The 72,089-nt window shown below is 38.4% G+C and overlaps 1 protein-coding gene across 1 annotated transcript; it reads left to right on the top strand.

Annotated features, from left to right (window-relative positions):
• Positions 1-32,370: 32,370 nt before the first annotated feature.
• MXRA5 (matrix remodeling associated 5) lies at positions 32,371-48,899 on the top strand. Its single transcript, XM_058045608.1, has 6 exons — positions 32,371-32,579; positions 34,849-34,978; positions 35,316-35,706; positions 38,203-43,170; positions 43,799-44,699; positions 46,232-48,899. Exons 1-6 carry the CDS (start codon positions 32,386-32,388, stop codon positions 48,141-48,143), a joined length of 8,496 nt encoding a protein of 2,831 aa, XP_057901591.1. The 5' UTR covers positions 32,371-32,385; the 3' UTR covers positions 48,144-48,899.
• The last annotated feature ends 23,190 nt before the right edge of the window (positions 48,900-72,089 follow it).

Genomic DNA, 72,089 nt, shown 5'->3' on the forward strand with positions numbered 1-72,089 from the left:
AGAAATGTTGTTGAGATTCTTATTGAACTATTCATAGTGTTTTCCACTCTGTATCTCAGCATGTGAGGCATTGTTCACATTGCCTGAAATGCTGTCCACAGATGCAGCTTCAATAATGCACCCAGCTCTTCCTTAGCCCAAGAGTTTTGTCATTCACAGGAAATGCATCCTAACATTTCAACCCTGAAAGCAATGGGGAACCAAAAACATATCCAAAATACAGCTCTTTGAAGTAGAACAAAACAAACAGTAATATCAAGCTACATCTGAGAGCAGGAACAAAGGCATTAATTTAAAACAAAAGTGATCTTTTTGTCCTTCCTGTTGTCTTTACAGTGCAGGTAAAATATGAGATATGGCTCTCTGAATTCTACTGATATAGCATCTCTGATTGCCTTAAAGAGCTACCAACAGCTTGCTCAGCTCCTTTGGGGATTTTCTTTCATGATTCATATAAATGAATGTGTGGCAACTGCATGAAAGTGTGTGAACTCTTGAGATGCTGTAAAACCATTGATGCACTTGGGTAGCTTGGAAGCCCACCACAGTGACTGATGTATTTTCAAACGACAAGTTTTAATTTAATTAATTAGGATTTTCTCCTGCAACTACTTATCAAAATATTTTTATATGTAGCAAATTAATGACATTAATTAGATAAGAGTATTTAATCAATTTTATCAACAAATCTGAGAAGATAATCTGGCCTAGTGTTATAACTGAGCCACAGAGATTTTGTCTGAAAACAAAGCAAGGCACTTTTATTTACTGGGAATGCACTAAGTGGCAAATTGTATTGGCAATAAAATAGAGATTTTTACAACTAAGTAAACCTCCTGTATATAAATTGTGTTCAGAAAAGTTATTTTTAAACCCAAAGATTATAGAAAATAATTTTTGGACTTTCTGGCTCATTTCTGTTAAAAAATCCATGGAGTTCAATTCATTGTGGCTGCCAATGTTTTTCTTACCTAGAAAATTTCAAATTTATTTCTATGCACATTTTTTAGTTTTTATTTTTACAATGACATGACATTATTATACACTAGATGAAAGGGGATAGCTGTAACTGTATTTTCTTAGTAGAGTATTTTCTCATTATTTTCTTTATAGAGCTGTGCACACATAAATACAAAGTACCACTTTTCCATTTGCAGAGGATCTTCTTATCCTAGTCTAACTGTACCAACAAATCTTATCCAAAACTAGACTCTTTAAATTCTAGCAGCAAAGAACAACTTATCCAATGAAAATACTTGCTTTATTAGTTTCTCTTCCTAAAAAGTGTGATACAAATCACCAGTGACTTCCAAGGATATCATTAGGAATGATATATAGATTCTTTTATGGAATTCTTTAAAATCACATCTAAGTAGCCAGACAGATGAAAATGATCAAGAAATTCAAGTAATAAATTTGAGGATTTTTTTCTGGTTATTTTAGCCATTGTTTGCATATGTTAAAGTGATCTAGAATATAAAAACTTCAATTCTGCTTTTTTTTGTTTACTTGCCTCAAATGTCAGCAATGCTTCGAATTAATAGAGAATATTTATTTATGGTTTATATTAATATGAAGGTGGGGTTTTTTTGACACTCAGTATTAAGTGGCATATGCCAGGTTTCTCCATCCTATGGAAAGAAAGTATTCCTAATAACATCTGAATAAAAATTCAGACTATTTAGCAAACATAAAGAATTTTTACAAGAGTGTTCAGTAGGCCTAAGATGATTTTTGAAAGCAGAATTCAACTCCTAAATGGCTTCTGAGTTCTCACTTTCTTCATCACATTAGAAGTAAACAGAACACTTTGACTGCTGATTATGAGTATCATGTTATTATTTTGATTGGTAAAGGGCTCAGTTCATAGCTGTCATAATGATATAAACTTCAGCTCAACTGTGTGCTAAGTGTAAAAAAACTGTAGAAGTGCTGTAAGGGTACAAAAAGCATGACAACAGGTGATAGTGAACTACAAATGTAAGCATGTTAATAAAAGTCTTCATGTCTATAAAATATATTTAAAAGAATAAATCTATTAAGGGCAATATATTGCCAATGTGTGAGTTGTGTGATGCATCTCTGTGGTGATTTGGGTATTTACTCATCTTTTTTATTTCCTTTTTCTGTTATTCTTAGTTTTTTTCTTATACCTATCCAGTTCAAATATGATAGAAATATGCTACACAGTATGAGGCTATGCTCTCTTTTCTTTCAATATTATTGATATTCGGACTTAATGATGCTGAGTAAAGTTTAGCTCCTCTCTAGAATAATAGAATTATGCAGCTTAGGAGGACCCCAGGAAGATCTTCCAATACTGTAAATAATTTTTGCAAGTTTACACTGGGATGTTTTCTTTTGATGCACCTAAATGACTGTGTTTCATCAAATTCAGATGAGATTGAATGAGCCAGGAAGTATTTTGCTTTTTCAAAACCTCAGGCTTTATGTTTTGGTTTTGCAAGTACAAAACCACCCCATGTTTTGGTATTGAATCATCAATCCAAAGGAAACAATGAAAGAGAAGAGTGGCAATTATTGCAGCAGAATTATAAGATTTATTTGCCTTGCTACTGGCTGGGGATTTGTTTGAATATAAAAGTTAAACTATCATTTTTTTCCTATGTTCCTAAAAAAAAGTTGGAGAGTATTTTTGATTTCTCCAGTCTTTTAATTAAAATATATTTTGTGGTTATTGTTATGGACAATACCTGACGTAGAAGTTTCAGAAGTAGTGGGTTTGACATTTGAACCAAACTTTGCCCAGGCTCAAACTCCAAATACTTTACAGTGTACAGAAAAATCATAGAACCATGAATCAAAGAATACCAGGGTGGAAGGGACTTCAAGGATCATCTGGTGCAAACTTTGTTGGCACAAGTACAATTCTGACAAGAATGTTCAGCACCCTGTCCATCTAAATCCTAAAATTTTGCAGTGTTGGGGAGTCCACTACTTCCTTGGGGAGAGTATTCCAATGGCCGATTGTTCTCTTTGTGAAAAATTTTCCTTTTCTGTCTAATCAGAATCTCTCCAGGAGTAACTTTCATCATTGGCCTTGATCTTTTCAGAAAAGAAAGCCTCTACCTTCTTCACAGCTATGTGTTAAATACTGATGGTGATAAAGGTCTCCCCTGAGCCTTCTTTTCTCAGGGCTGAACAAACCCAGTTATCTCAGCCTTTCCTCACATAGGAGGCTTTTCAATCCTTTGATCATCTTTGTGGCCCTTCTCTGGACCCTCTCCAACCTGTCCACATCTCTTTTGTAGAGCAGCAGCCAAAACTGAACTCAGTGTTCCAAGTGTGGCCTAACAAGTGCTGAGCAGGGTGGGATAATGGCTCCTTTATCTGTGCTGGTGAAGGCCTTGTTGAGCCAACCCAGTACCCTGCTGTCTTGCTTTGCCACAGCAGCATGTTGGTCACTCACATGGAACTTGTTTTCCACGAAGAGCCCTTCCCACAGATATTCTTCCCTGCTGGGTAGACCCCATCCTGTGCTGTTCCCATGGATTATGTTTTCCCAGGTGCATGACATTGACCTTGTCCTTGTTGAACTTCACAGGGTTCTTGTTAGCCCATTCCTCCAGCCTGTCCAGGTCTTTCTGCGGGAAGGCTCTCCCTTCCAAAGTGTCAACTTCTCCTCTCAGTTCGGTGTCATTGGCAAACTTTGTCAGGGTACATTTGATCCCATCTTCCAGATCATTTATGAAGACATTGGACCCAATACTGACCACTGGGAGACCCCACCTGTGACCTGTTGACAGTTTGAAATGAAACAATTTACTGCCACCCTCCATGTGCTGTCCATCAGCCAATTGCACAGACTACTTGTCTAGATGGTAAGGCAAAGAAAAATGTCTTTTTTGTGCTGCCTAACCCAATGAAATTATCTCTTGGTAATTTATTCTGATAGAGTTTCAATAAATTCTTGTCTGGTTGGAGTTAATGACAAACACAGCTGTGCATTCTGGACCTCAAATATGAACTTGAGAACGAGTAATGTATTTTTTTAAGGAACAATCTAACGGCAAATATCGAAGGGGCAAAAGGACTTCCACATTGTAATTTGTAATATTTCTGGAAAAATAGTTTCTTACGTGTAAAGTGTATGAAAAGGCAGGAAAAGGTTCTAGGCATTTTTGAAAATGTGACCTGCTATATTTGAGAACAGACGCTTAAAAGAATCTGTTTTCTGTTTTGCTAGTCTTGGTAATAATTTTCAAAAAGGAAAAGCTAATTGCACCTACAAACTTGAAGTTAATCAGCTGTCACCCTGCTGGGCATCATAAATGAAAACAGTTTCATAATGAGAAAACAGATCAAAACATGTTTCACTTCTGGTGACTGCAAATACAAAGAAATCAGTCATTAGAGGTAACAGTCTTCTGGGTAAGAAATACCTTTATGAGGGTAAATAAGCTTGAAAGTTCCCTATTTCAAAGCTGAAACGGGCAAAAGAAGAGAGAAAAAAGTGGAAAGTTGAAATCTCTTCTTCCTCTGGGTGTGCCGGGATGTACGGAGCTGGCTGCTGACCAGGGCTGATCTGGTAGCTGGCACAGCACAGAAGACAACCTCCTTTCTTCTGCTAACCTTTACAGCAGCCAAACCAACCTACTCACAAGGCAGAGGCAGCCTGGAGAATTTGTTCTGGCTTGGAGGCAAGAAAACACATCTCACACACTCCATTCCCATTCTTCTGTCTCCCATTCCCATGTGTCTTCCCTGTGTCCCTTTATTGGCCTCAACATACTCCCCATGGAGGAGGAAGGTAAGGACAGCTCTGCCATTTGAGCACCTCTCCTTGTGGAAGAGCTTTGTGTACCCACACAAAGTTGCTGGTACACCTCTTTCCAATGTAACAGTAACACATATAGATCTCTGGTGAATTTTGAAGAAGCCACATTCATAAATAATTTGGTTTCTTCCTGACAAAGTTGACTGAATTGTAGGATTTCCTGCTTCTTCACCCAACAAATACATACTTAATGTTATGTTTCTTTCCTAATTTATATTTCTACAAGTACTTGCACTAATTTACATCTGCCTGTGGGTTGAGCCTGGGTGCTTCAGCTGCTGGATGAAGATTGACTAAAGATCCAAAGCGAACACCTTCTTTTTTTGCGGCCCTGCTCCCTGCTCTGAAGTTAATTCAGAGCCGACTGAAAGCAAACCACTGTCCTGCCAGTGCTATTTCAGTTTTAAGGGTGTCCAGGATTTAAACCCAGACCTGGATCCAAACTTCCTAAATGGCTTCCATATTTTTAATTGGCCAAATCATAACCTTGGATTCAGAAACCCTCAACAATTTCACATTATTCCAAAGGGGTTTTACTGAAACATTACAAAACTAGCTTTTGGTGTATTTTGGCAAAGAGAATAAAGTGAAAATTCAGCCAGTGAATAATTTGTTGTGGGATAGAGAAAGCAGGATGCTGGCAGACAACTTCCTCACAAATCTTGACATGTAAAATATGATTTCTATTGCAACAGGTGTGTAGGGTGGAAAATTAGGTCAGACAAGATTTTCTCCTCTGTGTGCAATCACTGCTGACAGGCATATGTCTCCCAGAAGACCTAGGGAGCCAGATATTGCTCCACTATTGTTCTGAGTCTTAGTACTGCTACAGAATTAGCTATTGCTTCAACCACTTTTAGGTCATGGTTCACTTTTAGGCATGGTTCCAGTTTTTTATGGACATAACTGCGCTTAAAACACCCATAAAAGCAGGGAATTACAAAATAGTGGTTTCTGTGGAAAGCACTGCATGGAGCATATCTTATCTTGTTTTTCCCTTCTGTCTCAAGGTTTTATGTCTTTTCTTCATGTTGATTGCTATGTTTATAAAGAACATCCATACAACTTTCCAATACTTTTACTTTTGGTGTAAGTTCATATGTTCAAGGACAAAGACAATAGCTGTCAGCTGAATATTTTCTTCCAGGTAATGAATTCTTATTTGGTTTCCCATTTTTTATTTTGCATATTATTTCAAAGTCTTATGATGCAGTAACAACTATATTTAGCTCAGTTTACTAGCCCTGTGACTTCCCAATCTAACAGCTGACTTGCCAGCAGACCAATTAGGAAAATCTAGAGATGAGAAACTAAAAGGGAGAAAAAAGATCTGCATGTAGTTATCTGCTACATGGTACGGTTCTTACTGAACATATTTATTGTTTCTGTAACTCTACCTCAATCTCCATTATTAGTATGTAAGCTAAATGCATTAAGTACAAGAAGAAAAGCACAGAAACAAGACAGAAAACAGAATATAAGCAATACCACATAGGATTATTTTGCCTTATGGAAGCTGATCACTCTGTGCTATAAGGATCAGTTACAGACCCCAGATTAGGCTTATAACTTGAAATGTCTAAATTTAGGTGAAATTTAAATTCTACTTCAAAATGTGACTGAGGTTCTCATATACCTCTTCTTCAAAGCACAAGCTAAATGATCCATGGGGATACGCCTAGAGCTACTCAACAGGAAAAAATAGTTCAGGTAAGGATCAGATGCACCTCGAGCTGTGACTTCAGAGAGTGAATTTGACTTTTGAGGTGAGGTGTCCCACAGCATGAGGGATAAGGGAGGGGGCTGGGAAGGAAGCTTGTTGGTACACAGGCTCAGTGCACCTTCAGGAAACTGGGAATGGTGCTCAACAACAAAGAGTAGCTGACCTGCCAAACACAGAGCTTCAGGCCAAGGATATTGACAAACCTGAGGCCTAGGCCAATTGAAAACCCATGAAGTTCAACACAGAGAAACAGCAAGTTCTGTACCTGGGGCAGAAGGAGGACACATGTCAGTTGAGGCCCTGGTAGAAAATACGTAGGGGTTTTAATGAATTCAAGGTTGAAAATAGGACAACAGTGAACTCTCACCAGAAATAAGGGAAACTGAAACATCAGGAAGTCAAGGACAGAATGTCATGGGAACTTATGACTGTCGTTTATACAGTGCTAGTGGGGCTATGCTTGGCAAAATCTGCCAAATTTTGGGCTCTCCCCAGTTCAGGACAGATGTAACGAAACAGAGCAGGGTCCAGCAAAGATCTATCAAGATCATTCGTGCATGTATGAAGAAAATTTCATCCTCAGAGATCTTGGAGACTCCACCAGACCATAGCATGGCTGACTTGATCTGCTGCTGGCATTTGTCCTGTTCCACATGAGAGATAGCACTTGATCTCCTACAGGGCTCCCTCCCAACCAATGTGTCTCTAATGTCATGATACTGTGATTTTATTTGCCTGTGGTGCAGGGGATCTGAAACTTAGGTCCTTGCTGGTCTCAGGGTATTTGAGAACCTAACTCCTGAACTGTTTTTAAGTAAGTGCTGTTAGCTGCTCTCCAAGCATCCCAATGATCTTGGTCAACATTCAAGTAAAACAAAAGGAAGAGAGGGAAAAAGAGAGAGAGTGACAAAGCAAAAAGACACCAAACTCAAAGTCCTGTCCTGTGTTTTCACTTCCTAGAATCATGGGATGAAAAGCAAACAGAATCTGGAAGAGGAATTTAAAGCAGCTGATACCCTGTCCCACTAGAGCTTGGACTGTTCTTCAAAGTGAGCAGTAGGAGTCACTGCCTGACACTTTCATGACTAAACTCCAATATAAGCATAATTTAAGGAGTATGAAAATACCTCAAAGTTTCTGGTTGGTGGGCAATTGAGGGTGAAAAACCTTAAAGACTGCTGATAGATAAATCAGCAGTGGAAAGAATGGAATACCCTATTGAAAGAGGAAGATGTAATTTTTAACTTTGTATTTGTAAGTATGGTGAAGATTAAAAAGGGGGAGGGGTTTCAAAAGTTGAGGAAGAGAAAGAGTAATGAGCAGAGAAAGCTGGAGGGAGAGAGGCAAAAAATTGTTGCTAAAACTAAAGAAAACGTTTAAGATTAAAATAGACTAAGTCTTCGGTGTTATTATCAGGAAATGTAGAACAGAGTGACAGCAAGAAAATAGAAAAGTGGGGAGATCTCCCTAGCTCTGGACAGTTTCTTTAAAGGATAAATCAGTGTTCTTTGTAAAAACAGAGGAGAAGTCAAAATACTTTCTATAATGAAGTCTAAAGGCAGTGAGGCATGAAGAACCTCAGATATCATCTTGCAAGAAATGCTTGACTGAAGAATGGCAGAGTAAATTGGAGTCCTGTAATTCTCCATGGTAATGAGATTTTTTACAAAGGTGTACAGAAACACAAAAACAGAAGTAAAGAGAAAATTTTTCAAAATGAGCCAGCAATGGAGATTAGTGAAACAGAGAGTGGGAAAGAAGAGATGGGCAGGCAGACCTGAAGGGGTGCCAAGAGTGCTGTTAAAAAAAAAGGGCCCAAAACCATCTGACAACAAGATCAATAGGAGAAGAACAAGGAATAGAAGACAAACAGAGGCATTTAAATCCTGGGGAGTACTCAGACACTTCCTGAATATTATTCCAGACCAATGACCTGAAGGTGAGTTCATTTCCCTGCTCTGACAGTCTTTAACTGTTTTGCTAAATCTGCCCGGACAGAGATCCACCTTATTCTAATTGAGGTACTGGGATGAAAATGAAGTAGTATAGAGACAGAAGATAGTACTCTAAAACTGCCTGTTTCTCTGATCTAAATTGATGAAAGAGGTCTAGGATTTGAAATAGTGACTTACAACGTGTCTAAAGATAAGACATTGCTGCTACTACAGCATTCAATAAATGTTTCCAAGATATATATTAATTATCTAACTCTGGAACTGCAAGTCTTGTTCTGACCCCAGAACTCTGCGTTACCATCAAACCCAAGTATAAAGTTAAATCACAGAAATTTGCCTGTGCTGCCTCCACCTATGCCAACTCTTTACAGCAATTCAACGGTGCCTCTACTTTACAAGTATCATGGTATATGTGCTAACCAATAGCTTTAGAGGAAATATAGTCAGTATCCTGTCACTAATCCCTAATAACTAATCCCTAATAAGACATACTGTAAAAGCATGAAATTAAAATTAATGAAAAAGAAATAAGTTACAGAGGTGTTAAAAGGTTTTTTTTTAAATTATATTAGTTGTAACTTAATCACTGGCTGTAAAATCAAAACTCTGAAGCTGGACAAAACCCCCAACTTTCTCTGCAAGTGCAGAGCCAGCATTCCAGGCCCAAGCATTGCTCATATTTATCTCACCACATTCCACCAAAAAGTGGAATCCAGTCACTTTACCGAAAATCCTAATTTCAAGTGAAATACACGTCTGTTTTTAAATATTAAGTTTTAACTGTTCACAACCACAAATTCCCAGATGGTAAGCAGTTGCAAATAGAAAAGGGAAAGCTTGCAAAGCATGGAAAAAATGCTCTCTGGCAAAGCCAAAAAATTATAGGAACTGGCTTGTCTTTGCTATACTTTTTCCAAGATGTAAAAAGAAGCTGACAGACAGATGGCTGCTTGCCATTTGTCATAACCCATTTCAAATATGTCTCCTCGTTACCTTTTCTTGTACACTTTTCCTATCTTATCTTCAATAAAAATCTACTTCTTCTCAGGAATTGTTATAGCAGAAAAATTTTTCAGGTCTTAGAATGTCATTGGAATATTATAAGATTGGATCTAGTGTAGGAGTGTCCCACAGCTTTGTAGCACATACTGACAAAAACAGGACAGTTTTTCCCTTTGATTCATTTGGTCTTACTGCTCTGAACCGTGAGTGTTAAAGACACTATGGATTAGATTATTGGAAAGCAGCTCTCTGGCATTAGTCTTCAAATCATATTAATTTTTGTCATTCAAAGTTTTCACATAGCAATCTTAGAATGTCTTGATGAATATTAACTAATTTATGAATTAGTTAACCTATTCAGGTGCCTAAAGAGGGAATTCTAGAAGCATCCAAGATACTATAAAGTATTCTTCACCCAGGCTCCAGATGCATTTACCAAAAGATACAGGTCTCTTACGTCTCTTATTTCATACATGCTGGGCTCTTCATGGTGTCTGGGGTTCCCTAAGGAACCTCAGGGGATTCAAGACAATTATGGCTTCGTACACAAACTGTGCCCTGATCACAGCTCCACTGAGCTTTTATAAGTTGATCAAGAATGAGTGATTTTGCCTTCCAGTTGCAAAGCTGTCATGACTATAAACAGTGGTAATAAAATAATGTTTTCCACTGATGTGGTTTTAATTCAAATTGATATTAAAATTATTAGCTGGCTGTTTGAGATTTTTTTATAATTCTAGTATGCCTCCTTTCCCCCTCTTTATTCTTCTATGAAATGATAGCTTTCTTAACTCCTACAGAATACAATTCTCTTGTTTTAAAGAGAACCAAAATGGTTAAACCTATGCACAAATTGTGTCCGGGCCAACCACCTAGAATCCAACAATGCAGAGATGCAAAGACGAAAAGCAAAGTTACTATATGCAAAATATTTCACAAAATTATGTACAGGAACTTTTTAATAAGTACGTTATTCTGCGGAAACACTTTAAGTTCATTCCAGCCCTCACAGCAAATGGATTGAATTCTGCATATTCCCTTGTACAAACAGGATAAAGCTCCCTTTTCTCACCCTGTAGGGCAAAGGATATTGGATCTTAAGGCCATAATATATCTGTGCATAGGAAACTTATTACAAGTCCTGGGTCTGCTCCAGACATACAGATATTTTAAGGAAACCATTCATTTGGAGAGAAGAGAAGGAATGATATCCGTCTCAGATTGAAGTTTGAGGTTCTGATTTTTTATGTTTTGTTGTTTTTCTAATGAATAGCAGCTTTTCAGATGTGCTCAGAAGGTAGAACGCTGAATAAGCTCCAGTGCATGGGATTATTGGGCAAGGATCCGGGGAGAAGGTCAAAGGGGAGATATAAATAAATATTTATATAACAGCTCCCATTGTTGTCAGTGAGGGATGATGGCTCAGCAAATCTAAAAATCAGCAGAGCTTTATTTAGGTGTCTGGATATGAATATGAGAGACTGTACACAGTCTAGATATAAACTATGGTATGTAGCTGGAAAAAGTAATATGACTGTGTTAATCTGACTTCTTACCTAGGCACTTCTTACCTAGACAATACTTCTGATTGTATGACACTGCTTTTTGAGATACATCCTTGATATTAGAATGGAAAAAACAGTACATGGAATGTACTGCACAAATATACTGTACACATGTAAAGGTATATGTGTTTACAAGGTTTACTTTTTTATGGAAAATCTATTTCAAAAATATTGATTCAGTGCAATTAAGACCTTTTTTCTGATATTAATGTTGGTCTTCTAAAGCACAGGTTATAGCAACATAACTTTCAATCAGAATATATTTTGCTGAAGCTGAGAGGAGTTGTCAATGGCTGGGAAAATAATGCAGATGAGCTAAAGATATTTTACTAAGTCTTACTGCTTTAATATTAGTGTACTGTCTACAGGCTTAATCCAAATTTCTCATGCAGCCATATTTGCTGCTACTTACTCACTTCTGTGTACATACACTAGTACCCTCTACTGGTCTTAAATTTACTGTGGTGTTCAGCTAGTCTGAAGAGGTAGAGGCAAACCCTTAATAGACATCTGAATGATGAATACTTTCCTTTCTTCTGTTTTGATCAGGAGGTCATGATCTCTGTTCCAGTTAAAGGCACGACATTACTCGGTAATGTGGGGTGGTTTCTATCTGTCCTACAGTTCATTAAAATTGTGCATAAAAGCATGGATAGTGGAATCAACAATAAACCAGCACTGCTGGAAAAGACATAAAATACTGCACAGCTAATCATAGAGAAAATATGGCCCCTATAACAGCTCTTTGTTCTCTACATTCTTGCTGTCATCTGTTGTGCTGTTTTCAAGAATGTCAGATGTGAATTGATTGGCAACATCTTTGCTTGAGGGGAGCAAAGCTATTTAATGTATATGGTTTTTAAAATTCTATAGCAGCCTATGAAATGCTCTGCAAATATGTAAATTCAAATTTAATTCTCATTGAAGAAAAAAGATCAGTAACAAAAATGTTCCAAGAAGAAAATATGACTAAAAGGAGCACCATGGAGAAGAAAACACTGAATTTCTCAAAAGGCAGATAAGTAATTGTCCACATAAGGACTCTTATATGCCACTTGTACAGTTTGGCAAAGTTATAGCAAATAATGCAATCATTGGATTCCACCAAAAAAGCCCCACATTTTTCAATACATAAATGACAATTTTTATTCCCAAAAGGTTTCTAAGTAAGTGGGCATGAACTTAGTCATAATGGTTTCCTAACATTCACCAATAAACAAAGCCATTTCAAATTACAGTTTCCAGAAAATGGAAAAAGGAGAGATAATTCTTATTCTGAGACTTTGAAACATCCATGCCAATATTTCCATTTTAGCCACTGACTAGGATGCTGGACTTCAGTAATATTTAATATAGCATGATATTGTGCACAGATCCTACAGCTCCTAATGGCTGAGATCCTCTAAAAATAATAAGTTCTGCTTTTGCAGTGGCACAGACTGATGAACTTTTGAAGGAAGAGGTTGGCATGGTTTTTCAGTGCCAGTGCTAGAGGATTTTTGGAGCCCATAACTACAGCTTTATCACCAGATACTGTCAGGTTCAGCTGAACTTAGAAAGCATGAGCACTAAAAAAACTGCTGTAGGTGGAGGGAGAGCTACACTGGGTGTTTCGTTTGGATTTTTTTTTTTTTTATCTTATTTGTTTGGTGTTTATAGACTGTTACTTTGCATGAAAGAAATACATCCAGAAACTTTTCTGGTTTGGGTTATTTTTACTGAGCAAATGTTCTATATAATACTAAAGCCCTTAAAGAGATTTTTTTCTATTATGCTTAAGCTTGGTTACCCGTGGACTTTCTCTCCCTTTGTTTTCATGCTTGGCCTTGTTACAAAGGATCACAAATTTTATGCACACCAAGGAACCCTTTGAACAGCAAAGTTAAGAGACTGGACGACTTATTCTGAATGCTTGCTTTTTCAATTGTAATATGAGAAGAATGATCTTTCCAGGGGAAAAAAATTAAAAAAGAAAATACTTTCTTTTTCTCTAAAAATGCTAAATGGATTTTAGCAACTTTTCTTATCCAACTAAATGGAAATTACCTTAACTGATTTCCCCAACCTGGTTCTCTGACAAAGATCTAAAAAATCTCTAAGATATAAATAATTCCCGTCTGCGCGTGCATTCCCTTTATTTCCCCTGTCCCCTTATCCAGTCACCTATAAAATTCTTAAGCTATTAAAGAATATGTTAGAGGAAGGTGAATGATCCAAGCTATAGTACTTTCTTATATTGCCATGAAAATAAGACAGTAAGAAGATCAGAGTTCCCTGTGTCGTCCTTGAAGGAAAAGGGAAGGAACACTAAAGAGGTAGTGGCTGGTAGTCCAGTCAGGAACATACATCTCTAAAGCACTGACTTGGCACACTACCTCTTGCTTAGCTAGAGAGCAGTAAAATGCGCTTAGGGGTTATGGTACTAAGTTGAAAATGTTGTGATTGCTTGAATCATATAAGGAAGTGAACAATTGTGTTTTAAGCAGCAGGAGATGTAGGGAGGTAAGATGAAGGGCTGGTAAGAGGAGGCTGGTTTGCTTAGTTCTGCTTCTCAGTGAAACATTAGAGGATATTTTTAGTTGTTTGTAGTTTTATTTTTTAATTAGCCTGATGGTATCACATTTCTTTTCAAGCATGAACTGAAGATTATAAATATTTCATTTTCTGCTTTATTTCCAGATTTGCCTGTTTGGATTGTGCCTTAGTGGGTAAGGTATGCTATGCGGACAAACCAATTCATGTAAGAGGAAGAAACACTCTTTCCCCACTTCTTTCTGAACAGAGATAATCAGATACAGAAACCATAGAATCATTGAATGCATTTGGTTGGAAGGGGCCTTAGAGATCACCAACTCCCCTGCTAAAGGCAAGGACACATTCCACTACACCAGTTTGCTCAAAGCCCCATCCAACCCGGCCTTGAGCATTTCCAGGGAAGCCCCAGCTGTTCTGGGCAACCTGTTCCAGGGTCTCACAATCCTCACAGACATGAATTTCTCCCTAATATCTAACCCAATCCTACTCTTTTGTTTTAAAGCCATTACCCCTTGTTCTCTCACTATGTGACCTTGTGAAAAGCTTTCTGAAGGGCCTCCCTTAGGCACTGGAATGTTGCTGTAAGGTCACCCTGGAGCCTTCTCTGTTCCAGGCTGAACAACCTAACTCTCTCAACCTGTCTTGATAGAAGAGGTGCTCCAGGTGCTCCAGGCCTCTGATCATCTTCAACCTTTCTTACACAGAATAGAAGGGACATTCCTCAAGAAGTAAAGAATAGGGAAAATAAAGCTAGAGAAGTAATTGGGAGAGAATTTCATTCAACCCACAGTATAAATCTAAGCCACAGTATAAATCTAAGCACTTTAACTATTATTTTAAAAGATAGGTTTGTTGAATTAGTCTCAAATCTTTTAATGACAAATATCCAATTCCACAGTCTTTACTACTGTATATCTTACTTAACTCAGGAGAGAATGGAATAGTCCATTCTTCAATGCCTTCATATGGTTTAGAAATAAAAATGTCTGCATTTTGGTTTCATGTGGGATATTTAATACCTTCTATGTTTCTACTAAGACAAAATAAAAACAGAACCCAGACAAACAGTGAGATAAATGGACAGATAAATAGCAAATGTTTTAATTCAGATAAAAGTACAAAATAATAGATAAAAGAAAAGAGGACAAGGACATAAATTAAACTACCATCTACTAGAAGTAATTTCTGGGAATACAGCTGTCAAGTCCTTTAAATTCTAAGCAGTACTGCCATTGTGGGCATGTTTTGTGTCTAAACTGTGTGTCTACAACTGCCTGTGTGTTTCATAAACGCTTAAGAAAATTATAATCTTAATTAGATCGAGAGTGCAAAATGAAAATCAAGTTCCAACTATGAATTCTGGGAAACAACTTGAGATAGAGATCATGCAGGGATGATTCATTTGACATGTTATCTAATTTAAGTAAATATTGCTGGGTTGCGAAAGTAATTTTAAAGAAAATGCAGAGCTGGTAGTTGCAGTTGCCCTAGGGAAAATTATGAGTGATATTGTCTTCACACTCCTACTCAGTCCATCCTTTGTGAAAATGTTTTTATTGCCTATTTTTCAGTCTTGGTTCACATGATATATTTTTTATTGTGTTTGGTTGAAAATCATGTATTTTACAAAATATGTGGAATATGTATGCTTTAATTCACAAACATATATATATATATGTGTGTGTAGATATTTTTTCACAGAGAGATAAAAAAGAAAGAGTGGATGTGTGTTACGAAAGCAAAGACAATCAGCTTCCGTGGCTTATGAAATGGAAACAGCAGAAACATATTCTATCCTCAGGTCTGAAAAAAGTCTTCCTCCAGTTATTAATGTTTCAGATGACTGTTTTCTGTGAATGAATGTCTAAACAAGGCAGAACTATAGGAAATTTAAACAGCTTTAATAAACTGCCATGTGTAAAAACAGTTGAGATTATACATGGGTGGAAGATTCACCTTGACTACTATATTAATGCCCATCTTAAAGTATCCATTTGGCAATTATTTTGTTTCTTATCAAATGTTTGTATTTTATTTACTGCCCATCCCTTTTCCCGGTCTCCCACAAGAGTCATTTCATGTTTCAGGTGCTGAAACAGTTTCAGAAATTGTAGAAACCGAGTATGTATAAAAAAATGTGACAGAACTGCGACCTCTCTGATATTTAGCCTTTTTCAATCCTTTATTTCCCTTTTCAATCACTCTCTGGAAATGATACTTTACTAATTTTAGATTGAGTCATCCATTTCAGCAGCTGTATAAGAAACAAAGAATCTTTCAATCCAGCACTTGTAATAGAATCACAGAACTAATGAATTTGTAAGTGAACAGCATATAATGCAAATAAAACTAAAAAGTATTTTTATTAGGCTTATTTTTTTCTATCCTGGTTCTGGCTAGTCCAAAAAAAGCTTAGATGGAAAACATTGTGTCATTGTTTCTATTATAGAAACTATAGTTTCCAGAAGTTTATAACAGAATTGTAATAAATTTATCATTCTGTTTACAAATTACACTGCAGTTATTTGGGTTTTTTTAATATAGTAGTCTTCAGGGGAAGAGATAGGATTACACCAAGATACCATAACTAAAGAATGGAAAAATTCCAATTTGGTATTTATATATATTTGAATAATTTAAAATGGCACAAAATCTTCTACAGGACATGAACATTAGCTTCATTTAATTAAATGATAATATTTGTACAATCAGCATGCCAAGGCATCTCAAACTGCTCTATTGTGTGGGGCCCATGGACCCTTTTGTTCTGACTGGGTCAGAAAGCTATAGACTATATTTTCTTTGAAATGTGTCCTTTTGTTTGGTGAAAGCTGGCCCAAAGTAATTAGTGTCACAGCTTCAAAAGAAGCATAAGTAAAAATTGAAAAAGCAAAGGGGAAAGCAGCACTTATAAATCTGCCTCTCATGCCCATAAACCAGTGCAAAGTTGAGCGTCCTGGTCTGGTGAAAGTCTGTCCCTGTTGGAGGAGATCCTCACAGCATAAAGGTGATTTCTGTCACGAAGCCACAAGCCTGCCTCCCGGGGGACGTGTGCCCAGACCACCCAGCCTTTAACGTGGTTGCATAAATGTGGAAAACAACAGTGGTAGCACGGTGCTGGGCATGAGCTAACGTGCACAGGCTTTTAATTCCAGGTTGCTTTATCTGGCTGTCCCAGAGCATGGGCCAAACAGATGCATAACTGCCTCCAGCTGCTCATGAACATATCCTGCATGCGAATTTCAGTGAAGGAGGGGCAAAAGGAGGAGAACACACCCTTCACAGCAAAATTTGGCTGTAACCAATTTGTTTTGATTACCAGATCCCCTATTCAAAATATCTAGCCAGGTCGTCATTTGGGCAATAAAAACTTGCACATCAGGCTAAAACCAGATGCCTCAAGGGAGGCCCTGTTGCCACAGACCCAAGTCCCAGAGATGTGATGCCACCAGAATGTGCTTCTCATTAAAAACCACATGGCATTGTGTGCTGCCTGTTTCTAACATTCTTAGGCAAATAGATTAATATTTTTAAATATTCCCATCTTCCCAGTCTTCTAAAAAACTATATGCTGGAATGGACAAGGTTTAATGTTTGATACAGGTACACCCATTCAGGACTTTCATCTCAGTCTAATTCTCCTAGAAGGAGAACATTTGGCAGAAAAGTCATGACTGTGTACTCAAAAAAGATGAGGAAAACATATTTCATTTTATTTTCACATTTTGCTTTTGACAGCAACTATTTTTGCAGACAATCCCTGTTCTGTGGTACACCCCATCAAATAGAAAAGACATGTAGCTGGCAGCATTGGTCAAACTGAAAAGCAGAGTAAGCTTCAAAGTCTGCACATGAAGCAGGGAGGTTGCTGTGGGATAGGATAGGACAGAACAGAATAAGGTAGTGAAGGCAAGGCAAGTCATACCCTGAATGTTAGTTATATTAGATGTCTATTTCCCACATTATTGTAGTATACATTTCACCTCCCACTTGCAGTAAAAACTAAATTGCTTAGTTGATTTATTTAATATGAAATGCATTTCTATTGAAAAAAAGAATTGGCAGGTTCATAGCTATGAATCTGACTTACCTAAGTGGCTGATAATTATGCCAATAACTTGAGTGGATACAAAACCAAATCCTTATTAACATGTGCTTTCTTATTGATTCACTGCATTTAAATTGTGTCTGTAAGTGCCACGTATAAAATTGTTCTGCGGGCATTTTGTGATGCTACATCACACTATTGCTTACAAATTGGTGAAAAGTTATACTGAAGAGCAATATCAGGAAATTAGTAATTTGTACCTTATAAAATCCAGACTGTTAGGCAGCTGCTTTCTCATTGTGAGACTAGTTTTTCCTCACAAGGAAACTTAAAAAAATCCAGAAAGTGGCCTAACCACAGTGCAGTTCTCAAGAAAGTCAGAACACAGGGAGGTCATAGACCTTGGAAGAAAGCAATGTGTAATTCCACAACCCCCTGCATCCCATCTAGATAATTTAACTCTCTGTCTGACAATCAAGGAATGACATGATAAATCACTAAGATGGCTGTTGCTTTATAAAGTAGTTTATTTCTGGTGTATTACTTCTAGATACTTGGATGAAAAATATTTCTTACTAAAATTGGATTTTAAGCTGTTCCCCCAGCTACACCATTACATTCCTTTATTCCTTTCCTATATATCCTGAGGTATTGGGTTTTCCTTTGTTTTCTATGAAGTTCTGTGTAATTTTTAAGGCCAGCTATGATCTAAAAAATGGCAGGGAGGTGGTTCATTTTATAAAATCAAAATGGAGTATCTAATGCATATAATGTATGTTGCTGACACAATTAGTATCCAACTGCAATGGAATCCCAGAATTTTGTCTATTAGGTAAGACACAAAGAATTTTTAAGATTAAGTGTAGCTATGCCAAAACCTGGGATCCATCCACTTCAAAACACATGCCCAGGTGATGCTTCACTGGAGTGAGGGCTCAGAGCACAGGAAAAGTTGTCCCTTGGAAATCTATTAGTATAATGCACTGTTGCACGGCCCACTGTTCCCAGATCCAGCATGCTTGCCACACAGAAGCAAGACTTTGATCCACCGCTTTATGGTGCCAAGTATGCAGAGGAAACAGAAGCGTTTGTCCTCTACCCTCTTGTCAGCAGTGCACTGGAGAGCAATCAAAGCTGGGTGCTGCACATAAATATCACATTTAGGGTGAGTCTAGATTGGAAAAAAATGTACAGGTTTTGCATCACAATCCAAGTGCTGTCAGAATTGGGTATTATGGAAGAGAGAATGCAAAATACCACTGTGATATAATTCAACCGAAAGCTATGAGAAAGTAACTATTTGATGTATGTCAGAAGCTGATTCAGTTATTCCCCATGTTTCAGCAATGTTCAATAAACACCCAGTGATATTCCTAAAGTTCACAATTCATGATATTTGGCTTATATTTGATTTCCATGAAATTTATGGATTATTCACCTTTCCTGTGTTGCCATCCCCTTGAAAAAGAGCATTAAATGTTAAAAAATCACAGCTGCACCCCTTTCATTTGACTTTTTAGTGTGTATGTGTTTGAATGCAGCTTCCTTCCTTCCTCTACACTTCCCCATTGCTCAGTTTCCTCTTAGATAATATATACTTCCTAAAACAATGAATCTGCACCTAACTAGACAGAAAAAGAGAAAAGAGGCAGACTGGATTGGATCCATCTGATCACTCGTAATATACATATCTGTATTAAATGCTGAATTTAATCACCAAGTACATTATGCATATGAGAACACTGCAGCATTAAGCAATAGAAGAGATCCACGGGAAGATCATTGAACAGATATTCCACAAACATGGGTTTTTTGGCAAGCTTAATCATGCCTATTATACCTGAACCATAGTCCCTTTTTTAATTAAAAACATGACAAAAACAGAAGTTGGGAGCTATTCAGTCATAACAACAACAAACTTATTAAAGTGAGGTTATCCACTTTGTATTGAAGCCATAATTGAATTTTTGTTGACTTTAAAGGCGACAAGATTTTGCAAACATTCAGAAATCTGTAAGAGTTTAAAAAAAAAAAAAGTGAAGACACTCAAACTTGTTACACTTTGAGTATTAAATAAGAGCAAACTGTGATGCTAATCAGGTTTGACTTCTAAAATGTAGTGTTTATGGAAAGAAGTTTGAACATTAAGAAATCCAAAATGGGGACTGTTCAAACTAAAATACTTTATGATGCTTTAATTACTTTGAGTTTGGCTATAATTTTGGCTTTTTTCTCAGGACTGCCAGCTGCAGTAGTGATGAGTACAGATAGCTCCCTCAGGATGAGGATGTGGAAGTAGGGAATGACTGATCTTTTCTATATCACAGAAACATTTGAATTGTTCCAAACATTACAGTTTGGCTTTTCAGTTCTGAGCCATATATAATATGGTTCATATATAACTACATTATTCATAATAACTACATCATAATCGTTCATAATAACTACATTCTTAGTTTTCAATCCTGTGCTTCATTAAACTACAGAGGTATCTAAATTATTTATATGAAAGCTATTTGTGAACAGCAAATATATTACTGGTTGGCCAAAATTGTTCCCCAGCTTTCAGAAGCTCCATGAAAAAATTGTCAAGATTTCAGAACAGGAAATGTTAATTGGCTCAGTTGTTTAATCACCAAGCAAATGATACATATGTATAATGTGCATAATGACTCCACATGGGTCATTCTCTTGAGAGTAAGGCTTGATGATACTTGTGGGTCCCTCCTTGCTCAGAATGTCCTGTGATTCTGTGAAAAAAGGAACAACAACAAAAACCAAGGAAAAATAATTTATTTATTAATTAATTTACAAAACAACTTCAGACAGCCTTTGTTTTCCAACTTAGAGCAGACTGTTTATTACCTACATCATAGAAATTGCATTTCTGTTAGAACCAAAGACAACCAAACATTGAAAATATCTGCTGTGAAAGAAAATCTACAGCTTCAGACATTAATGGTGTGAAGCACCCAATCCAAAATGGGATGTATCTGGTTTTCAAAATAGGCTGAAGTCCAAAGATTTCCTCAGCTCAAAGTAGAAATCAACCATAAAAAAATGGGTTTAACTTTTATCTGGATGTCTAAATATGACTTAAAAGCCCTGGCCAATTTTTTTTCCACTATGAAGACACTATAAGACATCTAACTTCTCTTCATAAATTTTAATATGCCAGAGACTATTTAATCCCTGGGAGGCAGCATGGAACTCCTTTCAGTCACACAAAGTAGAGAGCACTAATGCTAGGCACCCCTGCTCCAAGCAAGAAACTTTGATATCAGGTCAAAAGCCATCAATTAAAAAAGCCATCTTCTTTAAAAAATAAAATCATTAGAAAGAAGCAGTTCTTATGAAAATCTTAAAATACAACAAAGCCTGTTTGGCAGCAAGGGCTCCTCATAAGTGACTTCTATACTTGATGTTCACAAGATGTGGAGTTGTTTTACTTCACAGCTAAAACTCATTAGGCCCACAGGTCAAGACCATTTCTCTCTTCAAAATTCTTTTACTAGTTGTCTAGCTTTTATACTCTATATTTTGGGCTGAGCTATGTATTCACTCCCTCCATGCCTAACTCAGGAAGTCATTCACATTCTTTCAAGGAACTCAGGGAGCTCGATGCACTCAGCTGTTGATAGCTGGTTATCCAAACCAAAGGTCACCCTTCTGTTCTCTTTTTGCTGAGATAGTCAGTTTCTTTGCAACATCTGAGGTTAGTCTTACCTTGCATTATTTGCTGAACTTCACAGTCATGTTGTCCTTGACCATCTTCTCTAAGCCTTCTCTCATTTTAAGGGTTTATTGGTCAGCCACACTCAGTAAGGCGACTTAAAAGCATTTTAATATTATTGTTTCAGTAGCTAAAGGTTATAAAATACAGTGATACCAGAAAGCTCCTTCTTTGCTCCAGGTGCAACTTTGTGTGTGCCAAAAGGAAGCAATTCACCAGGCCAAGTGGGCTTCACCACCTTACTTAACTAGCACTGTAAAGAGGCAAGAATCTGATTAAGAGACCTCACTGCCTGTGGGGCTAATGTTGTACCCTTGGCAAAGAGCCAGTTCCATGCCCCTGGGTTGTTTAGGCCCTACAATCCATAAAATAACTTGACAAGCTTTTGACAAAATTTTCACATTCCCCAAGTGTGTAGAAGTTATTCTTCATGCGGTCTTCAAACAAGCTGACACAAGAGAAGCCTGCTGGGGTTGGCTCAGTTTATCTGTAATGAGCCAAAAAAAGACAGAAGCCAATATTCCACTCCATAACTGGAATCAGCAGCTTATCTCATTAACTATTCACAGTGGAGCTGCTATGCTTGAGGAAGCTGGATAATTCTCCCTTTCTTTAGGTGAAAACATATTCACTCGAGCATTGTGAGGCTGCAATTTACCCTTAGTGCAAACCTGCCATGAATTAACTACTTTACTATTTAGAAAAAAACTCACAGCCACTTCGAGTTTTTACAGCATTTTTAGTTAAAAATTATTCTAACATTCCAAAACACAATGTGATGATTTCCATTTGCTAGTCAAAGTATTTTAAATCTTTACAATGTCTGAAAGCATGGATAAAACTCTCAAGGCACATCTGTAAGTTCAAAAAGCCACACTGAAATCAAACTAGCAATAAGTGTTTCTTGACTGATATCTTAGATGCCAAATTGTATTCTGGAAGCATTTTTATAACCAGATTCTGAACTTCGAAATAGGGTTTTAGGTTTATAACTGAAACAATTACAAAAGCAAGGCCAAGTCCCTGCATCTGGATTCAATGGTCGCACCATTGGTCTTGGAAGTTACAAACCTAAGTCTGTACAAATATATGTTAAGAACTTCTGTCATACAAATACAGTGGAGGTATATTGTTTTTTTCTTTAAGAAAAGAAGAGCAAATGGTAGTAATAAACAAGAAATATTTTAAATGTGTCTACCTTTCCAATAGAAAAAAATATATTTATATTTCATTTTTCAGAACATATTTCTGAAAAGATTAACCTAGTACTTTCAGCTCAGCTTTACATCTGTGTTAACCTCTCTCCCTAGATATGGCCTCCAAGTGTCATTTGTAGCAGAAAGCCTAGATTTTGCTATGTCTGCTTATCAGAGCAGCATATGAAAACCACTGATGTCTAATGTTCTGGCCACTGGATTTCATTTAGACATTCAGATCACACAGATCTGTCTAATGCTGCACTACTAAAAACATTATAAAACTGAATAAGATACAGTAAAACATAATCTAATTCTGCACTGATCTGTCCTGACATGCTGAGCATTAGGAAAACATATTTTGTCTTTAATCACAAGCTGTTATGCCACTTACCAGCTCAGATCTGAAACAATTATATTCTGCAAATCCATACATGAGTAAATAAAAAAGCTGTTAATCGCTAAAATCCTCTAACCTCTAAAAGGATATATTATTTTTGTTGTGTCCAGTTCTGTTCTTATTGAGGGCATTGAGGTATCTATAGCCTATAGGAATATTTAAAAGATGGAGCAGAACACATCTCATGATTTCTCCAGGGTTTGTGGCATGTTTTGTTAACACTCCTAGAGTTTTGTTAATCACCTGGCACCAGCTATACAAAGCCTCTTTCAGTACTGCTAGTTTTACTGCTGAAACATATTCAGTGTCAAGACCTGGGCATCCACTTCAGGATTAAAGTTTCCCTTCCACTATGTAAAATCCGGCAACTCTGAAGTGTTTCTCTGTTAGTTTTTGATGCACAAATGCACAGTATGAGAATACCAAGAATGGTAGGGGATGCACTTGTTTCAGTCAAGAGAGCGTTTCTGAAAGCAGGGACAGATAAAAAATGGAGCTAGAATAGCTGTTCAGTGAAAGAGGGAAAACATCTCTGATTAGTGTTTCTGAGGACCTTGTTCAGTTTCTGGAAATAGTTGTGCATCAGGAGAGCCTGTGTTATTAGGAGACTAAACTCATTGGCCTAAGAGTCATATGTGCTTCCTAGTCAGGTAACAAGAAGCGACACCCCATTGCAGTGTTTCAAGTGTGCACCACGAAAAGGGTAGCAAGTCTTAGAGCTTAAAGAGAAGAGCCAAGTATTTGGGTCTAAGTTTTATTGGCAGATGGGACTTGAACAGCTGAGCAGCAGTTTGGCACCATTCTTAGGACAGAATTTGTTCTTCAACTTGAAATGTAGTTCTTCAATATAAAATGAACAACACAGGCTGAGAAGGTTAAAACTGAGGAAGTGGAGAATCTTTTTGTAATTTTCAATGCCAAATAATACAGTGTAAACCACAGTAGTACACTGAAGAAGACTCAAGTGGAGAATATTTACTACCCACTGCTACAGATTATTCTTTTTTTTTTTTTTTTTTTTTTTTTGGTAATACTTTAATAAGAGTTGAATTCTTAGCTGAGGAAAGAAAGCAAATGAAATAAAGTTCTCATCACCTCTTTTATTTCAGCTGGTTTTTTTGAAAAGAGGGAAATATTTTTCTTTCCTCAGCTAATTCTTTAGCTGACAACATAAAGAAGAAAATTTGGCTCTGTTATGCTTTATTTGAAAGATGTGGAAGTGGCATAGAAAATGCCCAACAACAGTTTCCATGTTATTACTCCCAGGTTATTAACAGTCTGCTAGAAGTATCCTATGCAGTTAAAAGAAAAACTTCCTCTTCACAACATTTCACTGGGAAAACAGAACTAAAATGAGAGAAATAAAGAGATACTGGCACACAGTCAGAGGAAACTAAACCTTCTTCTAGTGGTATCTCTCATTACAGATTGAAGTAGATTCTTTCATTCATCCTTTTAATCACAATACCTCTTTATTCCTTCACTTGTTAATACTTTAAGAGGCTACACCATTTCCTGCCCTTCTGCTTTGTAATTTAGAACAAAGGTAAAGCAGCATTGCATCTCTCGAGGTAACAAAAGGAACTTGCCCCATGGGTTTTCATCCAAGTCACCCCTCAGATAAGCCAGGTCCAAATGGGCTACACTGGTTTGGGGGAAACTGAGGAGCCCTGTGTAGCTGTGGCAATGTATACAGTACTGTCTGTCCTGTGCTCAAAGGTCTCCGGATGCAAGTCAATCCAGAGATACGTGATGGGCAGAAGTGTCAGCCCAGCGCTGTGCTCAAGCAAACAAACTCTGCGGAAAGGCAGACATGGGATCAAGCTAACACAGCTATGCAATCCCCGTCTGGAGCTGCCCTGCAGACACAGCCACTGGGCTCCAGCCACCCACCAGACATGCCCAAAGGCACTGGAAGCAAGGACAGCCGTGTGACATTTTTGTTTGCACTGGCACAAGAAACAGTTCTGTTTTGCTGATGGCAGCTGAGGGCCCACCAAGGCTGTGGCACCCTCTGTTACAAACTCCCTGCCTCCTCTGCTGCCTGTGCTTCCTGCATACCTCAGTGAGCCTTGGCCTAGCATTGCTTTCCCTCCCACGCTGCTGACCCTCATTTTTTCTTCATTTCTTGTTAATCAGCATTTACTCCAATTAGTTTGTGATATAACTTGTCACGCATTATAGTTCAAACACATGAAAGATCAAAAGTAAATAAAGGAAATACTGACACTGGCAGTAGACCCAGCATGCTCTCCCAATACAAATACTCAGCGCCTGAAGACAAGCAGTGAACAAGTCATGACAGCACATGGGTATTATTTCTGTAAGCTAACAGTTTGTTTTTCTGCATCATAAAATTGAATGCAGTCCATCAACTTTTCTAGAATTCTTCATTTTTCTGCTGGAAGTTAAACAAGGCCCTAATTCATCTGCAAAAATTTATCCTCCATTTGCTGCCAAGTGGTAAAAGCAATAGTTAATTTATTACCAGCTCTAACAGAAGGCATTTAAAAAGTTCTGCTTTTTCACGTGTGTCGCTCATGGGATTTTCAGTCTTCTGGGCTCCTTCTTTCTCCTCTTTTGGAGACAGCTGTCAGGAAAGTCCACTTGTCCATCAAGTTTATTCATCAGTAAGACTGTGATGGTCTATTCCTCGCTTTGTTAAACCATAGCAAATAAGAAAAATCAGTTTCAACTTCAAAAAAAATTGTCTTGTTTAATAAACAGAATCTCAGTGCTCTCTTCTTCCTGCATGACGCTGCTTGACAAGAGAAACTGAGAGAGAATCCCAACTGAGAAGGATGGCACTGGACAGAGATAATAGGGGAGGAAAGAAGACTGGAAGTTTCATTGCACCTACAGCTGTTCTTTCAACAAGAACTATGGGTATACTATGGCAGTACACTTTTTTTACCAGGAAGCAGAAGCTGGGGCAAAAAGGATAATCATAGGATAATAGAACAGGTTGAGTTGGAAGGGACCTTAAAGATTATCCTTCTACACTTTACTCAGAGTGCCATAAAACCTGGCCTTAAAATCATAGAATAGAATCATTGAATCAGCAAGTTTGACAAAGACCTCCAAGATCATCAAGTCCAACCTTTGACTGAACACCACCATGCCAACTAAACCGTAGCACTAAGTGCCATGTCTAGTCATTTCCTGAAGACTTCCCAGACTCTATCACCTCCCCAGGCAGCCTGTTCCAATGTTCCTCATGTTCAGCCAGGTGTTGACCAACACCCCCAGGCCCTTTTTCACTGGGTAGCTTTCCAGCCACTCTGCCCCCAGCCTGTAGTGCCGCGTGAAGTTGTTGTGCCTTGAACACTTCCAGGGACGGAGTGTCAACGACTTCTTTGGGCAATCTGTTCCAGTGCATCATCACCCTCACAGTGAAGAATTTCTTCCTAATATCCAGTCTGAATCTACTCTCTCTCAGCTTAAAACTATTAAGAGCAGCTAAACCATATTTTAAAAAAAACCAAACCCCCCCCCCCCAAAAAAAAAACAAAAACAAAGAGGAAAACTTGAAGGCAAGGAGGAGATAAGTTGTCTGAAAAAGGGTATAGAGAAGAGCCCTTGCAAAGGGCAGGAACATACTGGCACTGCAGCTGCAAAGAGAGGAACAGATAACTGGCTCCTAGAAAACCCAAAACTTCATTTCTGAGAGAGCAGTCATGCTACAATAGTTTGCCAAAACCATGCTTCATTGTTGGCTCTCACTGAAAGTTGAAGGTAACTTCTCAGCCTGTGAGCTAAGTGACCACAAGGACAGTGGTAGTGATGGAATTTTCCCTCAAACACTGCCAGTCTGAACAAAGTGAAGGTATTTCACAATTAGGGAACTTCAGTGAAAATAAGAAAGACAGTTCTCTCTAATTGTACCATTTCCTCAAACTTTCATGCTTGACTTACCCTTAGCTGCCTCCCAGTCTTGCCAAAAAGCCTGTCATTTGCTGCTGCCTACAACAAACAGGTTCTTGTTCATGTGAACAGCCTTTTACCTTCAGACTAATTTTCAGAAAAGACTGTATCAGAAACTCACTTGGTGCTCCCTACAGTTCAAGTATTTCTACTTGGTTTTCCTAGTTCCTTTGAAATATTTTCCTACCACTTCGTAAACTCTGTGTAAACAGCAGGTACCACAGCTGAAATGGCAAATATCAGTGACATGGATGATTTCCTTCACCATTCACGTGCTCTGCCTGTCCCTAAACAGTGTAAAAACTTGGAACAGTTTGTAAAGATGTTTTCCAACCATTTACTGTACCAGATGCCAGAAAACCTAGCATCAGAGAAATTATACTGCTGCAGCAGCTATCTAGATATCAGTAAATGCCTCCCCTTGAAATATAGCTGAAACCTCAAAGTAAAAAACTAAAAAAATACTGTGACCACAGGGCTGTCCATGCACATGTAGCATCTATGAGTTCCATATCACCAACAATATTTACTACTAACTCCCTGTAATTTTTTACTTACTAACTGTAAGTACTACACATCAGTTTAAAAAAATCCTGTCCTTAATACTTTTCATTCTCACAATTTATATTTAAGAAATGGTAAACTTTGCAATAAATTAAAATATATATTAGAACTGGATGTGCTTTGTTACTAAAGTAGTGTGGTTTTTACCCTGTGAACTGTTGATGCATTTACTGTTAATACAGAGTTGATAAAATAATATGGGTTGGTATTGGCTTTGCTTGGCTGAAAAAAATTATGCTGAAGATAGTGAACATCATGTTAGTGTTGTTATTCTAAATATCTGCAATATTTATTCTGGCATTTATTTAAATGTAGCTTATATGTTGCTGTGTTTTAAATTTGTGACCAAAGCAGTGTGGAAAACACAAGGATGCTTTATCTTACTGCTGATCAAGGCTGGTGTGGTGGTGGGGTGTTTTCGGCTTCTCACACTGTCCTGCCAAGAGAGCAGGCTGGCAATGCACAAGGAGCTGGCAGGAGACACAGCTGGGACTGCTCCTTGTGTGAGTCCCCAGCTGATCCAAGGGATATCCACCATATGGTGTCATGCTCAGCACGTAGAGCTGGGGCAGCTTTACAAAGCGGGGATGTTTGGAGTTACAGCATTTGCCCTCACAAGTCACTTTTGTTCATGATGACACCCAGCTTTCCTGGAGGCGGCAGAACCTGTCTCCCCATGGGCAGTAGTGAATGAATTCCTTGTTCTGCATTTGTTGTGCTTCACCTATCCAACTGTCTTCATCTCAACCCATGATTTTTCAAACTTTTCCCCTTCCAATTCCCTCCCCCACATCAGGCTGGGTAAGTGAGGGAGACTTACTGAAGTAAGTTAGCTGTGTGGAGCTAAGCTGCCAACATGACATAAAAGACAACATACCACAACACAAAAAAAGATTCTACAGGTAAAAGCATGGATAATGAGCTTTTATTTTGAAAGTGAAACTTTATTAATGCATTTAGAAGATATGTCTTGTCCAGATTCTGACAACAGTTTATTGCAAACAGCTAAAGAGGTTTGCCCACCAACCCTTTTGATAATCACACCACCCACATGTTTCAAAGTTAAAAATGGTTAATTGATTAGGATTCTGATTATTTCTTTTAATTTGGTGATGATCCACTGGCCACAATTTTACAGCCTTGAACATAATGCCATTCCCAATATTTACTTACCTTGGAGATGGAATCTGAAAGCTCCATATCAAAACTCGGAGGCATTCTTATGACTCAGGAGGCATCCATGCTCATTTCTGCAACTTGAAAGTCTCAGTTTCTTGGCTTTTTAGAACAGATGAAGGAAACAGCCACTTTGGCTATCTAGGGAACAGAAAACTGTGCATATCCAAAAACCACACAGCAGAACCAATTAGATATTAGTGCATGGTCTTCTGAATCATGCATTTTTCACTGGACTAGACATAGGCTTACTTTTGTGTACTGAAACAACTGCTAATACTAGAGAGAAGTTGAGAAGAGGAATGTCAATGATTTAATGACTTTAAACTAAAGTTTGCTTCTCTGGTGGATTTTAAAAGGCAATTAATGACCAGGTCTACGTTCAGTCTGGTTAATTACTGGTTCCTGTCTTTTCCTCTATTGTTGCTATTTCCTCTCTATTCCAGTTCCGAGGTTTTCTGTTCACATGCATTTATTGGTCTGTCCTTGAGTACGATTGCAGAGACCAAATTCCCACACAAAGACAGGATACAGGTCTCTGCAGCAGAATTGTGCCAGTACGAAGTATAAGGATTAATGTCAGGTTGGTTCTTTGTGTTGTGATGGAATCTATAACAAAGAATCTTTAAGGCTGGGAAAGATTCAAGATCATCGAGACTGATCATTAACCCTGCACTGCCAAGCCCACCACTAAACTGTGTCCTTAAGCACCATATCACTATGGGAAGAGAAAGAAACCCAAACTGCTGGTCCAGTTAGGGATTATGCGCTGAACTCCTGTGTGTATACGTGTGTGCGAACGCACAAGATGCGTAGCTGCACGTCTGAGAGTTTCAACGGTGCTGGATGCACCCAGCTCCCCGAGACAAACTTTCCGTAAACTCCCGAAACCGCAACTGCCGCGACCCCTGTCCGCCGGCTGCGGAGCCTATTTCAGCCACCCCCGCCCCGGGCCCGCCCGCAGCCGCCCCCAGCCCGGCGGTGCCGCCCACCCCGCAAGAGGAGCCGCTGCGCCGCGCCCTCCCCCAGCACAGCGCCCGGCGCGGGCAGGCGGGCGGAGCGCGGCGCCCCGGCACCCGCATCCCCGGTCCCCATGCGGCGGCGGGCGGCGGGACGCTGCCGCCGCGGGGAGAGCTGCGCGCCCAGGCAGCCCGTCCGTGGCCGCGGGGCCGCCCGCATCGCCCGCCCGCCCGCTGGCCCACGGAGCTCCCGCAGCGACGCGCTGCGCTCCCGCCGGGGCTGAGCGCTTGCGGAGTGCCGAGTGTCGGCGGCTCGTGCGGCACCCGGAGAAGGGGAGCGCTCGGAAACAATAGCAGTCAATACAAACCAGCACCCGGCGGTGCCTGCCCGGCTGCCGCGCATCGCTTATGCTCGTTCGGGGGGACCCAGCCGCGGCGGCGGATCCCGCAGGATGACGGGTGATGCGGAGTCCTAAGTCGGCGTCGAGGCGGACCACCGCAGGCAGCGATGAGGCTCGGCGAGCCGGTGCCGGAGTGGAGGCCGGGGTCCAGGTGACCGCCGGCCCCGCGCCGCCGGCCGCCCGCAGCCGCCCGGAGCCTCGGGAGCGGCGGGCAGCGCCTGCCGAGAGCGCCTCGCCCAGCCGCAGGTAAGGAGCGGCGCACGCCACCGCTGCCAGAGCGCGGTCGGGTGCGGGCGGGTTGGGTTTGGGGTTCCCCGGCAGGGCTGCGCGGGAGCGGGGAAGCGGCTGAGCTGCCCGGCCAGCGGCCGTCGGGCGTCCCGCAGCCGGTGCCGCCGTGTGTCGGCGCTCACCCTCAGCCCGGGCGCTCCCGTCGCCCGCTCCGGCGGGGACATTCTTCCTTAATGGGAAGCATCTGTCCTCCGGTACGGCAGAAGGAAACACGGAGGCGAGGGGCTCCCCACGGCTCCCCGCAGCCATCTCCGCCCAGCCGCTGCTGGCGCACGGCCCGGGCCGCGCAGCACCGGCCCCGCCCGCCCCGCCGGGAGCCGTGAGGGCAGCGCCGCCGCTCGGGGCTCCGCCTGCGCCCCGCCTCCCGGGGCGGGGCCGCAGCCCATTGGCCGGCACGCTGTGGAGGCAGCCAATGGCGGAGGGAGGGGCTGAGCGCGCCCCCGTGCGGCGGGGCGGAGCGGTGCGAGTGCCGCGGCAGATCCCGGGGGAGCCGGGCCGGCCGTGCCTCTCTCTGTCCGGCACGGGCAGGGCACGGTGAGTCCCGGCCGCCGGCCCTTCCCAGCCCCTCACGAGGCGCTGCATCCCCCTCTTCACCTCAGTGAGCATCTCCTGAAAGGGACAAAAGGAATCTGAATGAGTAGGAGTGTTTTGTAGAAGGATTTTCATTAAGGAGAATATAAGGGAAACAGCACCTGAAAATTCTTAAACAAATTACAAGCTATTTGTCTTGTAAAGAATGCTAAACATCCCATTAACTTGACCACAGATATTTGGGAAAACTCTTCATCCAACGAGCCTCTTCTTTGAACTGTAATAGTTTGCACATGGTAATCTTAAGGAAAAAATGTGCAATCTTGTTGCTTGCAGATCTGAGAAAATCTGAATTTTATACTACAAGCAAATAACTAATGGAACTAATGATACCTGGTACAAGTGAATTCTGTTATTTTCACAGTGTTGTACAAAAGCAGGAATATTAAATGTCTGTTACTAATAGCAGCCTGCGTTCCTGAATGACTTTAATTTTAAAAGCTTTCAAATTCTTCTGTTGATAGGAATAGGAATAGAAGTGTTTTAAACTCACTTGTCCAGAGTTGGGGTGCTTAATTGGTAATAAGACATGACATAAATGATTTGATTTTCAGAAATTACTAGTGCTCCAACTCAGTAACACCTGTGTTTTCTTTTCTGTGCTTCTTTAAATGACTCTCCATGGTTGTAGCCATTCAGACTTCGACACACAGTTCCAAAAATGTGAACTTGAGTATTGGTAGACATACTATAAACTTTTCCTCTGAGGTCTGTGCTTATGCTTTTAAACAAATTGTGTAGTTTTATCATTTCTGATTGGTCATAATACCTGTTTGGTTTAGATTGCAGCGTTAGAGTATATCCAACATCACAGAGCAACCCATGGCAAAGGATGACAGAGTCTAGATCTATGGCCAACCAATTCTTTCTTTCACTTTCTATCACAATCATTCCCCATATCCATTACGAATGAGAGTCTTTGAGCCACATTTTACCCTACCAAAAGTTAATAATGTAATAATGTGTCTAAATATTAGGCAGCTAGGTGATGTGAGTTTGCTAATTTGGGACCTAATGAACCTCAGTTGTACTATTTCTAGTCACCTGGTGAGGTACATAAGTGATATTATTCATCTTCAAGTGATTATGGCTTGGGTTTTTTTTTTTTTTGTTCATTGACTGTAGAGGGAGCCCTGGCGATTTGCTTGAGCTAGATATGTCCCTAAAAGTTTTTTAGTTTTTCTGTGAGATGAGTACTATTCTTGGTGTTCAGAATAAGCCTTATAAAACCTATTACCATAGGGAGATAGCATAACTTTTTTAGAATAGGTATTTAGTAGAAGTGAGTAATGGGTGGAAAATTGACACTGAAATAGAAGACGACATGGAATAAAGAAAATGGCTTTCCAACTGAACTTGGCCTTGGTTGTCTAAAGACTTTCTGGACAATGCAGGTAATCACAAGGTATAGAAAGGGTTTAAAATATGTAAAGAGTGCATAAAAGTTTTAAAAAATAGTAATTTCTTCTCTCTTTTCTTCCTGCCCCCCACCGACGCAGGAGTTGCCCGGCGAGGGGAGGCGCCAAGATGGGGCAGCGGGCGTTGGCCGGGGCGCTGTCCGCGGTGCTGCTGCTGCTGCTGGGGCTGGCGCTGCCGCGGGGCGCCCTGGGCTGCCCCCAGCCCTGCGCCTGCTACCTCCCCACCGAGGTGCACTGCACCTTCCGCTCCCTGGCAGCCGTGCCAGCACGGATCCCCAGACACGTGGAAAGGATCAACTTCGGGTTCGTACGGCAGCTCGGGGCAAACGGTTTTGTGCTCTCAGCGCGGGGGCCTGGGATGCTTTGTGCAGCTGGGGCAAACCAGGATCTCTGGGTGTACTTCTCAGATGGATGCTTACCCATCGGTGCTGAATTTCAAACGCTACAGCTGCTGGCATGGAGGAATTAGCTTAGCCTTTTTGTTTCAAACAAAAGTTACTATTATTTTCAAATAAATCTTTATATCGCGTTGTGAGGGTTTTTTTTGGCACATAGAACATTTAGACTTTTAGACTGTATAAAAAAGATATTTAATTAAATGTATTATGAGATTTCTACAGATTATGGAATTTTATACCTGATTTAAAAAAACCAAAAACACAGTAGGAGTAAAATTCTATGATGTAACCCAAGAGCATTTTGGAGAACAATGAGATACAGCATATCTTAAATGAATACAGTGGAAAGAGATTTGATGCATTGCCTTTGGAGTTGTGGTTTTGTTGCAGTTTTTTTTTAAGCCACTAAGCGCAGTATAAGCCTATTTTGGGAAGAGATTGCTCAGACTCCAACTCACTGTTCTCTGCCAGGATATTGCCAACTCACATCTGTCAGATTTTGAGACAAGAAGGCAGGGACTGTTGGTAGGCTTCATATCACAAAAGTACAATGTTGGGTCATTGTGTGACATGGAACAGGGCAAGAGTTGTAGTCCTCTTTTCTTGGTGTCAGGGCTGCCCCACTACCCATGATGAGTTCACCCTGACAACCTCATGGCCTGCAGCCTAAGCTGCAACTGAGCATGCAATGACTGGCAAGAGTGATCTATTGGTTAGAGTTTTTTTTTTCTTGCTTCTCTATAGTTAAAATTTTTATCCACCAACATTTTATCCACCTAAAGCCTAATTTTATTCTCAAAATGCTCTTGTGCTCATTAAAGAAATATGTACTCAGATCCCTCAATTGCTTTTGAAAACGGGATGTTGGCTTCTAAGTTACTAAGGCATTTGGGCTGTTTTTTTAGTAAAGTACATTATTTGATATACTATTAGCATAAAAAACATTTCCTCCCTTTTATTTCATCACTACAAATGACGTTTTCTGAGTTATGTCCTTTCCCAGGAAGAAACTGGGAACTGCCTGTTGTTACACTTTCACTTTGAAAGAGTACCTTTATCATATTACTGTTTTAAGTGCTATGCATTTAGAGAGTGAAGATTTTTTTTCTAACCGTTAATTATTCAGGAAATTTTTTTATTTAGACAAGTTAATATTTTTTTTTCGAAGGACTGATTTTGAAATAAGGAATTTTAATAAGATGTTTGCTATAAGCTTAGTGGATCTGCAGAAGGACTAAAAATATTAATACAGTATTATAAAATTTAGCAAATTAAGGATCTTTAGATAGATAACATAGTGAAGATCCAAAAGTATTTTCTCCATATTCAAAGTATGTTAATTTCATGCTGTGTCTTCTCTTGCTTTCTAGAAAATGCAAGAAATTGGAAAAAAATCTCTAAAATTCTATGCTTAGTTTTAAGACTTCGTGCGTAGATTAGATACTACATTTAATTTTCTGTATACATATGAAAAACACAAATGTAGAGCTAGGCCATCAAATGTAACTCTTCCAAACTGGTAAATAAAGCCTGATTTGCTTGTCCAAAGCAAAACTGATTAATTTTCAAAGAGTAGATTTTTCTGTATTCCTTATCTAAGAGGAGTTTCAAGGCTCAAATGATGGAATTGGAAGGTCAATTCCTAGATCTTCTGTATTTAGTTAATGTAGCCAATTATATGTTGTAGCAGTAAGTGAAGCAGGATGTGACTTACTGCTTCTTGTGCTGTTTGGGAGATAACCCATTTTTAATGTTTACTCTCCAAATCTCTATGTATTTATTTTTAAATGCTGCTTTGGCAGCACTGCAGCTTGTCTAGTTTGCCAGGCTCCATAGCATCATGGTTTGGCCACAGGCCATTAACTTATTTCCATTCTATAAACTGAGCTGCATGGAAAAATATACTGACAACTATTAGAACTTAAACGCCTATTTATTACTTTTACTCCTAATTTATGGTTAAAGTGTCACAAAGTCAGTTGAAAGAAATCGTAGTGTAAACATGAGCTAAGTGTGCTTGGGCCTTGTAAGAGTCTTTCAGTAACTTCTGGCCTTTTGACAATATGTTAAAGTCCCTCCAGTTTTTCCTGAAAGTTAGATTATACTAATTTTACATTTTCAGTCTGTGACAGTCGTATAAATTGTAACTGCATGTGTGACTTTTTTTTCCCCAGGTTCAACAGTATACAGTCTATATATGAAAACTCCTTTGCAGGACTTACAAAATTGGAATTGCTCATGATACATGGAAATGATATTCAGAATATTCCTAATGGTGCTTTGAAAGATCTTGTGTCTCTACAGGTAATGCTTATGTTTTCCTAAATTTCAAAACTAACTTCAATGAAAAATTGAAAATATAACTAAATGTTCTTTATAGTGCCTTTTAAGGATTAACATATCATTTTCTTCCAAAATACATTGGATATCTATTAACTATGCCTATGTCTAACTTGATAATGCCAACTAACACTCAGTTTTATTCTACCTCTGACCAACATATCATTTTTCAGTGGTGCAAAAGATTTGAATGTGGGAGGAAAAAAATTACTTGATTGCTATTCTATTTGGATTTAGACAATAAAAAGAATCTCTGGTTCTTTTTTTTTTAATTGATGTTTGTTTTGTTTTTTTTGTTTAGGTTTTCAAAATTAGTTACAATAAATTGAAAGCCATAACTGGCCAAACTCTTCAAGGACTTTCAGGCTTAATGAGACTGCACATGGACCACAACAGAATTGAGTTTATTCATCCAAATGCTTTTAATGGTTTAACCTCTCTAAGACTTGTCCACCTGGAAGGAAATTTGCTCCAGCAGCTTCACCCCAACACCTTTTCAACATTTATGGTCCTTGATTACTTCAAATTGTCAACAGTAAGACATCTCTACCTATCTGAAAATGCCCTTAGGACCTTGCCTGCAGGGATGTTTCAGGGCATGCCACTGCTGGAAAATCTTTACCTTCATGGAAATCCATGGGACTGCGACTGCAGTTTGAAGTGGCTCCTTGAATGGAATGAAGTTTCTGGAGGTAGGAGCATAGGCTACCAGTGTTTATTGAACTCCTAATGTTGATTTTTTTTGTCTTCCTGTTCTGTGTGTTGATGGTTTTGTTATTTCCTAAGTGTTATTACCTACATGATGTCTAAGTGCAGTATTAATTAATGTTACCGTTCAATAAATATGTGTGTTTAAAAAACACTGTAAAAAACAAGCGGTTTTCTTTCATTAGATAAAAATATGTATTTAACAGCAAAGAAATTAGCCATTACATTTGGGATGTTGGAAGTGGTAGTGAAGTTTATAACTGGAAAGGAAGTTTATAACTTTTTACTGCATTTTCTTGCACAGCAGTGTGCCTTTGGTAAGGGCTGCCAATTGTCCTCAGCCAACAAAGCTGCTGACTGTATCCTCTCATGGAAGGTGGTAACATTGGATTTGAACTTGTTTGTCCGAGGAAGGAAGGAAATCAGGTTACTAAATTCATGATTAAGCCCTCTAATTTTGAATCTATTAACATCAAGGCTGTAATATGCATTCTTCATGTCCATCTGTATTTCTGCATTGACCACAACTTCATTTTATGATGGAGCAAATAATATATTAAGTATTTTCGCGTGCTTACAATGTATTTATTTTCAACCATGTATTTTTTCATGAAATAGCTTGTCTATCATTGTTCAGTCTTAGAGATGAGAAAAGTATCCCAATGTCTAGGCTAGAATGCTTCTGATTGTGTTCAGAAGCAAAAAAGAGAGCTTTATAATGCTTATGTATCAGGAATACACTAAATGAGGAGGGATTTGAGTGTCAATTTTTAGTTTGGGTATCTCAGTGTAGCAGAAGAGCTGATGTCACACTAGAGCTTCTGCTAAATTTTTAAAAGGGAATTGGCATTTAATTGGAACTGAAGATGTCTCAAATAAGTGATGGAGTCCCAAGGTTTATGTAATTATTTTGGAGCACGTATAGTGAATGATGATGGGTCTTGTAATCTTAGAATACATAATTCATTGCAATTTTGCACTTGACTGTAGCACAGTGCTTTTTAGGAATGTGTAATGCTTGAATGAGTAATATAAGTCTTCCTGACTAAACAGATATTTGAGTCATCTGACTGAAATACTGTATTTCACTAGCTACATTTTAATATTGTAACATTCTGTTCTTGATTCAAATTGTGTGCGTATGTCTAATGGGTGTACTTAAGTTTTACTGTAAGTTATAATAACGATATATTAGCTGAACATTCCTTCCTTAGTGCACGGTTGGCTTGCTAGTACTTTTATTCAGTTAGGTTACCTCTGTATGCTAAAACAGTAGCGATTTTTGGAGGGAGGAATAATTTATCCATGCCATTTTTATGTATGACAGATTTTGTATCTGTATATGACTATAACATTAACTTCTTTGGGAATTCTGTCTAGAAAGAGTTATTAAATTTTGTGGGCCAGTTTTTCCTTATCTTTGAAATATCCGGTTTGAATCTGCAACTGACAAACTGCATATATATATATATATATATATATATATATATATATATATATATTTAATTTTTAACAAACACCTTTTCCAGAAAATTGATTTTTCAGATTAGCAAAGCACATACTTTCCATTAAAATAATGGTATTAAAATTTGACGTGTATTTCTCTTTCTCCTGACATTTTGCCTTATAACCCACTGGTATATTGTTCATTCTTTCAAAGATCCCTCATTCTTCAGGATGATACTTATTCCTAGAATAACTGTAATACATTTTATTTACTATATGGCTCCAAACTGAAAACCTAATGTACATTTGGCATTTGAGTGAACAGAACAATGTAATAAATATATGATTGTTACTTTGCAGACAACATTCTGCATTGACAGAAAAGAGGAGTCAAGACTGTAATTTCCTGGTCTAGCTCTCCTTCTCTGTTTTACCTTTTTTCTATTATTACAAAGTTTGCAGTTGTTTTAGAGGTCAGGGAAGAAGTGGCACTCTATTATTTTCCTGCTGATAAATAGCTTGTAAGTGCAAGAACTAGTCAGTCTGTTTTGGTAGCTACAGTAAAGAGAAAAGCATTGGCAATTTTGTGTACTGCCAATGCTGTTCATCAATAGAGAAATAATAAAAAGCTTCCTGGATTATTTAATGAGGAAGTCCAGCATTTCTCTGGTAAATGCTCTCTTTTTGAAAGCTGAAAGGCCCCACGCCTCTTCATATTAGATCCACAAGTTAGGCTGTCACTACAAATGCAAACTTTTTGACACAGAGAGTAGTTTGTTGCTGATTTAAATGTTGCCCTGCACACTTTGCATAGAAACCAAAGAAATCATGGTCAGATTGAGAACTGGGTGCCCATTCAGCTGTAAAACAAAGAGGTGCCATTCTATAAGTCTTGCCTTATAATTATAATGCAATCCTCAAATCCTCATGAAGTTTATTTCATATTTCAGAAAGTTGTCTAACTAGAACAGTTTTTCAGCTTATTTATGTCTTGTTTTCCTTTTTATTTTCTTTCTTCCTTTTTTTTTTTCCAGGTGTTTTAAAATGCAAAAAGGACAAAGCCTATGAAGGCGGACAGCTGTGTGCTAAGTGTAGCAGCCCAAAACAACTGCAGAAAGAAGATATTCAAAATTTGGAAGATATTTCCTGTAGGAAGCCTGTAATTCAGTCCTCACTGAGGCAAAATAGCAGCACTCAAAATGAGGAAGATGGTGACAGTTACGAACTCCCTCTGGAAGAACTTCAGTCCTCGCCATGGAACATTACTCTAAATATGACTGATGAGCATGGCAATATAGTCCACCTGAACTGTGAAATCAAAAAACCAACAGGCTCTACCAAAATTCAGTGGAATCAAATCCAGACTCAGGAGATAGATATAAATGCCACAATTGCACTGGATTTTCAATGTCCAATGAATCGAGAAAACTATGAAAAACTATGGAAGCTTATAGCTTACTACAGTGAAGTACCTGTTAAGTTAGAGAGGGAACTTATGCTCAGAAAAGAGCCTAAAATAATCTATCAGTACAGGCAAGGTTCAGATTATGATGCTCTTTACTACACAGGTGTAAAAGCCCAAATACTTGCTGAGCCTTCTTGGGTGATGCAGCCTCTTATAAATATCCAATTGAACAGGCGTCAGAGTACAGGGAAAAAAGTGGTGCTATCTTTTTTTACTGTGTTTTCTCAGACAATTCATACCAAAACCACCAGGCAGCAGAGAAACTGGGTAATGATAGAGCAAAATCAGAGCACAAGGACAGCACAGAGTGTGGTGGAAGGGTCTGAGTGTCAGCTGAGCTGCAGTGTGAAAGCTTCTGAGAGCCCCTCCATTCAGTGGCTTTTTCCAGATGGAACTAAACTGCAGGCACCTTTTAATGACAAAGAGAGTAGGTTTTCCATTCCCAATAGTGGCCAACTAATAATCAAAGCAGTCAGTTACACTGATGGAGGTGTGTACCACTGCATTGCCCAAGTGAGAGATGATGTGGACATAATGCCTTACAGACTTGTTGTGCAGCCTGCAGCTATTCAGGTAGCTGATTCAGATGTAGTGAGAGTCGAAAAAAATGTTGGAGATCCAATAGCTTTGCCATGCAATGCAATTGCCATCCCAGACCCACAGCTGAGCTGGATTCTTCCAAACAGTCAGGTACTCAATGATTTATCAAACTCCTCAAAAGGCTATATGCTGCCCAATGGTACTTTGCTTATTCCAAGGAGCCATGTCACTGATAGTGGCCATTACAGATGTGTGGCTGTCAATCAGCAGGGATCAGATCAGATTGTTGTAAGGGTCACAGTAAATAAAATGGTGTCTGACAGGTCATTTAAACGAATCAAACTAAAGAAGCGCCCAGGCTCAAAAGGTTTGTCAAAAACAAGAGGGCGGGTCATAGATGATGAAGAGGGATCAGGGGCAGGAGGGATGGAGGAGTTCCCACGAAGAAAGAACCGCCTAAAAGACTGGGAAATACCTTTTAAACAAAAAAGTGACCGAGTGCCAGAAGCTCAAATTAAAAAGGGGAAGAAGGGCAGAAGGAAAATGAAAATCTGGAAAAGTACTGATGGAACCCAAGACAGCAATGTTGCAGAAGGCCGGAGAGTATTTGAATCGCGAAGGAGAATTAATGTAGCAAGCAAACAGATTAATCCACAGCATTGGGCTGATATTTTGGCAAAGGTCCGTGGGAAGAATCTTCCTAGAACGACAGCTACAACCATCTCTGCAACAACTTCACTGCCATCAGTCATGCAGGAGTCTACTCCTGCCCCTTATCCTTTAGCCAGCCCTCCATCTTCAGAGACAGAAGCTGATGGGGTGGATTCCTCTGCTGATGCATCACCTGTGGGTGAAGATGAACAATTGTCAGTCACTGCTTCACAGAACACGGAAGTGTTTTCAGTCCAGCCTGTATTAATAAGGTCAGAAACTGAACCATTCTCCAACCACAGGGCTTTAGAAATACCTGCAAGTATGGACACTGTAGGAATTGCTTTGTCAGGTCCATATTTGACTCCTGTCTCTCCAACTCCACAACCACAAGGGGAGCAGCATCTTGATGTCAGGACAGATGATTCAATTGCTCTTACTGAAGAACCTCTAGCCAAAAAAATTGTGACAAACTTTCCTAATGTACAGAACAGTTTATTCACAGTGGAAAATGTAGATAAAACTGTATCTTCTATATCTGAAGAAAATTCTGCTTTTGCTGAGCTACCACTTGATGTTACTCTCCTTGCTGAGTCTCAGACTGTGGATCCTCATAGCACCTTGGAGGAAAGCTTGAAGTTAAATGAAGGGGGCCCAATTAGTGTTGACACTGTAACTTCAGCACCTTCTCAGTTTGTTGAGATCATCCCAACAGATTCTGTCGGCACTACTACTGCTCCTTCATCTACTTTTCCATTTGTTAGAGAAAAGAGCAATGATGCAAGATACCAGCGCAAAAAAATATCCACAAGTCGTACAAAAATGGCAGACTTAAGTAACAGTTTTGTAGCTGTCACCCCTGTTAGGGTTCAGAGTGAAGAAGAACCTGAAACCCAGAGGAATACAGTTACTCAAGAAAGCATATCCAGCAGTTATGCAGACAATTCTCAGACAGAGGAACATAGAAACTTGGCTATTCCAAAACAAAATCCCATATTCATTTTGCATAGTGCTAATGCTCCTCATAAAACAGCAGAGTTAGAAACAGCTTCTTCCATGATTAGATTGACCACTGTGGCCACAACAACAACTCCATATAGAAAGACCATGCCTTCACTTATTACTCAGCATGGTAGAAAAAGGCCTTATGGGAGAAGGAGAAGGCCAAACAGAATCCGACAAAGACCAAAGCCTTTGCCCCGTCCTGTTTTAACCACAGAGGCAATGCCTGTAATTCCAAGGACACCTGAAATTGAAGCTGTTACCAAAACTTCTGCTGCAACTCTTAAAAGTCCTGATCTTAAAAACACCAAAATACAGGCTAGGAAAGAGGAACGTATGGAATCCACTCCTTCCTTAATTCCTGATTTGGGTGTCACAGAGAAAATTACAAAAATCAGAGATGTTATCACAACTTTCTCTTTTGGGCCTACTGCTTCTCTACCTGGAGCCAAACATGTGCCACATCCTACTAACCCTGAAACCTTGGAACTTCCAGTGACTGAGCCCATCACAGTTTTATCATATGCTGTACATGATGCGCTTCCCACGAAAGAATCAAGTGTATCTCTGAAACCAGAGCAAAGTGAAGTGCCAGCATACCACTCATTAGGCAATGTCTCTGCGGAGAAGGACATGAAAGCAGATTCTAAAACTGTGGATCATACGGCAGAACAATCAAGGACCACAACTTCTCCTGCATATAGAAATACTCAATACTCAATACTATCAACAAAACTAAAATCTCAAGAAGAGCCTAAACTATTTGACTTAGAAGTTGTGGTTAATGAAACAACTGCTGGAACATTCCAGGTGGCATATCCCACTATGAGTGATTTAAGTATTCCTGTTGGCACAGTCGAAGTTTATAAACACCTCTCAGTTTCAAAAGAGCCATGGAAGCCCACAGTATCTGTAGAAACAGCAGCAAAATCTGAGCCACCTCAGCAGTATGAGATAATTACTTTATCCTCCTCTTTCAGCACTGCAGAAACTCAGACTTTTCCAGTTAGAGAGACAAAGAAATCTGTTACTTCCCAGGCTGGGACAGTGCCATCTTCCTTGGACAGAAAGGAATCTATGTTACATGTGTTTTATCATTCACAGACGACTGAAAAGCCTCCTACTACATCCACTGCTTTTATTAGGCTTACAAAACTTGTCACTCTTCCCCCTTCCATTTCAAGCACTTCCCATCCTTCTTTTCATTATACAGCCAAGGATAGTAATGCCTTTAATCAAGAAAGGTTCCCAGAAGCAAAACAAGTTGGAGCAGGTGGTGACAAAATACCGATGACCTCAAAACAGAATGTTCACCCTACTCCTTCCTCTAACCAGAACAGGATTAGCATACAGTCCAAAGAGCAGCAATTAAATGAGTTGTATAGTAGCAAGTCAAACAACAGTTTGCTGCTAAATCCAAGTCTTCCCCATCCACCTGCCGGAATGATACCAAGCATAAACCAAAGACTACCTGTTGTGCCTCCAAAGCACATTCCAGTAAGAGGCACAATGAAGCTTCCTGTAACACAGGGCCCTCTTAGCTATTTTATAACACATCAACCTCTTCACTACACAAACAAACCAGAGATAACAGCCTATGCAGCACATACCATCCAGGACAGGAAAACTGCTTCCCAGAGAGAATCAACTGCCCCAACACAAGCCTCTCCATTTCACAAAACAAATCCATTAACTGAAAGCAAGTTCAGTAATCAGGGTCAGAACAGATACAATTTTAATTCAAGATTTTTTGGAAATAACCATGTTCCAGATAACAGAGGCACAGCTGGGAGACTTCCAAGTCAAGGGATCCCCTATTACCCCAGTTCCAGAATACCATTCCTTTTCAACAGAACAAGGATATTCCCTAACTTAAATATGCATCCTAAACCAGATGTTCCGAGTCAACCAGTGCCAAAAGACACAAACGAGAAGAAGGTTGCTCAGGTCTTACCTACTGGGATTACAGTGCAGAAAGCTACAGCTATTCCAGTGCCTCCAATGCCACATGCCACAACGACTGCATCACCACGGGTGATTTTAAAGATCACCCCTCCAGCCTTTCAGCGCACAAAACCACAAATAAGCACTACAGTTCATCCTTTTAAAAATGTCTATTATCATCATCAAAAATTTCCATCTGTTCCTTACATGGGAGGCATTATGCCACGCAATTCGACTGTAATTCAGTCTTCCACTAATTTTAGAGTACACGGAGAAAGACCTAAAATTATCGCAAAAGCATCTCAAACCATATCCATCCTTGCTGAAATGGATGCTTTTATCCCTTGTGATGCAGTTGGGGAACCCAAGCCTTTTATTACTTGGACAAAAGTCTCTACAGGTAAGACAGATAAAAAATTTCTTCTGCATGGTCTGTAGGGGTATTGCACAGAAGTGCAACATGATCATAGGAATATTTCAAAATACTGAAAAATGCTTCCTGTCACTTATAATTACTGCAGAGAAAATGATTAATTGCAACTAATCATTACAAATAATAATGGATTTGCAGTGTTTCTTGTAGTAAAAGAAAACCTCTACCATTTAATGAGTTCGTTTTTGAAGAATAGTTTTTGGCTGTGAAAAGCAGCCAACTGCTTATTCATAGCAGTTAGAATTTATTACAGCAAAACTTTTGAGTATTAACATTGCTACTTTAAATATTGATGTGTGTATCATCTCCATATGCAAAAGGAACAGAAAAGTTACATAAAGATTTAAGAGGGATCCTAAAACAAGGCCTTCAAAAATTTCCTTGTTGTCCATGTTTGCAAGATAGTGGTTAGTTCTGCCATAGAAACTAAGACTAATTTGTGCTATGGATAGAGTCAGAAGATGTCATGTAGGCCCTCCAAAGTTGTAATTGGTGTTGAGTAAACCTTAAATCTCACTTAAGACTTCTGTATTGCAATAATGTACATTTTAAACCCTTTGACTTTATCTTTCTTTTCTTCCTCTCACTTTCACAGGAGCTCTAATGACAGCCAACAGCAAGTCACAGAGGTTTGAAGTCTGGAAAAATGGTACTCTCTTTATCCGAAATGCTCAGCTTCAGGATCGTGGACAGTATTTATGCACAGCTCAGAACATGCATGGCGAAGATAAAATGATGGTTATGCTCACAATTGTAGCCCACCAGCCCAAAATTTTATTTTCCCGCTATCGAGATGTCACGGTGTACTTTGGAGATACCATAGCAATGGAGTGTCAGGCTAGCGGGACTCCAAGCCCATTAATTTCATGGATTTTCCCGGACAGGAAGATTTTGCAGGCAGTCACAACCACAGAAAGCAGAATAATGCTTCATGAAAACCGAACTTTGTCTATCAAGCAAGCAACTTTTTCAGACCGAGGAGTTTACAAATGTGTAGCAAGCAATGCTGCAGGAGCTGACAGCATTGCAGTGAGGCTGCACATTGCAGCCTTACCCCCCATCATCCAGCAGGAAAAGCAAGAGAACATTTCCCTGCCCCTTGGTAGCAGTATTAACATCCACTGCACTGCCAAAGCAGCACCCGCTCCCAGCATCCGCTGGGTCGTCTTCGATGGCACCCAAATCCGACCTTCTCAGTTTGTCAATGGGAATTTATTTGTTTTTCCTAATGGGACTCTCTACATTCGCAACGTGTCCCCCAAGGACAGTGGGACCTACGAGTGCATTGCTGCCAACATGGTGGGAGCTGCCAGGAGAACAGTACAACTCCATGTGAAGAAGCACGCATCTAATGCTAGGATCACTGGGAGCTCTCCTCAGAGAACAGATGTAACATACGGTGGCATCCTGCATTTGGACTGTAGTGCTTCTGGTGACCCTTGGCCTCGGATATTATGGAGGTTGCCTTCCAAAAGGATGATTGATTCCCTTCACAGGTAAGGGAATCAACTATTTGAGGTGTTGCAGGTAAATTGCAGTTTGGATGAACTTAGAGAAAAGCCCACTCAGAGGTTTTGTTCCTGACTTCTGCAGGTTTTGAATGATCCTCTCAATCCTTAAGGAGGAATTTCAAATTATATCAAAAAATATAAGTCATATTTTAGCATAATTTTCTAGAAAGAAGTATTACTCTTGAAAAGTTAGCTTCAAGTTTTTAGGATAAGCTGCCACTGTTTGTCTTTTACAGCAACTTGTAAATGTAGCAAAAAGTCACGATATACAGGTTGTGTACTGCTTGTTCCAATGTGCTTAGTCTGAATACTATTGCACAGGTGCCTGCTTTTTTCCTGGAGAAAAGGGATTGTTGAATTTTATCTCTTAGGCAAATCATTACACACAGTAAATACAGGACAAATAAATCAACTTATAATTACTTAAACCAACACAATAATTTAAACGTCGTGTATAAACAAATGTTACTGCAAAATAAGGTCTGTGCAAACCTGGTTGAGTATAAATGCCTAAAACAATATGTTCTCCAATGTTTGCAATATCAAGTAAAATATCACTTCTACAATAACTGCCCTAACACTTGGTTGAAAGCAAATTTCTGTGCTATAAATTATTTGTAACTCACCTTAGAGCACTATAAAGAGATGATAAATGCATTGTAATTAAAATGCATAATTGGGAACAACTTTCTTCACAGCTGAACATAGTCATAATTTTTTTTATATTGACAAAAATATATTTAGGTAACCTGTATATTACAAAATATATAGCACAAAATCCAGACTGCATTTTATGCCTCATAGTGCTAACAAAAAAACACTGTGTTTCTTTTTAATTTTCCCTCATGATCTTTACGTGAGCTGCTTTTCAAATACTAGAGATCTACTTCGAGAAGATAACTGGCTACTGAGGTAGTTGGTTTTGACCACAATTCACCAATTCCATAGCAAAGTGGAAAGGAATAATAGCTTTTTTTAGCATACTGGAATTTTTTTTCCTTGAAAAAACAAAAGCTTACCAACATTTGGCTTCTTTGTGACTTTTCTAAAAGTTTAATATTTATACTCAATACCAGAAGGAGTTCCTCATCTTTATTTGTTTTCAGCTGAAGATGGAAGTACTGGACTCCACTGTGGTCCATATAGACTCCTGTGGATTATATAATTCAGAGGTCTCATATTTCAATGTTATAGAATAATGTACAAGTAGTCAGAAGAGTGAAAACCACCATAATTTGTTATTTAGTGGTCAAAAACAGCATTAAAGTCATTAAACACAAGAAAATTACTTGGTTGCAAGTGAGTAGACTTCTTTTTTTCCATTTGCTTTTTGGTGGTGAATATCCTAGAAATTTCTGACCACCTAATTATTTACCAGTAGCCATTTTCCTCTCCTATTCTTTTTTTTTTCTTTTGATACTGTTGAGTTGTTATTCTCCCACAGATTTCTCTCAGTAGTTTATACCCAAAATGTGATTTTGTAGCTCATGTTAGGTTCTTTTTTTCTTTCCTTACAGCACTTTGGAAACTAGAATCAAAGTATTCAGCAATGGGACTTTGGTTGTTCATTCAGTTACAGACAAAGATGCAGGAGACTACTTGTGTGTGGCCCGCAATAAGATAGGGGATGACTACGTGCTCCTCAAAGTGAATGTGATGATGAAACCAGCAAAAATAGAACATAAGAATGAGAATAACCACAAAGTCAAGTATGGAGGGGACCTGAAAGTTGATTGTGTAGCCACAGGTCTGCCAAACCCAGAGATCTCCTGGGGTCTTCCAGATGGCAGCATGATCAATACTTTCATGCAGTCGGATGACAGCGGCAGCCGGACGAAGCGATACGTGGTCTTTGATAATGGAACCCTGTATTTCAATGATGTTGGACTGAGAGAGGAGGGAGACTACACCTGCTATGCTGAAAACCAGATTGGGAAGGATGAAATGAAAGTGCGGGTCAAAGTGGTGGCAGAGCCTGCAACCATCAGGAACAAAACATACATCACTATTAACGTCCCTTATGGTGATGTTGTCACAGTGGCATGTGAAGCCAAAGGAGAACCCACTCCCAAGGTGACCTGGCTTTCCCCTACCAACAGGCCTATTCCTGCCCTGTCTGACAAGTACCAGATATACAGAGATGGCACCCTCCTCATCCAAAAGGCCCAAAGGTCTGACAGTGGTAACTACACGTGTGTAGCACGGAACAGTGCTGGAGAAGATCGGAAGATGGTCTGGATCCATGTTGACGTTCAGCCTCCCAGAATCAACGGTCATCTCAGTGCGATAACATCTGTGCGGGAGACAGCCACCAGAGACAGCCGGAAACTTATTGACTGCAAAGCTGAGGGCATCCCTGCTCCTCGTGTCCTGTGGGCTTTTCCAGAAGGAGTAATCTTACCAGCTCCCTACTATGGGAACAGGATCACTGTGCATCGCAATGGAACGTTGGACATCAGAGGGGTGAGACAGACGGACGCCGTGCAGCTTGTGTGCATCGGGCGCAACGAAGGTGGGGAAGCAAGACTGCTGGTGCAGCTCCTCATCACAGACCATTTGGAGAAGCCCTCCTTCAGGGACCCTGTCAGTGAAAGGATCACTGCCATTGCTGGGCACAGCATCAATCTGAACTGCTCAGTCCAGGGGAACCCCAAACCCAGCACGAGCTGGATCCTTCCCAATGGCTCTGAAGTGCTGAGTGGCAGTCGCCTGCACAGATTTTACCATAAGAGGGATGGGATCTTACACATCAGCAGCTTATCTGCTGGGGATGCTGGCACCTACCGCTGTACAGCCAGAAACCCGGGAGGGTATGTGGAACGAGTAGTCTTCCTGAAGGTGGGACTCAGGCCAGAAATCAGCAACCAGTACAACAACCTGGTGAGCATCATCAATGGAGAAACTCTGCAGCTTCACTGCATCACCCAGGCAAACCAGCGGGCGCAGATCTCTTGGACACTGCCCAATGGTATGGTTATGGATGCCCCCCAGGCTGTGGGTCGCTTTTCCCTGATGGAGAATGGCTCACTTACAGTGCATGAGGCTTCTGTATTTGACAGGGGCACCTACCTGTGCAAAGTGTCAACAGAGTATGGCACTTCTGTTATGACTGTGCCTGTCATTGTCATTGCCTATCCTCCTCGGATCACCAGTGAGCCAGCACCTGTCATCTATGCCAGACCTGGAAATTCAGTTAAACTGAACTGCATGGCCATTGGGATTCCTAAAGCAGAAATAACATGGGAGCTTCCAGATAAATCACATCTGACAACAGGAGCTCAATCCCGCCTGTATGGAAACAAATTCCTCCATCCTCAGGGGTCATTAGTCATCCAGCAGTCCACTCAAAGGGATGCAGGCTTCTATAAATGCACTGCTAAAAATATACTAGGCAGTGATTCTAAAACAACCTACATACACATATTCTAACATTAAAACAAGTGCCTTTGACTGGATACTCGTGTTCAAGTCACTGCCAAACGAGTGCAATGAGGAGAGTACTGCTTGCAACAATGGCTAACAAGAGAAGAAAAAGGAATTAATCTGCATTTCTTTTGTACTCAGTATGGTAGTAAGTCTGGAACTGAGAAGACTAACATGTTGTAAAAGGTGTTAAAATTGTTAAGACAGTGTAATGTTTTTCATGCTGTCCAATAGCATCTGAGACCTAAAGTACTCTATTGTCAATAGTCCAAAGCTATTTCTTGTTCTAACAAGCACCTTAATAGTACCAAAGAAGTATTAACTGTTCATAAGTGAGCTGCAGTGATAGAAGTACTTTAGTAAAACATAATTTTCTTTATACCCTGCAGCGCCTTTTCATAATCTAGGCTTATAGAATATGATTATTAACCTTTCTGTTCATGCTTCTATCAGCTCTTCAAAATCAAAGACTAAATTAGCAAATAAGAGTGATCTATTTTAATAAAAATACATGCAGAGATTAGCTGCCTTAACATATGAACATACATTTGCCAGCTACTAAGGATGCTATGGTCAATTAATTCATTATCTATTTTATATATATTTTTTAATCTGACTATGAGACTAGAAAGAGTAACAATGAAATTGGTCTCATTTTATAAATTATTGGTCTTTACAAGACTCTGATACATTACAGTGTTTTATAATATTAAGGTCAATATACTGTACATTTTATAATAAAAAAATAAAATATTTTCCAAAGAATGTATTCATTGGTTTTCTTTTTTTTTCTTTTCCTTTTTTTTTTTGTTCAGAAAATAAGGAACTCCAAGAAGTGGGAGTATGGAGTTAGGTCAAAAACCCTGAAGTAATGTACTATTATATGTACTTGTATTTGACCCAATTTCTATTTGATAAATTTATAGATATTTTAGGGAAGACAAATTAGTGTAATTGTTTGTCTTTATAAAATTTATTTATTAATAGAAATTTATTAATATTTCAGCATATATTTGCATGGTAATACTTTTTCTGCAGTCAAGGATTGTTTACTGGATAATATGCATAATTTTCTGAAGATTTATCTCTTGTGCTTTAGAAATATTTGCTAGAAGGTGCTGAATATGCCCATGTTTCAACAAAGTATAACAATCAGAATTTTGGAAATGTTAACTTACCTTTAAACGTGTGGCTTCTCTCAGATATTCCTGAATTCTTAAAGTTCTGCTTGCTCATAAAACTTATGGTCATATTTTAGAATATGGTTAGAATAAAAGCCTTATTTTTATTTTCTCTGTTGATCAAAACATGTCAGTAATGTAAAGTGTTTTGCTAATATTTACATTTTGCAAAAGCTGAAATCAAAGACTTCCTACCCCACAAGTTTATCCAGTTTAGAAAATAGTAAGCTGTTGCAAAATGTATACTTATCATAATGGCAAACAGAACTGAGCTACTTAAAGTAAAAGGTATTTTATTAGAACAAGAATATAGAATTAAATGAGATGGGCATTGCTGAAGATACAAGGGGTACAATTTTGTATTATAGAATATTTTATAAAACTTATTTTTAAAAAATTCAGCGCAGGTTAAAAATCTGTGGTTTGTACACAGCTTTATTAAAGTTGTGGATATGTTGCCTAAGTAAATAGCACTTAATTATGTCTTAGTTTCTTTTTTATGGTTTAAACCCTTGGGCCTTAAATCACCACGCAGTGCTCAAGGGGAAGCATGTCCCTTAATACCTGGCAGGGATGTAGCTGCTTGTGAGAGCAGTTAATGAAGAAAGAAGAGAAGCATTTAAGATTTTTAATTAGGCTGCCCATGTGGTACTTTCTAATCTGGCTATTTCCTTGAACATATCAGACACATCTTTAGATCCTTTACTTTTAACTTTATAGTAGTTTTCCAATTTGGAAAACGGTCATACAGTATTTAATAATAATAATACATCTTGTAAAAGAGTCTGAAGTCAGCATTTGGCATTGTAGTAGGAGTCAAGCACTTTTAATCATGTGTCCAGCCTTCACTTAACAGTTATGGGAATTTAGAGATATTCTTGGGTGCTGAATTACTTCTGCATATTTCTATTAAGTAGATTTCTTTTTATGTTAAGAGAAGAAAACAGATTCCAAACCCAAATTCAAACATTTGATCTTTCAGGATCAAACAAAGCATCAGATCATGTTTTATTCCTCACTTCAGAATTTTCACAGCTGCCAATGGAAGTTTTGGAGGCTAAGATATGAAAGATTTGGCTCTAGACATTTTCTTAAGTCAAAACTTGCGTGCTTGCAAAATTCCTTCAAAAGGGGATTTAACATTTTTTTAATGCGTTATAATTTCCATTATTTTTGCCTTTACCCCTTTTATGAAAATATGCTCCCAATAAGAGATCTATAGCATACCATTTTCTTCAAAAATAAATGGAACCACAACTTGAAAATATAAAATGAATGCTTTTTACACTCAAGCAGTGTTGGGCCATATGTTGTGTCTGTCATATCTTTCTGTGCTGATATGCCTGTTGTCCAGGATATCTATCCTGGACTCAAGATAGATATACTTCTCCTTTTTGTAAAAATAAAGAGATTCACAGGAAAACTAAGTCTGTTCTAGGATTTCCATCCTTGGGCCTGAATCTATGTGTCACTCTATGTGCTGAATCATCCATCAAATGAGGGCAGCTGTAAGACACTGAATTTAAATCAAAATTTATTCCTTTATTTTCAGGTAATTATCTGCAAGTTGTGTTAAATAAATCAATGACAAATTCACATTACTTCAAGGATGCAACACTTCATTAATTTTTTTTTCGTCAAAAGTCTTCATTCAATCAGGACCCATGAATTCAAAGGCAATGTAATTCATTCTTTTCTGATTTGGGGAATGCTGGGAAAGTAGGTTTCTAAGTTTTTACTTGATCAATCAAAGCAGGTTCTGGATAGTTTCCATGGAAAGGAAAAACATTCCTTGCCTTTGCTTTGTAAATGGAGAAGAAAGATTTGTTTGTCTTCTATTTGGAGAAGCAGAATAAGAAGGTGACTTATTACAACTGTGCAGATTGAAAATTAGTGTGGTTGTAGATATATTTCTTTGCAATAGCCTTCACAAAAGGAGACTTACTGTGACCATATCCAGAACACAACTAGCAACTGGTAACAGAAATGGATGTAGGAATATAGACCAGAAAAGCAATAAACAGGGAAGTAAACAGGGTATTCATGTCTAGATCTGACAAAATTCCTGAAATGCTGTTGAGTTCACTTGCATGTTTTAGTGATTATCCTCAAAAACTAATGAAGTTCAATTGTGGTACAAGAAGACTGGAAAAAAAATACCAAAGCTGTAGTTGAGAAAGCATGAATCAGTAAAACTCTGGTATTAAGAGAGGTACTTTGTTTAGCTCATTATTAAACAATCAGTTTAAGAGCATCTGTAGAATAACAGAGTGATAGGAAGCAGCTGCTCTGTTTCTGTAACAAATCAAATAACAACCATCTAGTTACCCTCTCACACAAATAGTTAGTCCAGAGTATGGGAAGAGAGGGTTGATACAGTATATCTTACATTAGCAGTTTGGTTTTTTGGTTGTCCTCATGTCCAAACTAAAGAAATGCAATTTATCTTCTGTAAAGTGGGAAGTTGGAAGTTACAGAGAAGTCATGAGTAACTGCTTCTCAGTTAGGAGAACATGTCAGCTGAATCCAGCTTAGGTTCTGGTGACTTCCCACATTCATTAATGGCTATCAGGTATACAGAAGACATTTCAAAAATATGTAAATATTATTAAATTGAAAAATATTAAAGTACATTTACAACATCCCAAGTTGCTGTTCTGAGGGATCTTTCTAGATGGGTGAAATTATTGGAAATAAAAACTAATCACTCCCCCCCTCCAGTAAATATAAGTATGAGAACTATATTCAAAAGAAAGACAATGAATACACATACAGTAAACAGTGAAGAGTGAAGAAGGTGTAGGAGTTGCACAAGTTAATAACATGACATTCCAAACAAAACCTGATCACTTTGAAATCTGATCAAGAGGGCTGTGTGAATGAACATAATGGACATACTTTTCTTGAAGTCAGGCTCAAATACAAAGAAATTGGAAAGTATCCAAGAAAGTGATTTAGAAAAGATAACCTATAATGCTAATTTAAATTAGATGATCTTGTTCTGCCTAAGAAAAAAAGGCCAAATATTAAATACAACAGTTAAGAAAATGTGTAGTCCTTATCAAAACAGCGATGAGTTGTTTTTCAAGTTCACTGAGGTTTAGTATGAGAATCTTACTCCAAGCAAGCTCTAGGCTAGATACTAAAACTTTGTAACTGTAAGAACAGTTGAACAATGTTTTATTTTTCTTGAGAAAATTTTGAAATTCCCATATTTGGAGACAGTTAAAAGAAGTTTAGTCTGAGAACTGAAACAGGTAATCAACATCCTTGTCCAAGACACTGAGAAATCTTGGGGTTTCTTTAAATTTACCTGGGGAGTTTATGACATTTACTTGGGGTTTCATTAGATTCCTATCTTTCCTAGATTTTCCTATTAGTTAGGTGCATTTGTAAAAGATTTGTTTGCTAGCTTTAGTCTGGGCTTGTGATTTTTATCTTGTGTAATATTCATGATAATCTATGGGGTTGTTAACCATTTAGTACATAATAGATAGGGGAACGTGATAAATAGGTCCACTGTGACCACATGTTTATGATGGAAATCTCATGAAGAGATTTCTAGAAGCAGCTATGTCACAGGATCTTTTTGTCATTCAAATAGTTTGGTTGACAAAGGCATCTCACACCACATCATTCACAGGCTTGTCCAGAGCAGAAATAGGGAACTGTGAGGACTTAATGTATTTCTTTTACCTAGCCTGGGTTTTATTTATCCACGTGTTTTCAAAAATGCATTTGAAATCTTTCAATGCAGCCAGCTTCCTTGAAAATATCCTAAAAGCTGTACAAGCACATGTATAGCTTTTAATATAATTTCCTCTCTTTTATTGTTTGCAAATTGACCACAGCGGGTTTTGAATGATAGAAGGCAGAGTAAATCCTCACAGAGGACATTTAACACTCCGTTAATCAACCCTCAATCATCCTGCCAAAGATGATAAGACAGAAGCCACTGCACACAGTGGGGCAGCACATCAAGTAGATTGTGGCAGATTATCATCCTGTGGAACAAATAGTGCTTTGCTAGAGCTGTTGCAATTTCTTGATGTAAAAAGTTAAAAATTTGTTGGCCCCAAAGGTGTGTATACTTTTTACTGCTATTTTTCTTGGCCTAAGAAAAGATACTGGTTTTTCCTGAAAACCTTTCTTGCTGGATCAGTCCAGTAACACCAGCATGGAACAGTTAGTGAGCAGAAATGCAAGTAGCTTTTGTAATTATCTGAGTTAGAATCTCACGTGCCATAAATCAGTTGAGCCTGGCTCAAGAGCCACCCAAAATGTTCACCCGTTTTGTGAGCATCCCTACCTTTTTACTTGGAAGGAAATTGACTTTCATAGGTGATACATCAGTGAATTAAAGAGAGTGCAAACAATAAAGAGACAGTGTAGCGGTAATTGAGGACACTCCTATTTTTCAAGAGTTGTTAGCACACGGGAAGTTCTGAGCCTCTGCTTACTCTTTTGGATAAGAAAACTTTTCTTTGCTTGGGAGGTAGACCTCTCATGTTTCTTTCTTTCCCATATGCAAGACCCACTGCTACTCTTCATATATGGTGAGAGTGATGCTTCAGACACAAGGGGTAATGCAGCAACAAAGATGCCATCACGTTGGACTGTGGATGTTATGAGGTTGAGCTGCAGCTGTGTACCACCTACTAAGCACTTCTTTGAATGTGGGACCTCCACAAAGGGAAATGCATGTTGGCAGCAGTACTGCTGCTTCTTCCCTTCTCCATGACCCCATTCATCAAGCACAGCTGGCTGTTATATCAAAGAATTCACAGACTGGCCACGCTTGATGTGCCAGATCACTGAGTGGTTAAGAGGCATAAATATATGATGTCTCACAGCTGCCAGGACTGGAGATGGCAGCCAGCAGTGTGAGTCTTGACAAGTGAGGAGTAAAATGACATGAGATGGATAGTCAAATTATAAAATTAAAAGCACAAGTGGTGCTGTCACACCTAAGTACCTCCTCTAGTGCTCTGTATCATTCAAAGCACACCTGATATCATATGTGTATTCCATAACCCTTGAATTAACAACACATGTATGGGTTTCCCTGTTACCTTTATTCCCAGTGCTAGTTAAAAAATATTCCAGGCTCTGAATCAAAATTAGATTTTTTTTCCTTGCTTCTACCACAAAGGGTCAATGGATTAAGGTGCTGTACTCAACTACTAAGAACTGCTCTGTGCTTTTATGAGCTTCTTTGGAATATTACAGTAATGGACAAAATGAGGAACATTTTAATAAAACCCTATTTACTAACCTGGGAAAAAATCCCTTGGTAGTCATGGATGACAAATGCATGCAGCTCCTGTGAAGCTAGCAACCCAGACATCTCTCTGAAATCAGTGGGAAAGTTCCTGGACTCCAAATTGTCTAGACAAAGAAATTCTTAACTGTTTCTTAACTGAATCATCTTTTTTCAGTAAAGTGAGACTGGGAAAGGATAAGGAAATTAAAATTTGAGTATTTTGAAAAAGTAAAAGGAAAGTAGGACAATTGGCACTTGAATAAGTGACGCAAAGGGCCTTTCTTATACAGAAATGGAGGTAAACATCTAATTGTATACTTTTAGAAAGCTAACATCTTGTCAAAGTTTTTTTTTTACAGTGTGCAAAAAAGGCATTACTATCCTGCTCAGTTGCTTTAAAAAATTCTGCTAATATATTGCTTGAAATCTGAATACAAAGTGTTACTAGGGAGTCCTAGTGACAATATTCCTGCGCTGTTATTACAGCAAATGTACATAAACAAATACGCGTAGTTATAGGAAAACTATAACAGGCATCTCATATTACATTCTTCGTATTGTAAGCTGGAACAATGATATAATGAAAATTTATTTCTCTTCATCTTTAGGTCCCACATCTGTAACACAATATGGGGAGGGGGGCAGTGGGTGTGTGGATAAGAAGATTGCTAACAATGCAGTTAAGCAAGGTGGAATTAGCTGATCTATTAGCATGCTGCCAAAAAAACCCCAACCTACACTCTCCTTTCCCTGTTTCAGCAGTAAATTTCCCCATTATCTACTTATGCCAGCTCTTTTATTAATGTGCACTCTGTCTTCAGCCAGTTCAATTAATTAATTTGCTAAAATATCTAATCAAGAGGGGTGGGAGACACATGGAGTGTATAGTTTTCTGGTCAGTAAGCTGAACTGGCTCATCCAGGTTACTAGTGAAAGGTCCATGAGCAAGAAAGCAAATATGCAGCAATCTGAAAGGAAGCAAGGAAAAGTAGGATCACCTTCTCCAACTGCAGTAAACTGTTAAGCTTCCCCCGACATTTCATCTGTCTTTGACCAGTGACTAACTGGGGAAAAATACCCTCTTAGAGTATAAAAAGATGTTTCTCTTATACCTAAGCTGTTCAATATGCATGGTTTTGTATAGCCTTGTGGATGTTTTCCTGAAGCATATGTACCTTCATAACCGCAGGTAATGATGCTGACAGGCAGACCACTGCAGCTGGGGAGTTGGTGACCCACATCAGAACTAACCTGAGCAGGTGCAGACCTGTGCAGAGCTTACACTGCTGTGTGACACATACAGCATGGCCTTCAGATCCACCTTGTCCTTACAGTCATGTCCCTTGACTGTAAAATTAACTCAGTAATTATAAAAGAGAAGCTCTGCAGGCAGCTCCCACTCAATGCCAGCATTTACACTTGCCTGCATGGCTTTGCCTTTAACTCACAGTGTGAGTTCACACATGCATATCTTCTTTGTTTGACAGTAGAAATGATGAGTAGACTTGTTTACTTTTTAAAAATGGTTCAAATTACCAAACTGGGGCAACTGTATCATGGGTGGGCTCTGCCCAGCATTTCTCATCCTGATTAGAGACCTGTTTGGCACTGCGCAACTCAGGGTTTCCAGAACCTGAAGGGAAAAAAAGTTATCTATGCTTTTCTTCCCCTCTTTGTAATGCTAGTTCTATTAAATTCTGATTTAAAATACCCTTTATGGAGTGCCTTTCTTACTGCAATCACAATGAAGCAGTACCTCCTGGTGCAACACACAGTGTATTCATTCCTCTTGATTGCATGATAGCTGTGTATTATAATAATCATTCTAGGGGAGAAGTGTTTTCTTTATAAAAGGCAATATTGGTAAGAAAGAGAAAACTCAGGTAAAATCTATTATACAAACATTTTTGTTGTTTTTCACAAACTGAAATGCTTAATTATGCTTTCTCCAGTCTGTAAAGGAGGAACTCCTTCAAATGAATTTTTAGCTGCTTTCTAAGGCCAGAGGAATTTGCTCAGTTTTCTCTGTGTGCTGGACATCTTGAAGACTTGCCCTCAAACAGACCATATCCTCAACTTTCTCATAACCTTGCACAACAAAAGGAACATTAATCTATTCCTCAGTCACCTCAACACATTGACAGACAATTGTGCTTCATAACGACCATGAAGCCAACAATAATGAGAAAAGCAAGGGTCTCATTCCTTTCCCCCTCATTAATGAACATTTTGTGTACCCTGGGAAGCACTGTAAGACACACACTTACAACAAAGGTCTGCTTGGCCCCATGAACTTATGCTATATGTCATGCTATATGTCATGTTCCATTAATCATTGTGTTTTGACTGATATAAAATGATTCTTGCTGTGTCAAGAGAAAGACATATAAAGGGTTAAAAATAGAGGAGGCATGAGGTGACCATCTGGATATATAACCCCACATAACCAAAATTATCTGCAAGAAAAGGTTTGAGGGACTGAGTTTTGAGTTTTCGTTATTGTGACTTTTTTTTTTGGTATTTCAGAATTCACTTTGGAATGTATTTGGAATATGTTGTGCCAAACCTTTAAAACAAAATATATCCTGTTACAGTTTTTTCTTACAGCGCTCAGTTCCATTCTTAAACTGCTGGACAATGTTTAAGAGTATTCAGCTTACCCAGCTGAACTTTTATAAAAGACCTATTATTAAAATAAAAAAAGTTCTGGTGATTCATTCAACATGTCAGTGAATCTGAGGGAGATTCCCAGCTCATAAAAAATGAAACAAATAAGAAACAGGCTGTTCTTGCATAATCACACAAAGCAAATGGTGACAGGCTTAATAGTTGTTAGCTAACAGAATCAGAAAAGTTATGGTTTTGTTCTCTCCAATTAACCTTGCATAAAACATGTTAACACATGGATACATAACTTTTGAAATACAGGAAACAAAACTAGTTGATCATGGGAGACTTACTCAGCAGACCGTCTTGAGCTGTCCCTCATTAGACATTTCTCCATACAGGCTGATGTAGCCAATCAGCCAAATTCAATTACTGAAGATTAGAATTGTGCTTCCTGACATTATATGGGGTTCCATCAAACAGAGGAAAACAAAAACTTGCAGTAATTAGAGATTACTGAGTCAGACCACTCCTGAGAGCAAAATGTAGCTTAGAGTAATTTCTTTTACTGAGCCCTACCTTTTCCCACCCTTACTACCACCTGCCTGTAAAATATAACTGTAGTTCATAAACATATGTATGCAGCAAGGTATTAATAATTAGAGGCTGAAATGTGAAATTTTGGTCCCAGATATGGGGAAACAAAATGGCTAAAGTCTGCTTCCTGTTCAACAATGTCCAACTGCTTTGTGCCATCTCCCTGTTGCAGCTGTTCTGTGAGTTTAAGTACCCATGGGAAAAAAAGCAAATTGAGATGCTGTCACTTATGGCCAGTTTCTAATAACCTGGGTCAGAGTGACTTACTCCAAAAGTAATCCTATGGCATGCTGTTCAGTGTGGCTGTCTGGATCATTTGCTTTTAATCTTCACTTAGACCAAACAGCCGAATAGAAACCACAGGATTATACCATTGTAACAAGTTAATTGTAAATTAAGTGTAACATTTTGCAGATATATCCATTTTCTCCAGACATGCAGACCCTTGTATGTGTACACGTGTTTGTGTGTCTTTCCTTCTTTGTGCATGCATATATTTTATGTTTCCATACATATGTTCTCTTGGTATATATGTGTGCATCTGGATGTGCATATTTAAATTTTTGTTTAAGTTCCCACTGCCCTTTCTCTGTAAATAAAGGAGGGAAATAAATTGTAGAGGTTCATGGAACAAATTTATTTTGTTTGATAAGAAAATAACACATGATTTTTCTTTATGTCTAAGCATGAAGTACTCTACTGTCATGTGGAATGAAATCTTAGATTTGAGGAAGACCAGCCAGTGCTCCAAAAGTCTGAAATATCATAAGCTAGCTGAGGGAACATTTTTTATGATTTTGGAAGTGCCCAGATATTCCACCTCACTCAGAGGCTCAGTTATTGCTTTTCCTGGCAGGGGAGTATCTTCCAACTCTTCTTTGAATAGCCTTTTTTTGCTCTTCTCAGCCAGCATGAGATGCTTTGGAAATTGATGACCCAGCTGCAGATGCTACAGTGAAACAGCAAATTGTGCAGTGCTTTGATCATCTCAGGAAAACTCTCAGTTCTGGAAGTCTTTTATCTTATATTCTGCCAGCACGATCCATAGTAGACACTAGCAGTAGCTAGCAATAACTATCATCTGCTAATGGAATATGAATGAGATTTACAATCTAAATAAAGCAAATAGATTTTTAAAAATTCCATTGTGATTTTCCTTGGCTTAGTAATAACACAAATGAGCAGGAGGATTACACTACATATTTAAAAATACATATATTAAAATGGCATTGATGAAGCTTTTAATTTAATGTTTTCTTAGTCTTGCAACATTCTCTTAGAAGTTTTCAAGGCTGCCAAAATCTATATCCAGCACAGCAAGAGAGAAACAGTGTCTGTTAAACTCAAGCATGCTTGGATGGTGGTGGATATTTATACAACACTTCCTATTTAACCTTTCCCTCTACTTTTGTACTAATCTGCAAGACATGCTGAGAAAGATAATAAGCAAGATTACAAGATACAACAGGCAGGACATGCAGAAGTTATCAAAAGAACTATTGCTGTTATGGGCAGTCTGACAGAGAATGGAGGCAAGTGAATAAATGCTGCTTTGTTCCATGTTGGTATAATCCTTTTGACTTTGATGAGATTAGATAGTTAAAAATTAAGAAAGATTTTAGCCTGTATTCAGCTCTGATACAAGAACATAGCTCAATCCTTGGCAACAATTTCTCCATTGAAGAAAAATTAAGATGACACAGAAACCTAAGGAATCTCAGATATCAGGTAGCAAGATTTTTTGGGAGATTTGAGGGTTACTTTGTGTTATGACTATTATAGTATCAAGACTACACTCTCAGCTTTTAGTTCAGGAAATGTATGAAGCAATCATTATGTTTGGCACCAATTTTCAAATCACAGGACAGCAGCTGGCAGGTCTTTGTGTAAGAACAGTAAATTAAAAACAAGTACTGAAAATTTTGGGAAGAATTTTAAGAACTAGAGAAGTGAACACAGAAGATGGACAAGAATAGCAACAGAAACCACTGGATTGCTTGAATCAAATTAAACTTTGAAAGATTTATTTGCACAGTAGTTTGAAAGTGAACTGTCCGAACAGTCTGTTCTTGCCAGTGTCTGATTATTTTACTTCATGTGTTCATTAGATTAGAACAATACTCAGACAGATTAGAACAATATTCAGACACTGATTCTTATTTCTACATTATCTGCATGAAGAGTCTAAAGAGTTTAAATAGAAACCATCAAATAAGTAATCCTGTAACTGAGACCGTTTCATTTTTGGAAGGCCAGGGGAGGGAGGGGTATTGTGTTATAGGCATAGCAAGTAGCAATGTCTAAATTAAGACTGTCTAACTCAATGGAAACATGAAAAGCTTCAGCTTGCAGATATTTATAACTTGGTTAAACTAATTGCTGAATTTAAATTTTCCATGCTTGTCCTTTGCTTATGATGCAGGATTTATGGTGTTTTCAGTTTTTTGTGGGTTTTTTTCTTTTTAATTCTTAAAGGGTTTTGCTGAAAAAGGCTCAATTGTTTCCAAAAATGAAGCTAAGGAAAAACTTTCCGCCAGTATTGCAAACATTTTCCAACTATTTCATTGAAGCATTTGGTGAAGACTAAGAGGTTTGGAAGAAAATAATTCTAGGATCAAAGGAGGTGTGTGTGTGTGTGTGTGTGTGTGTGTGTGTGTGTGTGTGTGTGTGTGTTTGTTGTTTTAAATCTCAATCTCAGATTGCTTCTTCTTACCACAAATGATGTGGGTATGGGTAGAACATCATATTGGTTAATATGACTCCCAGCAAGAAAATGCTGTAAACTAAATTCCCAGTGGTGCCTCCACATCCTGTGAGAATGACAGACTCCATCTTGGGGAATAAGAACCTAAAATTAAGTTGCCACACTCACAGATGTTCAGAATCTTTCAGAATAGGCTGGGCTTCTTCGCTGTGCAGAAATAGACCTCCAGTTAAATTGAATAAGGATTTGATCTCTTTATGAAGTGTAGGAAATTTTGATAATGAAGAACTGAATTCTAAAAAAAGGAAAAAAAAAAACTACCACTACCATCACCAAAACCAGCAGAACTCAAACATTGAAACAGGAAATCAAGATGAATCCATGACAGCACAGGAACTGAGTTTTTAACCTACTTGACTATTTGACTTTGATGAATGTAGTTTTATTGAAATCAATTTTAGGACATATCTGGTAAAGAGGTCATCAGAATAAAAATCAACAATATCTAAGTAAAACAGAGATACAGGCAAGTATGAGAAGACCATAGCCTTTGAAAATATTTCCCACATCTACATGAAAATAAATGTGATTCAATAATTATACTCATTTTTTTCCAGCAGTCCTAGAAACCTCAAACTGGGACAACAAGATGAAATAAAGGCTTTACATCCCCAAATAGTGTGATAATTAATTGTAAATACATATTGCCATGTTGTAAAATTTTGGGCAAGCATGATATGCTTTGAGAGCATATTAATTTTTTTTCAGATGTTTGAGAAGTAATTATTTTGGCAGAATATCTCTTTTTTTATTATTTTATGTCTTCTTTCAGAAAAACGCAACCAACTATATGTCAACTGAGATCTTCTTCCTCTGCCCTACTTTGATTTCCAGCAAGTTTGAGGGCTCAGAAATGAAGAACTACTAGAGTGATCAAATCCCTCCTGCTTTATAAAACAATGTGCAATTGAAAAAAAAAAAATCATTGTCTAGACTTACCTGCTGGGTTTCACTGCAGTGAAAACCATGGATCTGTCTCCTGGTCTTCCAACTGAGACATCTGCCAGGGATCCCTGCAAGCTCACATGTCCAGGCCTCCTTTCTATAAAAAGGACTTGAATACGAAGCAGAAAGGTGGGTGACATGCCAATATCTTGCCTCAAAATGAATACAGGATGCTGGGAAATTGGAGTGCTTCCTAGGCTCAGTAATATAAATAAATGTGTTCAATGTCCAACAGACTAAGAGAATATTGCTCTTTATGGGTTCTTTTTATTTTGCTTTTTTTTTAAATTTTTATTTCTTGACCATAGGACGATGTCGTAAAAAGAGATGTATTGCACTACCCCAGTCAGTCAAATTACACTTTTTCTGGGATTCCTGATGACATATTTCTCATGTAGATTCTCAGTTAAGCATCTTTGCCACATAGCAATGAATGGGCCAGTAATTACTGAACTGGGCTTGTATTCTCACCAATTGGTTTAACAATAGTCAAGAAATATTGCTGACTATATTTATATAAGAAATACTGCTGAAATATCACAGAGTTGTAATGCAGACCATTTAAATTTTTCTTTGAGGTCTTAGTGTCTTTGGGACTTGAATGTAATTACCTGGTTTACCACCACTGAGACAGTACTAGGCACAGGCAGCTGGAGGCTGAAAGGACATGACGTTGTGCTCAAAGTATGGCCTCACTTGTGTACTTAAAGCACGCATTTGTTTATGTTGTACAGCTTCCTGAGCATTTGTCACCTTAGCAGTTCAGCCCTGCTGTCAGCACTTTTGAAGTATTTGCTATTTTACACACTGTGGACTCCTATGGGCTTTTCCTCCATTTATTTTCCATTGAAAAAAATCCTTGGAGCTTTCATTTAAATTTATTTTGACTTCTCCTACTGTATCTTATGAAAGTGGTGTCACATCTGGTAGCCAGTGATTTTGTTTACTGCCATAAAAATGTCCCTGACATTACATGTCAAGGGGATTAATGCATTTTTTTACAAAACTTTTGTTTCCTTTCACAATATAAGAAAGGGTTTAAATAATGAGTATAATCATTGAAAGGTTTTCTTCTGTTATAAACAAGAAGTGATTATATAAAGATATATTAAGGTTTAAAATGCTATCACAAATAAAAGTAAACAGAATGTGTGTTCAGCCACAGCAATAGGGAAGGATTCTTTAGTTTTCTCAGCTTTTGTCTTCAGCCTAGTTCTGAGAAAAAAAATCAGATTATTGTCCTTGGAAAAACAATTGAGTTATTAACTCATAACTTTAGGTAGGTGTCTACTCAACCATTGCAAAGAGGGTATCCACACATTTAAGTGCTTTTCTGGATTGGGGCCCTAAGCATTTTTCAAGCAATCTGCCAGAAGTGTATTTAGTTCGGTGCAATGCAATAACCTCCTTAGCCTGAGCTATCCTTCCTTGACTTGGAAAATCTCTTTCTTTCCAGCTTTCTTTGGCAGTGTCAACTTTTCAGTTCTTACCTCTATGGATCTCCAGGAAAACCAGCAGTCTCCCCAGAACTTGTCTGATTGGTTTGTCTCAGGTTGTGTTATCATTTCACCAATTAGTCAGGCCAGTAGTCTTAACAAGCTTGCAGTTCTCCTTTGAATTTTTTTCCTATTCCAGAACAAAAAGCAAATTTGATGAAGGAAATCAAACATTTTTTTATTTAAAAAAGACATCTAAATGCAAGCAAAAACAGAGCCAGCTTAATGAGCTTTCATATCTTTACCTTTTAAGGCAAACTTTCTCAAACTGCAGACTAGACCTATTGAAGGATTTAGTATATCGTCCTAATCATATTTTGCATTACTTCATGGGTAGCCTGCAGCTGAGAGGATGAAAATTTGGTGTCAGCATCCATATCTAATCTATGTTTGAGAAAACAATTTTTCTCTAGCTGACAGAAACTCTGTCCAGAGAAAACTCAACATGAGAAACACTCGGCAGTTCCAGTCTGTCTCAATTCTAGTCCCAAAACAAAGCCCAACATGCTTGCTCAGAGGACAAATACTCATTAAAGACTACACAAAGCCTGAGGAAAAAAAATGAGATAGATAAACACGGTATCCTTGCATCCATCTTCCCTTCACTCCCCCTCCTTCTTTTACCTTGTAGAAGGATAGAATGTAAGAAAATAAAGATAGTGCAGAATGTAGAGAAAGTAGCCTGACACCTGATGAGTTCCAGCTGTGCTAATCACCAAAGATTAGAAACAGCCCTGCCCTTAATAGGCCACAGTGTCCAATAAGAAGAAGAGTGCTACAAAAGAGTGGGTTAGCTGGGTGAAGAGAGAGATTGAGTTTGTTGGCTGTGCTGATGAAGGAGTCAGTACTGCAAGGAACTGCCCATGAGAAATCACCAAGAAGGTATGTGAGCTTTTGAAATAAGATGACAACATTACCTTTCAGTGAAAATACCTGTAAGTAATACTTTAGTCAAGGGAATTCTCTTTCTCATAAATACGATGCTTGGTTCAGTTTTTCTCTCTCGCAGAACAGAATCACAAGTATGTCTTAAAGAAGGGCTCTGATTCAGGTCTGCTAGGAAAAGGTGACTTTATGTTCCTTTTAGAACTATTCTAATTCATATAAAGAAAGCTAGATATTTAGGAATCTCAATTGAAGCAGTTTTTTTTTTTTTTATTTCCCTAAAAAGACTTCTTTCATGAGTAGTTGCATCTTGTAGGCTCCTTTGATAGAATTCTCTCTTATACCTATATGCTTTCTTCACCAGCTTTTAAGCCAGTTCTGTCAAAAACTTTTCTCTAGAAAAATTTCCCTGTGATTTGAGTGCAAATTCAAATAGATGAGTTTGGTGAGCTTCTCTTTTTTTTTTTTTTCAAGTCACTGGTGCACAAACTGTGATGTACCCCATACAGGTTCCTGATTTTTGTCTTCTACTCAATTTCATTAACTAGTCTCACAGTTTACCAAGACTTAATAAAAAAAAAAGTTAGATTATTTATACTAAATTATTTTAAATACTAAATATCAAATATTTAAATATTTAAATTTGAAGATTAGATACTTTTTTAAATGAGGAGGGTTTTGTTGGGTTGTTTTGTTTTGTTTGGGGTTTTTTTGGTTTTTAAATTACTTCTGGGGTTTTGTTCCACTTAAACGCCATTATCTTTCTAGAGTCACATTCAAAGTTTATTTGTACACCGTTTCTGTACAGTGTCTTCACCCCTTTCCAACAAATCTCAAACAGCTTCATTTCTTCCCAGATGTGTAAGTGATGAAGGTATTTATTTCCTTCACAAATCTTACTATCATCATTTGCTTCTGAGAAATTAGTGTTTTCTGTAATTACTTAATTCTCAGTAGTATTTCTCTAGCAATAGTTGAGAAACATACTGCCTTCCAACCCAGGGAAAGTACAGCAAATTCTCATATCAAGCTTTGTTTATACTCAACTTTGAGCCAATTAGTTTAGTTTTCCATGTTATCTGTTAATATCCCCAGATGAGACTCATGACCTAAATGTTATTTTTTACATTTTTTGTATTTTTAAATAATTTCTTGTGACTTATGTTCAATGAAGACACAACCTATATTGACTCTTAATTTTGTTTGATTTAGTTTTAAATGCTGAAGTATCTAGGATATTATTGACTGTTTAATTTATTTATAAATATATCTTCATCAAAAGAAATTATGAAAATTTTTCTTTAAAAGGAGATAACTCTCATAAAGTGAGCAAACTTCCTGGCTCTGGCATTAATTTGACATTCTTTCTATCTTCTACTTCTTCCTGTTAGATGTAGATTGTTTTCTCTTGTTCTTGCTCAAGATATCCTAAACATCAGCCTCTTCCTCCTTGGAGTCCTGTCTCTGTTACCTTCATATCACAGTTCTTTCTTCTGGCAATGGATGCCCTCTTTCTCTGCTTTACATCTACATCTTTCATTTCCTTTCTGTATTCATTAGTATTACCAGAACCTTTCTGCCACTCAGTTCCCCATTTCTGTGACTCCTGTGCCCTTATCATCCATATGTCAGTGTGATTTTTTTCAGGTCACATAACTCTCTGCTCCTCTCATTCAGAAGGCGTTTGCAAATCCTTCTGGCCATCTCATTCATCAGACTTCTTTCAATACTGTTTCATTTTTCAGATCTCTATCCTGTATGTTCTGTTAATGAAGTAAAGCACGCAAATATTGCTCAGAAGATTTGCATACATGCTTGACACCAGCATCTAGTCCCTTTTGCTGTCTCTTTATCCTTCAGAATCTCTCACTGCTGCTCATGACTATTACCCTTGAAAAAGTGGGAACTGAACACATGACTGTGTTTCCTGCTCCCAGGATGCTGGTGTTTTCATTGTTTGAGCCTTTTCCATGGGGTAATCCTTCTGTCTGAAGAGCTTTGAAATTAATGACAAAGCAATAGAGATGCCAGAGGGCTTCATTTGAGTGCTGAGCTTTAGGATCTCTGTCACGAAAGATAAAATCCCCAAGCAGACAACAAAGTAATAAACTGCTCACCAACTGCATCCCTTGTAAACTGCATCAAACAAAATATCTATGGGTAGACAGTTCATTTATGGCCAAGATAACAAGAAACATTGTTGTCTTTCCCCTTCAAAAGCAAATTTTACATAAACTTTTACTATTTTCTCTGTGTGCAGGAGAGAATTATCCATGATTATTGCTTATGCAATTATTTTACATGGTAATACTTGACCTAGACAACAATACTTCCATCTTGCCTTGCTTTCCCTGTCCCCTGAAGTCGAGGTCATCACTTCTATTGCTAACATCATTATGAGCATACTTCCTGTGGGACCTAGAGATTATGGGACCAGTCTTTGATTAGAGTTAAAAGTTTGTGTTACACATCATAGTCACAGGGCACAGATCACTAATCCAAGGCAAATGTGACCAGGAGATTTGAATGTGTTTAGGCTAACATTTTACATTTTATCAGGAATTATCTGGTCTTGCATGTCCAGATCCAGGCTGGGACAAAGGCACAAAACAAACTTGAGCTCCTTATCAGACACTGTAGATAATTTGACAGTGCATTAATGTTGGCATGTGCTTACATCATGACCTGGATCATATTTGTGCTCATGGTTGTGCAGGGTGAGGGGGAGCACAGAGTGGGAAACTCCAGTCTGTTCATGCAAGGAGGAGCAACTTCAGCAGGTGGGAAGGAGAATATTCTCCCTAGTCCTAAACCATATTCAAGTCTTCCCAGAGTAGTTTGGCACACCAAATTTTTTCTCTTTCAGTGGTTTTAGGAACTAGAAAATACTCACAAAAAACAAAAGACAGCAGCAGTCAGCAGCTGGAAACAGCTGGCTCTCCCAAATGTTTCTCAGTAACACACTGTCTGCTGGCTCTGCTGAGTATCATTGAGAACGTGTCTGTCTTTGGTTCCACTGCCTTTGTTGATGACACTGCTCTATTTCAGAGTTTTTCTCAGAACTGAGCATATAGGCATAGAGACGCACGGAAGGAGAACTGGATCAAGTATTTCATACCTCCCTCCATGTGTTTTGTTAGGAGGGACAGAAGGTTATGCCTCTCTAGCGCTAAAGTCTTTAACTGCAAATGATGGGTCAAGACAAATCCCAGAGGAAGGAATAATAGAGGGAAATAATCAAATTTCATATTTAGAGAGAGACTCAGAATGCACAGCTGTCTTCATCAGGATCTGATGGTTACTTTAGGAAAGTTGTATTCCTGGCTTTGGCAGTTCTTCAGATTTATACAGAGCATTTAGTTATTTCATACAGGGCTTTGATTCTGCTGTTCAGAATATGTCCATTTGTGCATGGAGGTCTGCTTGCGTGATATAGAAATGCAAAGAAAAGTGAACTTGACTGCACTTTTTTATGCATCTCAGAAGTATTTGACTTGTCTGACTAGTCAACAACCATCAGAAAACATAAATGGATTATGATAAAATATAACACTTTTCCATCAGCATTTCTTTGCAGGTTTTTCTGGCCATGGAAGAGCATTTTTACTCTGGGAAACAGAAAAAGAAATTTCTATTTCTTTTTATTTATTTTTAATTTAAACCTTTTGGACAAAATGTTTCACATATCTCAGTGTCCATCATATATAAGACCAATTTCTTACTGCATGTGTATCTTTTCTGCTAGGTGAATTTAATTAACACCTCACATATTTGAATTTGATAGGTTACCTTAAAAGTCACATGGTGATTATAGAATTTCATTTGATGGGAGTAAGAAGTTTGGTATGTACAAAAAAATCAAGCAATTCCCTATTTCCCTCACAAGAGCTGATGAAATCACTCCATGTTCTGGTCTTCACCAATGGACTGGCTGCCATATACTGAGCCAGTGTTCTTGGCACCACTTTTATAGGGCCATCAGTTGATGGATTTCAGCTGGAAATGTTTTAGGGCTGGGTTAGACACCTGGAGCAGAAAATTTTATCCAAATATAAAATAGGCATTTTCCCTCTTGCACACCCCCTGCCAACGATTTAAAAAAATGCTTTGTCAGTTTGGGTTCGACAAAAGAGAGAGAGAGAGAGATGTTAGTTTTTGTTTTATACAAGACTGAATAGTTAATTGAAGTGGTAAGGTGCAAAGCTTGAGTGTGTGTCAGGGCAATCATACAAGTTCAGCTGACCTTGGCCTTTCATTTGCTAGTGAATTCCAAAATTAGACTAGGGTCTGAGCACTCAAAACCCCCTATCCTAGCTCCATGTGAGAATTCATTTGGATTTGACCCAAGGTAAGGCTCCAGCTGTGCCTCCCTATTCCCATCAGACAGGAAACTCAGAAATCTCAGTTAATCTAGAGCAAGCACAATCTAAACTATATCATAGTTATATATTAAAAGCTTTGTCTTTGCAAAGAGATTTATTTTATTAACCAAACAAGATCAATTAGTCTTGTATGAAACGTTTTCCTGTCGTCTATAAAGTGCCTTTGTCTTCTGCAGAGATGTATATTAAGCACATCAACATAGGCTCTCTCCTTGAAGCTGTACTATGTAAAGGAACAATTCTGTAATACATTTAAGGCAAATTACCTGTCAAACTTTCCTTTGGCTTTTTGCACCATTTCGTGATTTCAGAAAAAGAAACATTTCAAATTCTGTGCATAATGGTAAAAATTCCATTCTGTCATTCTAAAATTATCTGTGGCCATGGTAAGTATTACCACGTGTAGGAGGAAACATCAACCGCAGCCAGAGTCAGTACAACGATATCTGAGGTGGGGTGGAGTTTGGACAGATGGAATAAACCAAAAAAAGAAGAGGCAGGGAACTAAACATTTTAGGAGAGGCTGCTCTACCAGCAATGAAGTCTGTCACGAACACGTCTTTCAAAGGAACTGGTTGCAAGATTCAGCAGGAAAGAAAGAAAAAAAAAAAAAAAGACACATGGATAATACAGATAAACATTCAAAGCAAACTTTACAGTCCGGGGAAGTTTCCTTGCCTTGAAACTCCAAGGGCACAGTCCTATCCCCTTTGAAACTCCAAGGGCACAGTCCTGTTTGTATTTTCAAATAGAAAAGACAGCTCTTTCACCTCAGACAAGCTGCAGAGTATGCATCTCACCACCTGCTGCCACTGCCTGCTGGACAGTTGCCACAGTGCAATTGTTGTCTTATTTGTGTACCAGGGAAACACCATGTGGTTCCCAATGGGTTTTCCATACCAGATATTCTGTTGGTGCATGCCTTGCCATTATTAAAGCTGTGATTCCTCAGTTTCCAGCTGTTCTGCAGTTCCACCCTTGCTTTCAGGGCTTAATAACTCTGTCTCAAAAAAAGTCTTCACAGGGTCAGTTTTAGCAAATAAAGTCTCAACACAAGTAAACACTGCAACATGAACTTTAAATTATCATCATGTTTATTTTCCATTATTTGGATTAAGTATTTATTGTTTCTACATTCCTAAAGAAGCAAGTCCGAATTTTAAATTGTGAGCTTTACTTTTACAAAATGACCCGTGGTAAGCATGTAAAAAAAATATGAGTTCTTCTCATAAGTGTTGTAACTTTCTTTTATTTATTATGGGACTTATTATGTACATTGCTATCTCAACAAAGAATTTTCTGTTCTGAAGTTCTGTTAGGGTTAGTCACTTGCAACAGCAGCAATATTATACTAAAATACATATTACTGCATGTAGAGTTGGATTTATATACACATTGTTCTCCTTCTCTAAAATTTGTTTTGTTGCCCTAATTATCATCAAACTGTCTATACCACAGCATTCCCATGTGTATTGTGGTCATGTCTCTATTGCCCCTTGACCCTTGAATTGCTGTCTGGCAAAAAGAAGTACATTTCACAACTCCATAAATGTTTCATAAAACTCAGTGGTTAGGTATTATAGCTTTACAGTTTGTTTGGTTTTTTTTTTTTTTTATTTAATTTCTTACAATTATCTTCAAACATTCATCTTATATTTACATATAATTCAGGAAGATACCTGCATCTGTTCAAAAGAAATCTCATTGAATGGATAAATTGCAAGGATATATTTCTGACACCTCATAACTTATAGGGAATGAATGTCTGATGCACATATAGAAGCAGTTATGATTTTTTCCATAGAAATACAGGTTCCTTAGACATGTAAGGAAAATTGTACAGAGCCTGCAAGGAGGATGTAGAGAGCCAAATTTACAAGAGCAGATTGTGACAGGGGGAATGGATTCAAACTCAAAGAGATTAGGTGTAGATTAGGTATCAGAAAAAAATCATTACTGTGAGGGCAGTGAGGCACTGGAACAGGCTGCCCAAATGAATTGTGGACACTCCATCTCTGGAAAGAGCTCTGGGCAGCCTGCTCTAGTGAAAGGTGTCACTGCCCATGGCATGGGGGCTGGAACTGGATTGTCTTTAAGGTCCCTAAATAAAAATGTTTTCTGTATTTAACATTAATTCATCAATAAACTGGAATTTTTATTATAAAAAATATTAGATAATGAAAACTATTGAACATTTGTTCTGTGTTCTGGTCTGTTTGAACTTCAAATTTCACCCTATACCTATAGACATCCTTTGAGTAAGGCCCTAGATATTTTCTGTCAATTGTCACAGGATTTTGCTTTTGCTCTCTGACTAGTAGAGCCAAGCTCTACAGCTGTTCCACCCACAGTGAATTTTGGTTCCCTGTTTATTGGAACACATTCTGAGACAAAACCATTACTTACAGATTTGAAGTCTGCTGTCTGAAAACATTCATATGAACAAAAGTTTTCTCAGATTATTCACAAATGTTAGTGTACAATAAAACTCTCTACATAGACTGAAGCCACACCCAGAATCTATTTAGGCTGAAATGCTTCTTAAAAATTCTTTGTACTATTTCTCAACTTCTAATTCAGCATATTGTGTTTCTTCTCTCTTTTCTATGCACTTACTTAATCTATGTGTTTTATTAACAACAGAGTTCATCTTAAAATGGTTTCTCATTTTGAACCATTTTGTGTTTTGCTATTTAGATCAGCCAAGTATAAATGCATTGAAAAGAAATTGCAGCAAATGTAAGGAGGAGAAAGGTGTGACTTTTAGACTCAGGTTTATATGATAATGCAACTTGAAAGGAAATCACATATATTTTTCCTAGATATCATCCTGTCTATATTAGCTCTTTCATATTCCATCAGTCTCATTTACATTTACAGAAGTCATATAAAAAGGGGTGGAAAGATTTCCTGCACATCATGCAGGTAACAGCCTACTGTTGTGTTTCGTGGACTACATATCACTGAGAATAATTTAATTTAAAATAAGTTTAAATTAAAGTAGGAACAAGACATAAGACCTTAATTAACCAACATCTGGATGGCATCAAGATGAGAGGAATTTTTTCCCCTTTAACAAAAATGTTTAATATCATCAGTAAATAGAAAATAGCAGGTTTAAGTTTTCTTGATTTTTTTTTTTAAATTCAGATTGAATGTTTTCAAGTTCTCTATAAAAAGCATTCCATTCTTTATGTTTCAGTTTATTTTTCAGCATTCCTTCCCTACATGGGGAACATGGAAGTATTTAAGTTAAATAATTATCAAAATTTTAAAGAATATTGTAGATATATATATAACAATGAAACACCCTCTGTTTCCTCAAGCTATCTTTCTACTCATTAATTTTTTTGGAGTTTATTTATTTCCAATATATTTGCTTTAAACTAGATGTACTCAGAGCTAAATACATCCAGATTATCCCCACTGGCATAAAGTATAAATAACAGCTATAAGCATTGATGCTTGCTGTTATTTTTAAGAGGTTGAGAATCATGTCTGATAAAGATATTTTACTTTACTAGTTTATCTTGGGGTTTTAGTTTCCTTTTAATTTTGCCCTCAGGACAAGTTAAAAAGATTTCCATTTTTTTCCCATTTTAAACTCCAGGCTTTAATTAATTAATTTTAGACCCCATTTCTTATGTATCTTTGCTCAGCAGACAAACATATATCTAAATTCCACTACTTGGGAAAAGGCTGTTACTGTGAATATGAACTTCAGGCTTGGTTCTGGCTGACTAAGCATCCAAGGGTGGACAAGAGCCAGAATATCCTTAGGGGTACATGGAAAGCATAATCATATATTGTTCATATATTGTATGGAGCATCT

This window comes from Melospiza georgiana, chromosome 2 (genome assembly GCF_028018845.1).
Source record: "Melospiza georgiana isolate bMelGeo1 chromosome 2, bMelGeo1.pri, whole genome shotgun sequence".
In the NCBI taxonomy this organism is placed as follows: Eukaryota; Metazoa; Chordata; class Aves; order Passeriformes; family Passerellidae; genus Melospiza; species Melospiza georgiana.

Bases quoted from the DNA above. Each gene is read 5' to 3' on its own strand.
- MXRA5 (XM_058045608.1), top strand. From the start codon at position 32,386: ATGGGGCAGCGGGCGTTGGCCGGGGCGCTGTCCGCGGTGCTGCTGCTG. The intron at 32,580-34,848 runs GTTCGTACGGCA...TTTTTTCCCCAG, and splicing joins GTGGAAAGGATCAACTTCGG to GTTCAACAGTATACAGTCTA. The intron at 43,171-43,798 runs GTAAGACAGATA...TCACTTTCACAG, and splicing joins TTGGACAAAAGTCTCTACAG to GAGCTCTAATGACAGCCAAC.